At 40.5% G+C, this 72089-nt stretch overlaps 3 protein-coding genes and 1 pseudogene across 4 annotated transcripts; 2 read left to right on the top strand and 2 right to left on the bottom strand.

Moving 5' to 3' along the window:
• Positions 1-22128: 22128 nt before the first annotated feature.
• LOC122014771 (transcription initiation factor TFIID subunit 12b-like) lies at positions 22129-34296 on the bottom strand. Of its 2 annotated transcripts, none has more exons than XM_042571189.1 (9): positions 33511-34296; positions 29590-29790; positions 27552-28112; positions 26930-27004; positions 25355-25433; positions 24697-24761; positions 22805-22840; positions 22504-22737; positions 22129-22433 (listed from the first exon to the last, which is right to left on the bottom strand). In XM_042571189.1, exons 1-8 carry the CDS (start codon positions 34168-34170, stop codon positions 22558-22560), a joined length of 1857 nt encoding a protein of 618 aa, XP_042427123.1. In that variant the 5' UTR covers positions 34171-34296; the 3' UTR covers positions 22129-22433; positions 22504-22557. The 2 variants fall into 2 exon arrangements, with proteins under 2 accessions (XP_042427123.1, XP_042427124.1); XM_042571190.1 differs by having other exon boundaries at positions 27552-28109.
• A 22252-nt stretch (positions 34297-56548) lies between these two features.
• Positions 56549-58184, top strand: LOC122015939 (leucine-rich repeat extensin-like protein 4). Its single transcript, XM_042573048.1, has one exon. The coding sequence runs from the start codon at positions 56733-56735 to the stop codon at positions 57984-57986; it is 1254 nt and encodes a 417-aa protein (XP_042428982.1). The 5' UTR covers positions 56549-56732; the 3' UTR covers positions 57987-58184.
• Positions 58185-67225: 9041 nt separating this feature from the next.
• LOC122013881 (exopolygalacturonase-like) lies at positions 67226-69256 on the bottom strand. Its single transcript, XM_042570093.1, has 4 exons — positions 69119-69256; positions 68733-69038; positions 67538-68056; positions 67226-67462 (listed from the first exon to the last, which is right to left on the bottom strand). The coding sequence occupies exons 1-4, from the start codon at positions 69254-69256 to the stop codon at positions 67226-67228; spliced, it is 1200 nt and encodes a 399-aa protein (XP_042426027.1).
• A 984-nt stretch (positions 69257-70240) lies between these two features.
• Positions 70241-72089, top strand: part of LOC122013880 — a 6031-nt pseudogene continuing 4182 nt past the window's right edge.

The following is a 72089-nucleotide window of genomic DNA, read 5'->3' as shown; positions in this document are numbered from 1 at the left end:
GCTCGGTAGCTCGGTAGCTCGGTAGCTCGGTAGCTTGGTAGCTCGGTAGCTCGGTAGCTCGTAGCTCGGCAGCTCGTTCTCCGGACTAGGTCAGAGAGGGCTCGGTAGCTCGTTCTCAGGACCAGGTAGGGTTTAGGGCTGGAAGCTCTAAACCTGGATCAGTCTGGTGACCGATCAATAATCATACAGAAGTGAAGAAGATCGGAGAAGAAAGAGGGGGATCGGTCTGTGGACCGATCCACCTGAGTCCTGATCTATCCACAGACCGATCAGCACCATCCCAGACCGATCAGGATGTGTCCTGATCGGCCCAGAGAGCCATGGATCGGTCTGTTGACCGATCCACAGCGATATCGGGTGTATTCTGCTATTTTTCTGCAACTTCTGATTTCTCTAAACTAACGATCTTCTGTGAGCTTTTTGAGTTACAGGTTGCAGGTATCATGACGATGCTTGGATTCAAGTTAAGGTCTATTAGAGGAATAAGACAAAATGGTTTTTCTACTGAGCTTGACTGCAAATGGTGCATTTGAAGCATCAACGGATACTGGCGATCTGGGTATGTTCTGGCTGCAATCAGCTTGACTCCTTGGCATTGGTTCGAGCTCAGAAAACACCAGTGAAGACCATGGATGGTATTGGTGTGAGTTCAGAGGACCAGATGAGGAGGAGGAGTGATTGGCGACGCCTGAGTTGATTGCAGTGATTCGGTACAGGTTGCAGCGATTCCATGCAGCTTGCAGTGATTCGATGCAGGCAAACGCAGTGAAGAAAGCAGAGAAATAAAAAGGAGGAAGAAGAGAGGTTGGAGCAATGTTTTTTTTTCATTGCAAACTCTCTATCGTTGATTAAGCAAGAGTGCCGTGTGGAGCTCTTGGCTGAGGATCCGTTTCTTTAAGCTCTGCTTTCATTGTGGCTGTAAGTTAATTGTGCATTCATTATAGCCACCAAACTCTGTAAGTCTTGTGCTTCATTTAAATCCTTTTGAGACTTTGTGGAGAGGTTTCTCCACCGAGAAGGAGAAATACTTAGCCGGAATCTGTCCGGGGGTTGATCTACCGAAAGATCAAGGGATCGTCCACCTTACGGACACGCCGAGGAGTAGGGGCAAGTTATCCCCGAACCTCGTACATCATTGTGTTAGTGGTGTTTTGTTTTCTTCCTTGTATTAGTTTGTTTTTGCTTATTTCCGCTGTGCTAACAAAATTCTGGAAGACAATTTGTGTAAGTTTGCGAAGAGGCTATTTGTTGATACAGTCTGACCTGGATGTTGTTTTGCTGTTGACACTGATTTAAGTTTGTATCAGATAATTAACTCAGATTAATTACTAATCCAGGTTGACTAGGTTGACCTGATTGAAGCAGTTGGAAAGTCCTGGTGAGTGAAGCCAGGTGAAAACCCTAGTGAGTGAAGCTAGGTGCAAGTCCTGGTGAGTGAAGCCAGGTGAAAACCCTAGTGAGTGAAGCTAGTTGCAAGTCCTGGTGAGTGAAGCCGGGCAAGGGAAAATCCAGATGGATCAAGGGTGATCGGACATCTGGTGTTGAAAAGTCCAAGAAGGAAACTTGGCATGCTGAGTCAGAGAGGGTTCGGTAGCTCGTTCTCTAGGACCAGATGAAGTCGGAGAGGGCTAGGGAGCTCATTTCTCCGGACTAGGTCAGAGAGGGCTCGACCCGGACTGAGTCAAGAAGCTGGATCGGTCTGCAGACCGATCCATATGCTCCTGATCTGCCGACCGATCAGGAATTGATTAGTGGCTACGAACGCCATCGATCACCGCACCGATCGAAATCGATCGAGCCCATCGGATTTTACCGATCGGTCGCGGACCGATCGAAATCGATCGAGCTCCATCGTGATTTTACCGATCGGTGCGGACCGATCGAAATCAATCGCAGCCATCGAGATTTTATTGATCGGCCGAGACCGATCGAGGCTTTAAGCATCGACGGCGACATCCGATCGGTCCGGGGACCGATCAGATTAGTGCCTGATCGGTCCGCAGACCGATCGGACCTTCTGAAGGAGCGAGGCTGATCGGTCCGGGGACCGATCAGATTAGTTCTGATCGGTCCGCACCGATCGAGATGATCAGGCGTGGTTGATGCGGCCCCACGTATTGTTTGCTTTGCATGCACTTTTTCCGATTGCCATATTTGTATTCACCTATCTGCTTTTAACCTTCTGTGAGTCTTTCTAGCTTGCAGGTTGCAGGTCACATTCTCATGTTTGGATTCAAATTAAGCTTCATTAAGAGAAGGAGACAAGTACCCTTTTCACTGTAATTTGCTGCAACAGATGCATTTGAGGCATCAACGTTCTCTGACGAAATCTGATTACGATTGGGCTGCTCAGTTTGACCTCTAGCTATTGGTTCGTATCCAGAGACGCCAGTGATTTCCATTGGCATGGGTTCAGAGAATCAGAAGAGGAGGAGGTGTGATTGGCTACGCCTGGCTGGCAGCAGCGATTCTGCAGACGGCGGTGATTCGAGCCAGTGAAGCAGAGAGACATAAGAAGGAAGAAGAGGAGTTCAGAAAGGGTATTCTGAATTCTCTGTCTTTTGTGATCAAGCCTTCGAGAGAGCAAGTTGGTGAAGCTGTGAGCTCCTTGCTGAGAAGGTTGATTGTGCGCTCTCTGCTCTGTTCTCTTCTCCGCGTGGCTGTAAGCTCATCTTAATATTTTTCTCAGCCACCACTGTAAGTCTTGTGCTTAAATCTATAATCATCTGAGACTTTGTTGAGAGGTTGCTCCACCGAGAAGGAGACATCTTTAGCCGGATCTTGTCCGGGGTGTGATCTACCGAAAGATCAAGGAGTCGTCCTCCTTACGGACACGCCGAGGAGTAGGGGCAAGTTATCCCCGAACCTCGTATATCCTTGTGTCTGCTGTGTGTTTGTTTTCTTTCTTTTTAGTTTTTCTACTTCCGCTGTGCTGTGCTAACAAAGTTCTTGAAGAAATTTCTGTTTAGTGTTTTTCAAAGAGGCTATTCACCCCCCTCTAGCCATCTAAGATCCCAACAAGTGGTATCAGAGCCTGGTGCTCTTCATCTGGACTAACATTCCAAGGAGCAACAAGATGGCCATGAAGGAAGGATTCAGCACCAACAGACCACCCTTCTTCGATGGAGCAGATTTCCAGTATTGGAAGAGCCGCATGGAGTATTACCTCAAGACCGATATCTCCATGTGGTTCTCCGTCAAGGAGGGATTCTCACCTCAACAGGCTGAAGAAGGTAAGGAACTTGACTCATCGAGATGGTCAACCGAGCAAACTCGCAAGGGACAAGCCGATGCCAAGGCGGTTGTCACTTTGCAATGTGGGATAGCCAAGGATCAACTTGTCAAGGTTGGTCCTTTCACAAGTGCGAAGGATCTATGGAACAAGCTCATCGAGCTCCAAGAAGGGACTCGAGACTCTCGGATCGCCAAGAGGGATTTGTTCCTAAACCAACTACAGAACCTTGTCATGAAGGAAAATGAAACTGTAAGTGAGATACATGGAAGGTTCAAGGAGATCATCAATGGTCTCCATTCGGTGGATGAACGAGTAGAAAACCGTGACCTCGTAAGGTATGCTCTAAAAGCTTTTCCTAGGAATGCCTTGTGGTCATCTATGGTGGATGCCTACAAGGTATCCAAGGATCTTTCCATTGTTAAGTTAGATGAATTTTTTTGTGAAATGGAATTACATGAACTTGCTAACAAAGGGCAAAAAGAGAAAGGTATTGCTTTGGTTGCAGAAGAAAAGAGCAAGGAGGGAAGAAGGAAGAAAGAAAAGAAGAAGGAGAAAGAAATTGTTTCATCTTCATCCTCCTCCGAGTCCGATGATGAAGGTGAATCATCATCAAGCGAGATGGCCAACTTCGTGAGAAGAATCATGAGAAGGAGCAGAAGATACAAAGGGAAAGGTAAACCTAGTGAACAAAATATTGACAAAACTAATGTTACATGTTATGAGTGCAGCAAAAAGGGACACTATCGGAGCGAGTGTCCGAAATTAAAAAGGAAGGAGGAACGAGCCAAAAAGAAGGAGGAAAGAGTCAAGAAGAAGAAGGCTCTAAAAGCTACATGGGATGAGTCTTCTTCAAGTTCATCTGAGGAAGAGAAGAGGGAGAAGAGTACACGGCAGTTAACCCTCATGGCAAGAGAGGAGTCCGAGTCCGAGAGTGAGGACTCAAGCTCTTCATCCGCGACTTCATCATCTTCGGATGATGAAGAGGTAACATCTCCCCATTTAGAAAAGTGTTATAAAACAATTGCACATTTGTCTACTTCCCTCAAAAAATAAAAAACAGAAACTAAACTGCTAAAAGATGAAATAGAGAAATTAAGGGCCCTTAGGGAAGATGAGGTCGATGACCTTTATCAAGAGGCCCTAGAGGATGAAAACAAAACCTTGAAGGGTGAAATTGAGAAGCTCAAGAAAATGCTTGAGAAATTCTCAACCAGCTCTAAGACCTTAGACATGATTCTAAATGCCCAAAGGGCGGTTTACAACAAGGCTGGATTAGGATACCAACCTAAGGAGTCTAGCTTTATTTCTTTAGTGTCAAGAACCCAATTTCATAGAACACATGTTTCTAGGGTTCATGAGACTAGGAAGAAGGTGACTAAGGCATGGGTGCCTAAGTCTCTCATTGTAGATGCATTAGGTCCCAGAATTTGGGTGCCTAAAACATCCGTCTTTCGTGTCTTGTAGGCATTGGTCGAGGGGGAGCGTCTATCAACTTGGTTTGTTGATAGTGGATGCTCCAAGCACATGACAGGGGACAAGTCACTATTCTCTACCATACAAAATAAAAATAGAGGTAATGTGTCTTTTGGCAATAATGGTAGTCTTAAGGTTATAGGGGTTGGAGACATTCATATATCCGAATGTCTCCACATCAAGAATGTTCTTCTAGTCAAGGGGATGACTTTTAATCTCCTAAGTGTCAGTCAATTGTGTGATACGAGTTACACAATTGAATTTCATTCAAGTCAATGTTTGGTTAAACACATTGACACACTTGACACGGTACTAGTAGGCACAAGGGTTGATAATATTTATCAAGTATCGTTTAAAAGTGCTACTAATGCTTTGATTAAGTGTTTCATGTCAAAAGAAGAAGAGTCTTGGCTATGGCATAGAAGGTTGGCACATGTCAATATGAAGAACATCCGGAAGTTGGCCAACCAAGGATTAGTGCGAGACTTACCCAGCATCAAGTACCACAAGACCAAACTATGTGATGCATGTCAAAAGGGTAAGCAAACAAAAAGTGTTCATAAAGGTAAAAGCATTGTAAGTACATCTACTGCTTTAGATTTATTGCACATGGACCTATTTGATTGCAGTAGTGTAATATCATTGAATGGAAGTAGATATTGCTTGGTAATCGTTGATGATTTTACTAGATACACATGGACTTTCTTTTTGAAACATACGGACCAAACTATAGATATTTTTATTTCCTTTTGTAGAAGAACTGAAAATGAAAAATCGACAACAATTAAAACCATTAGAATTGATCATGGTGGGGAATTTCAAAATCATAGGTTTTTAGAGTTTTGTCAAGAAAAGGGATATAGGCATGAGTTCTCTACTCCGAGGACCCCACAGCAAAATGGGGTTGTGGAGAGAAAGAACCGAGTCCTACAAGAGGCTGTACAAAGCATGCTCAATGAGTACTCACTACCGAGCTACTTATGGGCTGAAGCTGTGAATACAGCTTGCTATGTGCAAAATCGAGTTTTAATACATAGGTTTTTAGGAAAGACTCCCCATGAACTTTGGTTTGGGAAACCACCTACAATTAAACATCTTAGGGTGTTTGGTTGTAAGGTGTTTATTTTGAACACCAAGGACCATCTTGGGAAGTTCACGGCTAAGGCTGATCAAGGGATACTAGTCGGGTATTCTCTTACCAGCAAAGCCTATCGAGTCTACAACAATAGGACCAAATTGATTGAAGAGTCCTCTGATGTAGCCTTTGAAGAAATCCCTAACTTAAATGATCAACCAAGGGATGTAGGAGGAATTCAATTTGAACTTAGAAATCTAAGTTTGAATGATCAAAATGAAGAACGAGTCGAAGTTGACTCTGATGTTGATGAGCAAAGGCAACAAAGAACTCAATTTGATCCTTTGCCTGATATTGAGTCCTCGCCTGTGCCGAGTGAGACCATTCATGAGGCACCACCAACACCAAGACAATCTAGGATAGCCACTAGGCATCCCCAAGACCAAATTGTGGGAGACATCCAACAAGGGGTTAGGACTAGATCATTCTTCATAAATGAGTCTAATGAAGTCGCATTGATTTCAGAGATTGAACCAAAATTAGTTGATGAGGCATTGCACGATCCTGATTGGATCATAGCTATGCAAGACGAATTAGGTCAATTTGAAAGGAGCCAAGTGTGGGACTTGGTTCCTAGACCGAAAAAGACCACCATTATTGGAACTAAATGGGTCTTCAAAAATAAGTTAAATCAAAAGGGAGAAGTTGTAAGAAACAAGGCAAGACTTGTAGCCAAGGGCTATAGTCAAGTCGAAGGTCTCGATTATGATGAGACTTATGCTCCCGTGGCACGATTAGAGTCCATTCGTTTGATGCTAGCTTTTGCTGCACATAGAGGTTTCAAACTCTATCAAATGGATGTTAAATCTGCCTTCTTAAATGGTTTCATTAAAGAAGAGGTCTATGTTGAACAACCACCGGGGTTTGTGAATACCGAAGCTCCAAACCACGTGTACAAGCTCAAGAAAGCACTTTATGGGCTTAAACAAGCACCACGAGTTTGGTACGAAAGGTTGTCAACATATTTACTAGAAAAGGGTTTCGTAAGAGGCCAAATAGACCCAACACTATTTCTGCGTAGAGATGGTGAAAATATTTTTGTAGCCCAAGTATATGTCGATGACATAATTTGTGGCTCAAATAACAAGGGCTATTTGAATGAATTTATTTCTCACATGGAAAGTGAGTTTGAGATGAGTCTAGTAGGAGAATTGACATTCTTCCTTGGACTTGAAATCAAACAAACTCGAGATGGCATTTATGTCCATCAGACGAAATACACTCAAGAGATGCTTAGAAAATTCAATATGAGTGACTCTAAGGAAGTGTCCACTCCAATGGCGACAAACACTCGCCTTGACAATGATGAGAGTGGGAAACCAATTGATCTAACGCAATATAGAAGCATGATTGGTAGTCTTCTATATCTCACAGCTAGTCGACCGGACATACTCTTTGCTGTGGGCATGTGCGCTAGGTATCAAGTCTGTGCCAAGGAATCTCATTTAATTGCAGTTAAGAGAATATTGAGATACCTTAAGGGCACAATTCGAGTAGGTCTATGGTACCCTCGTACAGAGTCTTTTGACTTGATAGGCTATACCGATTCCGATTATGCTGGGTGCAAATTGGATCGGAAAAGCACTAGTGGGGGTTGCCAATTCTTAGGTTCATCATTAGTTAGTTGGTCAAGTCGGAAGCAACATTGTGTTGCTCTCTCCACGACCGAGGCCGAATTATTGCCATGGGAGAGAGTGTATCACAGTTGTTGTGGATGATACACACCCTAGAGGATTATGGACTTTCTTATAAGGGTGTACAAGTGCTATGTGACAACATTAGCACGATCAACCTAACTAAAAATCCAGTCCATCATTCAAGGACCAAGCACATTGAAGTGCGTCATCACTTCATAAGAGATCACGTAGCTAGGGGAGACATTGTGCTCACATATGTGGAGTCAAAGTCAAACCTAGCCGACATTTTCACCAAACCCCTTCCGGAGAATGAATTTAGTCATTTAAGGAGGGAGTTGGTAATGTGTTTGGCTCTTTAGGTCATTAGAACTTCACCATGATCAATAAGGACTATTAAAATGACAAGAGTAATTGGGACAATAATTTGGGCAACTTGGGAACATCTCACACAAACTATAAGGTTTAACAAAATATTTTTATTTGCTAGAAATGGGGTGAGATGCTAGGATCAACCCAATTATTCAAAATGTATCATGCATCCCTTGAATAATTAGGTTGAAGAGACATTAATTGAGTATGGGGAAGGCCATTACATAATTCATGTGTATTTGGCTCCTAGATCTTACTCATATATTCCAACCAAGGAATCTTGGTTGGACTTTTGCCTAGAAATTTTTCTAATCATGGTTGATGGTTGATGGTTGATGTGTTGATTGGTATTGTTGTTTGGTTCATGTCATGACTTTTGATTGATAAAACGATAGGTTATTAAAGGAAATAATAATAAATTGGATATATTTTGACAAACTTGAAACTAAACATAACAAGAATCAAGAATTTCAGCTTTCATGCCTTGATTGCAAATTAGGACAAGTTGTCTATTTTGACAAACTTGAAACTTGTCTGAAATCTCAGTGTTTGTAGTTAAATTTGAAAGTCTCAAATTATAAACAAATTCACACCATAAGAGCCCATCGTTAGGACATAGTTATGCTTGTAGATTCTCAGGGTTCTAGATATTGATTTTGAAAGTTTTACTGGAGAAACTTCTACGAACTATCAAACATATCTAAGGATTTCGGTTACTGAAATCACTGAAAATTTCAGTATCAGACACTGATCGGGCTACAGCCCGATCAGGAGAAGATGGATCGGTCGACAGACCGATCCAAAAACTTCCCAACCTTTCTGTCTGTAATCTGATCGGTCCAGGGACCGATCAGGTTATTTTTGTGCGGCTCATTGATCGGTCCAGGGACCGATCAGGATAATCTGATACGCATAAGGCTCTTCTGATCGGTCCATAGACCGATCAGTGGTTCCATTGGTTAAGTCTGTGACTTAGGGGGCTTACTGATCGATCTCTGATCGGTCTACGGACCGATCAGGAAGTTCTCTGATCGGTCCGGGGACCGATCAGCTTCGCTGAATGCTACTGATCACCTTCTGATCGGTCTACAGACCGGTCAGGAGGTTCCCTGATCGGTCTGGTGACCAATCAGGGGGCTTCGGATACCTTCTGATCGGACAACCGTCCGATCATTTCTTCACTGTACACCCATCTAAACCCTTAAAACCTCCCGATCCCTTCTTTCCCTCATTCACGCGAACCCTAGCCGACTCTCCCCACCAGTCCTCCCTTTTCTCTTCTCTTTGCACGCCAAACCCTACCCGAAGCTCTAACCCTCGGAAGCCCTAGTCTAAAGTTCAAATGGCACCAAGGTAACGTCTTACCTCTCTAGAACTTGGCATTATGTTTCTCACTGAATCTGTTGTTCTGTTGTTTCGGTTTTTAATTGTTGGTGGCTCCTGTGCTTTTCGTTTTTCCCATTGTATCCCCTTAGGAAGAAACCCACTGATGGTGAGGGAACCTCTAAGGAACCAACCAAGACATCCAAATCCAAAACTCCTGCTGCTCCTTCCCGACCCCAACCAGCTAGTTCCAGTAGATTCCCAAACCGCCAGTCTGAGCAAGCTTTTCAACAAAGGACATTCAAATTACTCCCTTGTAGGTCCGTGGATAGAAAATTCATGGACGAATTTTGCCCACAAGTGTCCGAAATCATAGCATACTACAAACTCGATTCACTAGTCTACTTGGAATGGGATATCAACTATGACTTGGTCTCTGAGTTCTATAATAACCTTCATGAGACTAATGATCAAGGTTTTAAAACAAGAGTTGCTAAGCGGACTCTTGATTTCAGTATCTCATCTTTCTTTGAGTATCTCAATTGTCGGAGGTGTTCCGGTGATGTCTTTTCGATATTTCCTGACTTACCAGATCGGTTACCTCCACCGTTTGATATCTCACCTGACGATATATATGAGTACTTCTTCAGACAACCTAGACAAGGGCTAGATGAGCTAGATGTTGACTTCCCTACTTTTGCAGCCTTGAGATTATCTCCTCAAGATTACATTCTTTTTAAAATTGTCACGAACTGCCTTCTACCTATCACATCTAAACCATTATCGGAGATCCGATCATATCATTGTCTTATGCTTTATGGTTTGCGTCGGCGTCTCGATTTTGATATCATATCGAACATCTACTCCTCGATCATATCATATTCTCAGCCTAGCGGCTTCACTATTTATATGCCTTATGGGCATATAATTACTGATTGGCTTGAGACCCTTCAGGTTGATGTCTCTAAGGGTAGAATAATCAAAATGGTCAGGCAGGATTGCCGACTTGGGAAACGGGCATTTTCCAAGTCTGGAATCATAGGGCAAAATGGGGATGTTCAGTGGAAGGATGGGAGAGCTTTAGGTGAGTTACCACGGGGACCTCCACGACAGGTTGCAGCTGCTCCTCGCGACATTGGCGAGGCGGATCCAGACTGCGCTGGCAGATCGCTGAGTTGGAGAGCCGATTTGATCGCCACGAGGAGATGGTGACTGCCGAGTTCGATGGACTACGCGTCCGGGCTACGATGACCTGCGCGGGCATATTGACCAGCGCTTCGATGATATGCACAGTCATCAGGTGGTGACACAGCAGTTGCTACTCGGATGGATGGCACGCTACCCGCCTCCGCAGTCTTACCCAGGCTATCCATCCTCCAGCGTGCCGCCTCAGGATTTCACCCTTCCTGCCGATGATGATGATGCTCCTCATGTTGAGGACGTTGATTGATATAGTCTGTGTGTCACCTTGTCTGTATATATTTTGGATGTTATTTGTTAGTCTAACCTGGATGTTTGCACTTCTGATGCTACTCATATATTTATGCTACTCGGTTTTATATTTGCTTGCTCCTTATTATGCTTCTTTTTCTATGTTTTTTTTAATATGCTGTTCCTATGCCATGATTTGATTGTATCTTTTGTCTTTCTTACTGTCGTATTGTGACCTTAGAGGGAACTCTAGGTCAGTTAAAAGAAGGCAGTATGGATTAAGGGGAAGCCTTTTTTTTAGTTTTTGTCACCTCATTTGCACCTTTTCGGTGTTTGACAAAGGGGGAGAAGATACCTAAGTTTAGAAATGTATGAAAGCTTGATTTTAGGGGAGAGGATAACGGGAAGGATCTTGATTCCCGTCCTTGACTTGGTGGTGTATCCGTCTTAGGGGGAGGATCCTGATTTCCCTAAAATTATGGGTATATGAGCATTTCTGATCTAAACTTAAATCGTGTTGTCAAATAACAAAAAGGGGGAGATTGTTGATACAGTCTGACCTGGATGTTGTTTTGCTGTTGACACTGATTTAAGTTTGTATCAGATAATTAACTCAGAATAATTACTAATCCAGGTTGACTAGGTTGACCTGATTGAAGCAGTTGGAAAGTCCTGGTGAGTGAAGCGGTGAAAACCCTAGTGAGTGAAGCTAGGTGCAAGTCCCGTGAGTGAAGCCGTGAAAACCCTAGTGAGTGAAGCTAGGTGCCAGTCCGTGAGTGAAGCCGGCCAGGAAAATCCAGATGGATCAAGGGTGATCGACATCCGGTGTTGAAAAGTCCAAGAAGGAAACTTGGCATGCCGAGTCGAGAGGGTTCGTAGCTCGTTCTCTAGGACCGGATGAAGTCGGAGAGGGCTAGGGAGCTCATTTCTCCGGACTAGGTCGAGAGGGCTCGACCTCGATCAAGGACCGGTCGCCAGTGATCGCGTGGGTTTCATTCGATCGGTCCGCCGACCGATCGTGAATTGACCGCTGGCTACCGAACGCTATCGATCGGTCTGCACCGATCGAAATCGATCAAGAGCCCATCGTGATTTTACCGACGGCGCGGACCGATCGAATCGATCGAGCCCATCGGATTTTACCGATCGGTCGCGGACCGATCGAAATCAACCGATAGCTCATCGAGATTTTATTGATCGGCCCGAGACCGATCAGGAGGCTTTAAGCACTGGGACGAGCAACATCTGATCGGTCTGGGGACCGATCAGATTAGTGCCTGATCGGTCGGCAGACCGATCAGAAGCTGCGCACCTTCGGAAAGAGCGACGCCTGATCGGTCCGCAGACTGATCAGCGATGATCCAGAAAGTGTGGTTCAGTCTGCAGACCGACCCACAGTATTGTTTGCTTTGCATGCACTTTTTCTGATTGCCGTATTTGTATTCACCTATCTGTTTTTAACCATTTGCTGTGAGTCTTTCTAGCTTGCAGGTTGCAGGTCACGTTCTCATGTTTGGATTCAAATTAAGCTTCATTAAGAGAAGGAGACAAGTACCCTTTTCACTGTAATTTGCTGCAACAGATGCATTTGAGGCATCAACGTTCTCTGACGAAATCTGATTATGATTGGGCTGCTCAGTTTGACCTCTAGCTATTGGTTCGTATCCAGAGACGCCAGTGATTTCCATTGGCATGGGTTCAGAGAATCAGAAGAGGAGGAGGTGTGATTGGCTACGCCTGGCTGGATTCGAGCCAGTGAAGCAGAGAGACATAAGAAGGAAGAAGAGGAGTTCAGAAAGGGTATTCTGAATTCTCTGTCTTTTGTGATCAAGCCTTCGAGAAAGCAAGTTGGTGAAGCTGTGAGCTCTTTGCTGAGAAGGTTGATTGTGCGCTCTCTGCTCTGTTCTCTTCTCCGCGTGGCTGTAAGCTCATCTTAATATTTTTCTCAGCCACTGTAAGTCTTGTGCTTAAATCTATAATCATCTGAGACTTTGTTGAGAGGTTGCTCCACCGAGAAGGAGACATCTTTAGCCGGATCTTGTCCGGGGTGTGATCTACCGAAAGATCAAGGAGTCGTCCTCCTTACGGACACGCCGAGGAGTAGGGGCAAGTTATCCCCGAACCTCGTATATCCTTGTGTCTGCTGTGTGTTTGTTTTCTTTCTTTTTAGTTTTTCTACTTCCGCTGTGCTGTGCTAACAAAGTTCTTGAAGAAATTTCTGTTTAGTGTTTTTCAAAGAGGCTATTCCCCCCCCCCCCCTCTAGCCATCTAAGATCCCAACACTATTCACACCCCCCCCCCCTCTCTAGCCATCCGAAGGTCCTAACATAGCCTATGTGGCTATTGGTTCTGTTGAATCATCTAGATCCAAGAAAAAGAAATGGTTTAAGAATGGGAAGAAGTTACTGCTGTAGGACAGGGCCCAATCAAGTAGAAAGGAAAATACAAATGTGTCTTCTTTTCCTAAGTATTTTGTTGCTAGTTCAGTGTTATTATCGGATTATTATCATTTGTGGATTATACATTCGAGATCAACTAACCATATAGCTCAGGAGTGAGTTATATTTGTAGAGTATCGACGAGTATCAGCTAGCAACAAATGGATTTATGTAGGAAACAATGCAAGAGTTGAAGCCAAAGGAGTCAGCACTTGCAAACTCAACCTCCGTGGTGGTAGTGTTTTGTTTCTACATGATGTCCTATATGCTCATGAAATTCAACGCAATCTTGTTTCTGTTACAGGTCTTCTTGATTTAGGGTATTATATTAATTTTTATAGCCGGAGTGTTGAACTTAAGATTGACTCAATGTTAATCGGATATGATTTTTTATCAAATTATTTTATGGTTCTTGATATATAACCAGATGTCAATTGTGCTATTGAGGGTTATTTTTTAAACATTACTCTAACTAGTGATGTAGATATAACTAATGAGGTTTGGCATGCTAGATTAGGGCACATGGGACAAGAACATATGAATTAGTTAGCTAGAGAGGCTTTTAGGCACTCAGGATAAGATTCACTTGTCTATATGTGAGCATTGTCTTACTAGAAAAGTAATTAGAAAACTATTTGGTAAGACTATAAAAGCTGAATCATCATTACAATTAATTCATTCGGATATTTGTGGTCCAATGAATGTTAAAACTAAACATGGAGCTTCCTATTTCATTACATTTATTAATGATTTCTCTCATTTTGGTCATGTGTATTTAATTTCTCATAAATCAGGAGCATTAGATTACTTTAATCATTATGTGAACAAAGTTGGGAATCAAACGGAATGTAAAGTTAAGACTTTATGCACTAACCTTGGATGGAAATATTTGTCTGATATATTCAAGATAATGTGTAATGATAGAGGGATTATTAGATAGCTAACAATCTCATGAACTCCATAGTAAAATGAGATTGCTGAAAGAAGAAATATAACTCTTCTAGATATGATTAGGTCTATAATAGTATAGGGTAATTTGCTAATCTCATATTAGGAAGATGTATTATTAGTTGTGACCTATATACTTAACAAAGTGTCTTTAAAGTCAATTTCATCCACCCCATATGAATGTTGGACAGACAGAAAATTAGATTTAAGTAATCTGAGACCTTGGGGGTCAGCTGCTTATGTTCATGATAGTTCTCACAATTATAGAAAACTGAGACCTAGGGGTAAAAAGAAATGTATCTTTATTAAATATCATGAGACCTCCAAAGGTTATGTTTTCATAGGTGAGCAACTAGATGGAACCATCTCTGAAATATATTCAAGAGATGTGACTTTTCTCAAAACAGAGTTCTCAACCAGAGGTGATGTTGATAAAGTGTTCCTTTTTTTAGGAGGATGAGATATTATCAACAAGAGAGGTGTCAAAAGAGATGCCTAAGTCTAGTCAACCCAGTGGGAGTGATATGTCAAGTCATAAGTTGACTTCTCAACATCCCAACTTACGAAGAAGTGTTCATAAGATTAAATCTTGGAAATGGTTTGATATTGAGAATAAGGTATTATTAACACTCTCAGTTGATGCAATGAACCCGAACGATTGAGCAAGCATTAAGAAGCTCAGTTAGAGAAAAAATAAAGGTAAGTTGCAATAGATGAGGAAATGGAGTCAATGAGATAGAAACAAGTTGGGATTTAGTCGATCTTCCTCTAGGCTGAAGGGCTATTGGGAATAAGTTGATTCTCAAAATCAAGACGAAAGAGAATGGATCGATTAATCCATACAAAGCTCGACTAGTTGCAAAAGGATATACCCAAACGGAGGATATTATTTTTAAAGAAAAGTTGAGTACATCTTAGGAGTGAAGATCATAAAAGATCAATCAAAAAGGCTTTTGAGTTTATCTCAAGAGACTTATATCACTAAGATGCTACAATACTTCAATATGTTAAATTGCAACAATATATCCCAAGACTCCTAAAGAATAACCAAAATAAAAAAAATACATATGCTAGTGATATTGGTAGTTTGATGTATACTATGTTGTATACTTATCCTGCTATAAGCTATACTATTAGCTTAGTTAGTCGTTTCTAGTTAAACTCAGGATTGAGACATTGGAAAGCGATGAAGAGGATATTAAAATACATCAAAACTGACAACAGATTATTGCATCTATTTCCAAGGATCTATGATGAGCTTGAAGGGTCGTATAGATGCAGATTGGGCAAGAGATCTTAATGACAAAAAATCCACATCTGACTATACCTTCTTGCTAAATGGTGGTGTCATCTCATGGAATAGCAAGAAGCAGGCTTATGTAGCCTTGTCAACAATGGAAGCTGTGTGGCTTGGCTTGTGTAGCCTTGTCGACAATAGAAGCTATATGGCTAGGCTTATGTAGCCTTGTCGATAATGGAAGTTGTGTGGCTTACGCATCAGTTGTACAACAATCTGTCTGGTTAAAAAGGTTCCTGAAGCATTTGAAGATTGCTGAGGATAGTGGGAGTCATATTACAATGTATTATGATGGTCAAGCTAAGGATCCTAAATATTACAGCAAAGGCAACCATATAGAATTAAGTATAATTTTGTAAGGGATATTGTGGATAAAAAAATGATAATTCTTAAGTATATCCCTACATGTACTATGCTTGCAGATCTTTTATTAAGCCATTGACTAAAGAGTCATTTCAAGAATATCAAATGTCTTTGTGACTTCGTAAAATGTAATACGTTGTAAAATGTCATGATCTATTCAGTGTATATGTTGTTATATTTTGGATTAAAGTCTCAATGAGCATATTAACAGGTTGAGATTGGTCCACTCACATAGACAATCATCTTTATTTGTTAAGTATAAATAGAGGTAAGACCTTTATTTATGAAATAACTTATATAGTTGCGAATAGAGACATACCTATAAATTAAGGTCACATTGATAATTGTGTCAAGATAAGATTATTTATGTAATGATTGGAGTAAATATACCTACCATTTACAAAATCTTCTTAAGGCTAGATTAGAATTCATATGTTAAATTCAGGATTAGACATTAAGTATACCTAGATCAAAATATATACGATGTTAAAATTTGAGAAAAACATTTGCTCTTTTTAGTAATGAGAATAACATTGTAGCATGTGATTCATACCATATGTGCTATGGCGAGAAGAATGGTAGTAGGAGAATAGATCCCTGCTTCTCCACTATGTGAGACCCTTGAGATTATATGTTAATCTCAACTTTACCCTAAGTGATCATTTAGTTGTCTACTTGAAGTTATAATCAGTGTCTGCTACTTTAGCATGTTTCCTATTGGCTATGGATAATTCAGTCTATGGAGCATAACTAGGAAAGCAACTGATTAGAATGAATAGATTCTAGCTAAAAAAGAAGACTAAATAGATTTACATCTTTTGATGTTATTCACTGGTTGACCTATTTCTGTTATGTATCGAAATAATTGTGAATATTGAATATGGAACATACTTTTGACATAATAGTCATTATGAGGGATTAGAGATGTTCATATTGATATAAATGAAGATTATTTAATCTAGGTAAATAGCAAGACATGGATATCTCTAAGATAATGGTTGTGTGCCATTGGGAGATTAGATGTTTCCTGGATAACGGATATATACCACCAGGAGAAAGGCTATGTGTCATTATGAGAATATCTCTGATTCATTATATAGAGCAGCTATGTAAGGTGTAACAATCTTCTTAGCAATAATTGCTCAGTGTGCTTGCTATCACACGAATCATTTTCCCTAAAGTATGGATTGAATGTTCTTATTTGTCTTTATGACTAACTAGTATTTTACTTTGGTCTTTGTGACTTGATTACAATATAGTCTATGTGACTTACATGGTCTTTGTGACTAAATGACCTTTATGGATTGACTTAGACGAGTGAGAGATGTTGGAGTTAAAAAGATGAAAGGGCACCCCCTTCCCCTTCATCTTCTAGCCCATTTAACTCCTCTATTAATAGAGGCAGGCGAAGAGTCATCTTCCTCTAATATATATGCATCCAAGCCAAATAAGAAAAGGGGGCTTGCAGGGGCTTGCTGTGTGCGAGGTTTGTGCAAAGTCTAAGAGAAAGGGTTCGTCTCATACGTGAAAGGTCTCTGTGCAAGGTTCATCCATGTGTACAAGATTATAAGAGAACATCCATTAGAGAGGGATTTGGCTCATGGAATCTTGTAGAGCTTTCCAATTCGTTCGTGATCATTCTTCCGATAGCAAGTTATTCATTGATATCTTCTCCGATTTTCTTCTCTAAACATTACTATGAGTTTTTTTTATTTTGTACGAAAAGCGAAGATTAAGATCTATTATGGGAGATCACTATGAGTTTTACAATTTTTGTATTTATATATTTTTGATACTTTAGAACTATCAACGCAGTCACCCTCCACAACTTACAGCCAATGTCCAGAGCCAAATACTAAGTTACCCAAACCACCCCCTAACCGATTGGACCTTAGGTACGATCAGGCATAATGTGCCTCTCCGACAATAGTAAGACCGAGTGAAGAAAGAGCTCGATAGGCCCATTCAGTACAATCGAGTTGATGATGTCCCAGTCCGACGGCCTCCAATCGGCCTATAGAAGGACCCACATATATATCTTATCATATACTTTTAGAAGTTTGTGCCGTCGATAATAGAGAATGTCCAGCAAGCAAATAATACTTCAGAAGCTTCTAGTTTGTCACATCAAAGATTTGCATGCTTGCTTAAGGAAATGTGTCAGGGATATTTTTTAACTTGTTTTTTCCTAGGACGCTTTGAAAAATGTGTGTAGACTTTGGGATGCATGCATAGATGCTACAGTGGCACTATAAAAGGGGTCTCCATCCACAGATAGAGGTATGTGATGCTTTATATTTGAACACACTCTTTGCTATAGTCTTTTTACTATTCTTCTTCGCCTCATACATGGATCACTGACTAGAGCATCAGAGGACCAACGCCAGGGACTCCTTCCTTAACCCGGTACTAACGCTCCTAATTTTATAGGATAGCACAGAATCTTCTTCTAGTCAATTTCAGAATTACATTTTCAGTCGACCGTCTGCTTAGCTTTCAGATAAAATTATTTATTATTATTATTATTATTTTAATGTTTTCTTCTAATTGCTACATCTTAACTGTCCTTATGCATTATTTTTCAGAAAAAGGCCAACACTCCAAAAGTACAAGAATGAATCAAGACTGTGCCATATATGTCTTCATATTTCAGTTGCAAGGCTATGGAAATATGATTGAGTCCTACTATCATATGTGGTTTTACAAGAAATAAAATGGGTTTTTTTTGTGTTTGACTCGATATATATTAGTTCATTTCTGTGTTTATGCATGAGAAGGTTTTATATTAATATTTTTCTGGTAGGAGTGTCGTTGCGTCTGAAATTGTTTTCTACTTCAGCTTGGACGATTATATAACGCCCCATATTTCGTGAGCATGTAATATATTTTGTTTGTTTGAATTTTTAGACTTAATACTATATCTAAATCTCTAAATCATAAACCCTAAATAGTTAAACTCGAAACTTAAAAAAAATTGCACACCGCGCCATCAAGCACTGTGGATATGTGTGGTATATATATAGATATGAATATACAAGAATATTACTCTACACATCCTTAAGTGAGTGACCATGAATGTCATCCGACGTGAGCAATCTGACACGATCAAAATTTAATTTTTTTTAATCCCTTTCTCATCTGCATATAACAATTTTTCTCTCTTTCCTCTAAAATTAAAATAAAATTCTCTCTTCTATTTCCTTTGATTGCATGCAGCAATATTATGGTGCTGATTTTTAAAAATCATGCTACAGTTTAATTACACCAGCCACCGCTGTAGAGGTGGTGCAAGTGGTGTTCGTTTTTGACCTTGTGCTAGTCTTGGTGATGTTTTTTATAAAAAAAAATACCTTGGTGTCTTAGTTTTTTTTTAAAAAAACCAACAATGATGTATAGAGAGAGCACCAAGGTATTTTTTTAAAAAACCACCACTTGGTTAAAAATCAGCACCAGGTGGCTAGTGTAATTAAGCTATGGTACTTATTTTTAAAAATTAACATCACATTAATTATTGCAGGCAATAAAAGGAGAGAAAAAAATATAATTTTATTTTAATTTAAAAGGAAAGAAAGAAAAGTTAAAGTTTTAAAAATATCAAGTGTCCACATTGAAGCTCGCTTATATAAGAGTATACATTATATCATCTCTCTCTTTCTCTTAGGGATGACAATTTCATCCGAACTCGATGGAGGATCCGACATCTGACCCGAATGGAGGAGGGTATGGAGGGACTATCAATACCCGATACCTGACCCGAATATCCGATTAAATAATATATATACATATATTAAAGAAAATTTTCTTTTCCCAGAATCAACTTTGTATTTTTGTTGATATTAGGGGGAGACTGTATAGATATTTAATCTATTTTTTTAATTATATATATTTTTTTAATAGTTTGTTAATTTTAATATATTTTTTTTGAATGATAATAGTTGGAAAGAAAGAAGAAAAATTATAACTATAGAAGATATCTGATCATTTAATGGGTATGGGTATACCCATCAGAGATCCTATACCCGATGGGTATGGGGACGGAGGATATAGAATCCGACCCGAACCTGACCCATTGTCATCCCTACTTTCTCTCTTTATATATATACTCTACTCTTAGATGAAGCCCAAAATAAATTACATTAATGTCTTTTTTTCCTTTTCATACCAAAAATAATTTCAAGATTTATTAGTAATTTCAAAAATACGTCAATTAAGGATTTAGAGTTCGAGACTCGGTTGTGATATATTATTAGAAATTTTTATCATTAATCAAGTAGGAATCTAGAATTCGAGACTCGAGCAACGTATTATTGGAGATTTTTCTCATTAATCAATCAATAATCTAGAGTTCGAGACTCAGCTGCGACGTATTATTGAGAATTTTTCTCATTAATCAATTAGGGAATATGTACTGTCATGGTTTTCTTTAGTCCCACATCTTAGGATTAACAACACCGTGAGTGAAGAAGTTTTTATAAATACCTTAGGCCGACGACATTAACTAAGAATAAGTTACGAGAGAAAGTCCATTAACGAGTGCACACGATAGTAACCCCTAAGTATCATGTGATAAATTAACTCAGTATTTTTTTTCTTTTTTTTGGATAATGAAATTTTGCCCAAATTTGATTTTTAATTTTCAAAATGAGAATGTAAAAATAAATAAATAACAATAGTTGTCTATGGATTATCCATAAATGGATGAATAAAGTAATAACACCCTCTATATATATGTTTTTGATAATTAGACATAATGAGGCACGCAACTAAACTATGAGCACTTCCTGATTTACCTTGGTGGTCGGTGAAAAATTTTCATGAAATCTGATTGATCATCCCAGGCTTACGTTACCCAACCTGATTAATCATTTTTTTATTTTTTTTTTGGATAATTCAGACATTCATCCTATCTTCTCATTTCATTTACCTACGTGATAAATTCGGAGCATAACTTAGCCAAACAGCTATATACGGATGTTCACAGAATGCACCACGAGTAACAGAGCAAATCAAGTGGCTTTAGTTAAGATTCGCTTCTTGATATCACAGGGATGATCTTCACATGCACTTGTCATAGACTTGGTTGTGAGATTCTTTACACTGGATCGGTGATTTTTGAACTGGATTGCCATGGACGCATTGACTTTTACCTGTAATTTGCCAAGATCCAGTTGGATTTTACCTCGTGTAGAGTCGAGGACTATTTGAGATTTACACATTTAAATTGCTCTGTTTAAGAACATGAAACTGGGACAGCAGCTCGATAAATTTACAAAACAAAGAGAGCTTTCTGATACAGCGATAGAAAGAGGAGCAGTCTATGTTCATTACTGTCAGTCATCACGATCTTCAGCTGCTTCTTGAATCTTGATTACGAGACGAGTGCAATCTCCAGACCAGAATGTTGTGCTCATCGTTTGTCTCGGCGAAGCATTTCGGTTATGATACTGACGCAATCGAGTAACGACAGTGGCAGGCTGTCGTCCCGAGGGACCTCCATCGCTGGCTCTGCTGGCCGCGTTGGCGGTGAATTCGTCAAGGAAGCCGGCAGCTTTCTCTTCTGTGGAATTTGTGGAGCAGAGGGTTCGCCAGCGGCGGCTCGAGAATCCTCGTCTTCGAACCCTAGATCGCCGTCGGCCTTCTTCGAAGCATTAGGTTTGCCGTCGTCGTCGCCGCCGCCGCCGCCGGGCGGAGACTGAGAGGGTAACGGTAGGAGGAGGATGGGGCCGTCGGCGTAGGGCAAGCGTCGATCGTCGTCGCCTTCGGACGCCGGGGTATCAACCTCCATCCTCGACTCTACGCTCGAATGCTCCGGCGTGCGGCATGATGGGCTGGGGGGGAGTAGCTGCATCGGCGTGCTCGAGACGTCGGAGGAGATGTCAAAACGCCGGGTGCGGGTGCGTCAACGATGCGATCGTCGGAAGAGAGACCGTTTAGGGTTTTCAGAAGGCCAAGACAACCATATCCTACCTTTTATCGAAACACGTTGCAAAAAGGCGGGTCCCGCCGCCCAGCGGCCCCCTCACCCCTGCCCCACGAGTATGAGAGGGAGTAAATCACGGTGAATACGGGCCCGGCGATGACATGGCGGTCGAAGGTGTTTAGCACGGACAGATATTGATGTTATCGCAATTGCTGCCGCAGACCTTCGACCTCCCGACCCATGTTGCAAGATACCATGTCATAACCGGTTGATCCCGCCCGTGGGGGCACCTTTTATCGAAACACGATATCACGGGTTGGCGCCCCACGGGGTTATCCCCGTATCCCTCAGTCCACTGCACCCTTAACTCCTTCCGCTACCGTGATTAACCCCCCTCATGATAGTCTTGGGCAAGATCCACGGGGACGCTGGGGCAAGCATTATCACCTTTTGTCCAACGATATCACGAGTTGGCGGGGGCCACCATTATAGAAACACGATATCAGCTTCTTCTGTTTTTTTTTTTCCACAAATCATCAACAAGAAGAACAAATACAAATGAACACATCAACAGGAACACGAGTTTTATTTATGAACAAATACTGATCCAAATAATTTGTGGCCAGAATAATGATTCACTTCCTCGCTAATTGAGCCTACAAATGAAAAGAAAACAAACCCTAGAAACTAATTAATTCTCAGATGCTTCCACGCCCTACAAATACTTGCACCATATAACTCTTCGTATTATGCACACAATGTAATAGTTCCTTCCCATGAATCTCTGGGAATTACTCACTAGCAAATAGCGATTCCTTCGTGTCGCCTTTTCAGTAGAAAAGGGAGGCAAATATACAAACCATCCTGGAAAGAAATGAACAATCATCATGTGAGTATGTTGCCTAAAAACAGTTGATCGAAGCAGAATACTCACAATCAAGTTAATCGCGTGGAGGAAGACCATAAGTTTTACTAGTTTGATGCGTGGCTAAAATCTCTGCGGTTTGTGCGTGGTTTGTGAGGCAACCACAGGTAGGGATAACTGCTCCGAGCTAGGTGAAGGATTTATTGGGTGATCGCTCCCAGAATTGTTTACGAGCTGTTTATTTGTGGCTTTAGAACCTCCCGCATCTCCTTCCGGCTGATGTGTTTCTGCTGACTCTTGTATCTGATGAAATTTTGCAGGGTCGTATCGGATTCTAGAAATAAACCAAAAACTACACAGTAATAGTTACCGCGATCAGTCGCCTCTTGTGGATATCCGATGATAACTACAATTCAAGAGAAATAATATCAGACTCATCAAAGGGAGCTGAAGTAAATTAAACGAGCATATATCAGCAAATACATTGCAGGCAAGAAAATTTAAAAACTGAAACAGCAAATACAAGGGGGAGAGCATCAAGCATAAGAGACGTGTGTTTATGTTGATTTTGAAGCAGGTTTATGATGATTCTCTATATCCTATTGAATTTTATTTTTGATCATAATTAGAAGAAAAAAAAACATCAACAACTCACAACAATAGCCATTCTATCTGAATCCAATATCACGCACCAATCTATGTGGCATCCTTTAACTTTGTTCGCTAAAAAAGGTTGAGCTCTAGCAACTAACAGTCTAAAATGAGCTTTCAAGTATTATCAGACCACTCAGCATCTTATGATTTGGGACCATTGAGAATCTCACGTCGTCTACTCCTGTCAAAGTTCTAAAAACATTTGGTTTACAAAATCACCTGTGACCAATATGAGGAAACACTGAAGAAACATTCGGATGTGAATGAGGTTACCCATGCTAAACAAAATAGTAGAATGACCTACCGGCCATATAACTCGCAAAAACTATGCCCTAAGCTTTTGGTTACGTGACCAAGTGGCCAATCTATAAACAGATATTGTTGAAGAAACTAAATCTATACTGAAATAAAATAAAATAAAATATTAGAATATGAACTCAACTACAGACCTTCTTGGTAAAATAAATCAAGCTGATTGTTATCAAAATGATTTGAATTGTTTTAAAGATCCAGCATGTATTTTCTTGCATTGAGCTCTGTCACCAACTGATGTGATCAGTTATTCCACCATGTTTTATGTTTAGAGGAGAATGAGATGGTTCTATTAGGGGTGCAAACGAATCGAGCCCACTCTCAAGCTTTTTGAGAAAACTCGAAAGACATTTGATTCATATTCGAAATTATCGAATTTGAGCCGAACTCAAACATCTTCAATAATTTTTTCGAGTTAAACTCAAATCCATAATATTTGAACCGCTCATGAGCCGAACTCTCTTTATTTTTACACAATTTTGGTTTAAATGTGCTCAAATGAAGGTTCAAATAACTTAAACCGAACTTGAATTTAAGTCATTTCGAACAATAGTTTAATTCTACTCGAATCAAGGATCGAACAACTCGAATTTTATTTCGAACCGAGCTCAAGCCAAAATTATTTGTATTTTTGAATTTTGAATTGAAATCGAATCACATGTATTTTTTAAGCTTGAACTCAAATATCAATATTTTCATATTATTCAACTCAGTTTGTTTGCACCCCAAGGTTCTATGTTCTCTAATTTACATTTTGTAGCGTGATCTAGGAGCATACCAAATTATTTCAAGGTAGGTGTGTGTTAACTTGGATCTACTATCGGCTTAGATTACCCCAAGTTAAATAGAACCTCTATCACTTTGCTGGACCAGTCAAATATGAGACTTGTGCACCTTAAAGTTCATAGGGCAAAAAATATATTCACTAAAATTATAGACACTAAGCCCATGAAAACTTGCACAGAAATATGAGGTACCATCACTACCATATGATTGAGTATTGGGGAAAGTGACGTCCTCATAGAACTAACTTGCCACAAATTTTATGAAAGTTCAAAATTGAGTAACCGTCAGTAAAAAAAAATAGTCTTATGAAATGAAGCAATAGCCAATGATTTTAACTTGGAGGTCTGTCAGATAAAAATATTAGTTTTCTGATTTTGGAATTTCATTTTGCTTGCATTTTATTGAATAAAGTCAGGAACTATTTTCAGTAATAATATTAATTATTCATTAACTAATTGATTTAGTAGAGATCAAATACCAGAAAAATGGAAGAATAAGAGAAACACTTACTGGTGTTTTCAGATATTTCCTATCCTCCCTTGAATAACCTGGAACAGTCAAGTTCCAGTTTTTCTCTGCAAAAGACATATCATCAGTCATATCAAAGAAAGAAAAACCAAGGCATTATTAAAATGCAATGCAAGTGTTGAATGAAGACAGTAGATGCTTCTTCACCCTCACTTTGATTTGAATTATAGATTTTTTAAATATCCAAGATCTAGATTCTTTTAATTGATTATTTTGTAGGTTATACTTCCTCAGAATGTCTTTCTAGGAAAGTACTTATTTGACATTCTCGGATATCAAGGTAACTAAATGGTTTATCTTCTAGTTTTGCCCTCCATTAAATAAAGATAATCTCACATGTTCCCAATGCGTATCTTAATTGGTATATCGTGGCTTTTATTCTCAAGACATAATGATAAAGATAGGAATGAAGGCAATTAAGATATTTATTTCATATTTTTTCTAAATAAGTAAACGTTTGTGTTTCTTAAGAAGTTTTAAAACGTACAGAAAAGAACATCTTAATGCCATACGTATATGTTGTGGATAAACAGTCAACTAGGAACATTCAGTAAGATAATTATAATTGTAAATAGGGTTCAAAACCCATTATGTAATACTAAAAAAAAAATATCTTTGGAGGTTTCACTAAGTTGCAAACCTAGGTGTAGCAGTACATCCTTAGTGTCCAAGGTGGAAGATTTGCGATGCTTTGCTAGACTGCAAGCAAATGTGGTAACCTGCATTTCAGCAGTTATTGCATCAATGTCATATAAAGCAAGAAACATCGCTTGATGATCAAATAAATCATTTTAATACATGATTTACAGGGGAAGAACTATATAACTTCTAGATACTAGGAAAAACCAACAGAGCTGTGACCGTCAGTATCAAAATTTAGTAAGCATGCAAAAATAACCAATCAAGAGAAGTGATGCTTTATGCTAAAGAAAACCAACTAATGAGTAGTTTGCTAGTGAAACTGATTCAGCTACAAATAAACTTCAATATTTACACACAAACAGATTCTTCTGATGATTAAAAATAGACTAAAACCAGAACTTCCTTATATGGCATTGCCAGGCAAACTTCAATATGTATACAAGAGATTATCAGGATGGATACTTCAGCATATGTAACAAAGTTACTCATTAAATTGGGTTTGCTAAATCAACCCACTCAAGCAGGATTTCATCTGACATTTGGATAATACCTCCACATTCCAGTCACCAAAGCATTCTAGTTTTAGATAGTTGGTACATGTATGGCACCTATAATTCAACACAAATCTTTGATGATAAGCAATTGATTAGCTATTACCAGTATGCATCACATGATGCATACAAAATTCTTTATACCATTCATGTACCTATTTTTCAGGATACAAATAACATATAAACCTTACAAGGGGTGATGTTTAAGATGCCTAGCAGGTATCAAACTTCTTTAAGTGCAAAGTATCCAGTAGGATATAGGAGTCCACTTATTCTCTTCCAATTTAGCCTCCTCACAAAAACCGGGGCTCGTTTCAAACTCATCAAAATTTACACAAGTAAACTAATATTCAAAGTTTATTACACTTTTCATGTATATACCAGTGCACCACAATATGCACCGAGACTTTCAACTGGAATGATTTAAGTTCTTGGTTCACATAACATTGAATAAAATAAACCAATCAACCCTTTGTTTAAGATACAAAAGCACTGTCGGGATATTTTGATTTTTGTTTTATATTTGCCAAACTTTAATGCATTTCTTACTAAAAAAAACAACTCATGTTTAATGAGGTAAACTTTGTGTATTCTTGAATCTTCTTTTAGTAAAACTAGCCAGATATGACCATTGTAAATGTAAAAACCATTACCTTACAATTAATTTAACAGATATAAATATTGCCCAGAGAAGATGCTTGTGAATGGTAAAAAGCAAATCCACCCTTAATATACATGTGAGATAAAATGCAGTTTTCATCTAAAAAAAAGTGAGATAAAATGCAGTGGTGTTAATTGGAGTCTCCAACCTCAAAGGTCTTAGACTTCATAAAATAACAAAAGATGCACAAGCATCCACTAACTCATCAAATAAAAGCATCCAAAACCAATCACACCTTTTTGCATCAGACAAGTTCAATTATAAAAGAGAAGGAACACATACTGTACCAAATTCATTGTGTCAGCATACTATTGTCTAGTCAGAAAACTTTAACAAAGCGAGGACTTTGCATGTTACCAACCGAATCAATGAAATCATCTGCTATCTGCAAGAGAAGGTCTTCAACTTCAGGATCCAGTTTACCATGGGGATCTACCTGCAAACGCAACAAATTTAGAACAAAGAAGAAACTGAAGGAGAAAAGGGCATGGAGAGAATTTTATCATAACCAAGGAAATTAAGAAAAAAAGGAAGCAAAAGGAAAGGTGCAACCGTAGCACTAAGGGTGCAATTTCAAGAATAAATACAAAATGTAATTATAATTTTCTAGATTAAATATCAAATTTTAATTTGACTGTCCAATTGTTATAGTCTTATTGCTGGAAGTAAAAAATGTGAAGTGGAAATAAATCGTAGCGGTAAAACTTATCTAGATTCAGTTTGGCACAGTTAAAAGTGTGTCAAATATTGACACGGTGTGGTACAACAGAAATTTAATTCAATTGACTATATATATAAGTTGTTCCTTTTTCTAAGATCTTGAAGTTTTAGAAAAGTGGTTAGCCATTCAACTCTAGCAACTTTAAACCCTGGTAACCACATTTGTAGATGCTCAGACCCATAAATATGTGACTTTAAGTAGGAAGCTAAAGATAAAATCAAAGAAAAATGCCTAGCAAGCTAAAGATTAGGAAATTATGTACCTGCATAACTAAATCATGTATCTTTCGTTTTCCGAGAAGTTGATTGGTTGCTTCTGTTCCTTGACTAGAACTTCCACCTGTCATGCCAGAAGCAGGCGCCTCTTCTTGGGATCCAGTCAAAGATAAAGGTTTCTGGACTGCGGACCCAGACAGTTTTGGAGATTGCAATTGCTGTTGTTGCTGTAACTGTTGAATTTGTTGAAGCTGCTGCATCTGCAGCAAATGCTGTTGCTGTTGCTGACCACCTAATTGTGGCTGTGGCTGCTGCTGCATCAGTTGAGAGATCTGCTGTGGTGTCAGGGCCATGGATTTCTGGTGGAGCTGTGATGAAGCTAGTTGTTGTGGCAAGAAGGATTGCTGCTGCCTTTGCTGTTGCTGAAGATGATATGAAGGAGAAACTGGTGAAGGCAACGAAGGTTGTAGATGCTTCAGCCACTGCTGCTGTTGAGAAAGAGTTGTTTGTACTATTGTTGATTGCCCATTTTGTGTCAAACCAGAAACCTGGGAGTTCAGTGCAGCAGCTGAAGGTGTCCTAGGTAAGCTTTGACCAGGAAGCTTCTGCTAGATAATTCAAATGTTACACAGTTTGTAACCTATATTAAATAGCAAGATAACAGAAAAATTGCACCATTTGCCAGTACCTTGTGAAAAATAAGTTAATAAAACAATAATCATGCTACTAAACTGGTATATGGAAACAGTAAAAAAAGAGGTAAAATGTATTTCATGTTTCACAGACACTAATCCGAGGTGGCAGAGGTGCTGCATTTTTTTAAAAAAAAATTGATGCTAAATTCTTCCAGAAAGTAGCATCAAAAAAGAGAAAATTATTATGACAGGAAAATTGTGATAGAAACATTTCTATCACAATTGTGCTAACAAAATTATCAAAAAAATAAGCAAAAAGAGAAAATCATCCAATATCCAGCTACTCATAGTCGAGTAGCAATTCATATTCTAAAGCAATCAAACAACTGTTTGTTAACCATATCATCCAGGAAAAATATTGTTTTCCCTTGTTAGCCTAATATTAAAAAAATTAACCGAAATTGAGAGAAGGGATTGAAGTCAACATGAATTAGCTGAATTTGGACAAACTTAATTGATCTGCTAGTCTTAGTCAAAAGGAATAGAAGTGGCAGGCAGCAAAAGGTAAAGGACAACAATATAGCAGGAACCCATAATAAGAATAAACAAGAAAAATATGAACAACAATGCAAAAGAGAAAATGTTATTATATTTAACTTTTCTATATATTTAAATCATCAGATTTATACTTGCAACCTTCACTTGTGATAATTGTTATCCAGCACGGCATGAGACAAAAAAAGGTACAGAAAAGATACTGGGAAGGATGAAATTGTTTACCATGGCATCATCTTTTTTTTTTTATTATTTTTTGTTAATCCAGGTATCCAGGCCTCGGTCCAACTAATCCTGGAGGTGGGCGGCCTTACCCCGGTTCGCCCACCGGGCAAATCCAAAAGCGCAAGCGGGTCTTGACATGACGGCCCAACATCACCAATAGTTCGAGCACCGCGGGCGTATGTGCCCTGCGAGAGAATTGAACCCTAGTTGCATACGTTAACCGCCCTGCCTCTTACCGCTGCACTGTGCCCGGGGGGTCACCATGGCATCATCTTTACACATAGATATGCTATACTATTATTTCATAATCAATGTGTCAAACACGGATAATATCTTATAGTCAATTCCTTTTTGAAATTTGATTAAACTGGTTCTCAACAATCGACCAAACTCTTATCATGGACATCAACACTCAAGAATAAGAAATTCAAAAAAATCTCAATGATTTAATCAAAATATTGTGTTTAGTCATGTCACTAAAGCACATTGAACCCAGTCTCTATCCTTCCAGATTTGATACTAAGCATGAAGCATCCAGGTTTGGATGAATTTTTTTAATCAGCAAAGGGGACTACAGATTAAGGCAGGATAGACATCTACCTTACATGTTTATTGAAAAATAGTTGCAGCAGGAAAAGTCCAAGAACACAGAATACTTATAGATGCAAACCTGAGGTGATGTAAGTGTCATTTGCTGTTGTAATTGTTGCTGTCTTATCTGCCCTTGCACAAGACGTTGATTATATGCTCTTAGTTGTGGATTCATGCTAAGGTTACTGATAATACCCATATTCTGCATTCCTTGCAAGGCTTGGGCAGAAGAATTTCCTGGATTGAACTGACCAGCTTGAACTAAGCCTTTCTGCCTTGGCTGCTAATAATAAAAGAAAAAGGGAACGATGAATTAACACCAATAACCAGGAAGTTCAAGATCTGTTCACATACAAAATTGAACTCCCAAAGATTCTTATTTTTGCACAAACAAATTTTTACAGTTCAAATTAAGAGTTCTCAGTTCTCAGGAACAAGAAAGTCAAATTCTCATCTAAAATATGATCACACAAATTAAATTCAATTTTCTTCAGACCTAGTAAACTATGCAATCAACTCAATAAGCGCTTGAATATCTAAAACTAAAAGTTTAAAAATGTTCAATAGGTGAAGAGGAGCATTTTACCTTTTCAATCAGAAAATATTTATCCAAGGTTTTAAATAACAGCTTAAGCGGCTGAATATGTGACTGTCCGGGTGGATTTGAAAGGGAACTGCATAACATATTGGATATGTGGTCCACTTTAGTTGTTAGCATGAATAAGCAGTCAAGGAATCCTTATCAGTAATTTGAGACTGTTTAGACTCGACCAAATTCACTTAAAACCCTAATAAAATGTAAGTGTTAATTTAAACACTTGTTTTGCAAGTGATAAATACTTTGCATGTTAATCATATGCATATTTCTTATATTTATAGCCTAGTATACATTGATAATTAACAATGATTTATATCTAATGTATATTGCATCTTATGTTTAACTTATATCTTTCTATGTAAAAATATGAATTAAATTTGTTGATTAATATGCCCGATTTTGTGTATACATGTCATTTTTACCAATCAAAATTTTCAAACTATTTTTAACACTGACAGCATATGTCTTTCATACTGCATATCTACTATCCACCGGCTCAATCGCATGCTGTTTGCATGAAACCTTGATTTAAGAGTTACTTTGCTATTGAACACGTGTCCTATATATCGCCCATGGGCAACTGAAAAGCTAATGCTTCTTAGACCTTCAAGTGGGTGTAAAACGCACAATACAATGGGTAGGCAAGGATCAAGGGGTGTAAAACATACAATACAATAGGTAGGGAAGGATTGAGGGGTGTAAAACACACAACACAATGGGTAGGGAAGGATTGAGGGGTGTAAAATACACAATAAAATGGGTAGGGAAGGATTGATGATTTCATGGGGAATGACATGAACATTAATAGCAGGGAGGCTTATGGATCAGTATTCTTGCTATAGCTAAGCGGCAAACTTACAGAGCCACAAGATGAGAAAGTACAAAACAGTGAGTAAACTTATGATAAATTCTAAATGGAACAAAAAAAGGAACAAATCTTCAATCAAGATTAGTAAAAATATGAATTAAATTTGTTGATTAATATGCCCGATTTTGTGTATACATGTCATTTTTACCAATCAAAATTTTCAAACTATTTTTAACACTGACAGCATATGTCTTTCATACTGCATATCTACTATCCACCGGCTCAATCGCATGCTGTTTGCATGAAACCTTGATTTAAGAGTTACTTTGCTATTGAACACGTGTCCTATATATCGCCCATGGGCAACTGAAAAGCTAATGCTTCTTAGACCTTCAAGTGGGTGTAAAACGCACAATACAATGGGTAGGCAAGGATCAAGGGGTGTAAAACATACAATACAATAGGTAGGGAAGGATTGAGGGGTGTAAAACACACAACACAATGGGTAGGGAAGGATTGAGGGGTGTAAAATACACAATAAAATGGGTAGGGAAGGATTGATGATTTCATGGGGAATGACATGAACATTAATAGCAGGGAGGCTTATGGATCAGTATTCTTGCTATAGCTAAGCGGCAAACTTACAGAGCCACAAGATGAGAAAGTACAAAACAGTGAGTAAACTTATGATAAATTCTAAATGGAACAAAAAAAGGAACAAATCTTCAATCAAGATTAGTAGAACCTATCGTGCTTATTCATAAATATGTTGTAACTATGAATGTATTAGGAAGTACCTGTGATGACAATTACTTCCTCATATCAAGAGAGATAAGAACCTCAAAAAGGAAATAAAATAGAGAACGACATTTTCCAAATCAAAAGAGATATTCATACCTCGCTTCCACCAAGGGTTGACACCAGTCTTATTCCATAGCTACTATTGCTAACAAACCCAACTACTAATAGAATATCCCACAAAGTTATTATAATTATAAATATTCTAACAGAGTAAACTTCAAGTTTGTGTTTCCTTGGGCATGGAGAGTATAAGAGAGAGAAAGAGAGCTTCATGGAAAGTTGGAGATTGGTCGACAACCATGAAGGCAGCAGGTGGGCTCAAAGTCAAGGCAGAAGTCAAGGAGGTAGCCAAGGCAAGCAAGGGGACTGCAATGATATTTTTTGTTCAAGTTGGACAGATTAATTTTGAGGAAAGGAAGAGAAAGTTTTATTCTTGCTTTCTCTCCTTATCTAATTACTACCCAAAAGAAATATCCATTTCTTCTCTCTGCTCTCCATGACTCCATCCTTATTTCTTCCTCTTCTCCAATCTTTCTCATAAAAGAAACACAGCCCAAACCACATAATTATTCTTACCTAATAATACCCCAACCAAAAAAAACACTAGATCACTGTTGCTACACTAACCACACTCCAGGAATAGTAGGTGTAAAGAATGATGAATGGATTTGTAGTCTCATTCCAAATGAATGAACATCAAAAGTTGCTTGCAACTTTATAATAGACCATGAAAAAGAATTTTTACTAGAGATGAAACAACTTGAAAAGATATTGGGTCTTAAAACTGATATTGAACACTTCCCAAAACCTCGAGTTGTTAGGAAAGGTTCAACATATATTCATATTCTTAAAACTGCTTCATGTGTGGAAAGGCTCTAGGTTCAGTGGGGATCCAACTAATTCCAGCCCTAATATATGATATTATAATAACACCAACACGATTCGAATAAATGACCCCCCCCCCCCCCCACTTTGATGCAATATTAATGTTGATGATTGACCACGTTTTGAAGCAGGATAGAATCTGAGCCATAAGTTTCGGAATAGGAAGATGCTTGGTCAGGTATTGCAAGACTTTAAAGCTGTTATGGCTAATGTTTCCTTTGGAGAAATCAGAGTAAAGCTAAATGCAAGAGCGACTGTGTTGTTGGCAAAAGTTATGTGTAACATAACCTCAATGACAAGAAGTTTGGTGTGACAGAACAATAAGCTGAACTGCTGAAAAGAAGTGTTTCTAAACGAATGATAAATACAACAGCAACAATCAAGTCTTTATCCCACTAAGTGAGATTGGCTATATGGATCCTCCTACACCATTAACAGATGATAAATAAGAGTTCAAATTCTACTGTAACAGCCAACCGACTACATTATGATGCCTCTAGGAATCAGCAAAGATAATTGCTTGTTTCGTCTTTAGTATAATTTTTTTTAATGATATGATACTAGATACAGCATGATGTTGGAAGGTTCCTTCTTCTTTATGAAGCAATTAAAGAACGCGTAGGAGCAATTAATCAAGGATTTAAACACTTCAATGTGAGTTCTAATAGTCACCCAAAATAATTAGTTTCCTTTAGATTTTTCTAAAGATAGATTGCATAACAGCCAAGATCTTAGAAGCTATACACTGGTTCCTCATTAGGAAGGAAGATGATAAAGAAGTTTATATTTTGGTAAACTTGTTATCTCTAACGTGTGAGGAATTAGGAGTTCTTTTCCTTGAGAATCTGAAAAATCATTGTTTCCCGAGAAAACAGGAATATCGGAAGAAAGAAGAGTTGTTGCATAACCTGAGTAAGCATCTGAGACTGCAGATTGAAATGCTGAGTAGTCTGTGTAGGTAGCATCGGAAGCTGGGCCGCTTGTGTAATAATCCCTGATCGACCCATCCCTCCAGCAGCAGCGGCAGCGGCAGCAGCCATCTGCTGCTGCTGCTGCTGGATCTGAGCGCCCCCAAAATTCACCTGCCCACCGTACATCCCCGCATGCTGCCGCATCGCGCCAGCAGCCGCAGAAGCGCCGAGCTGCTGCTGGAGCTGGCTCAGCCGCGTCATCGACCCGGATCGCTGGAGGTTCTGCTGCATCTGGTAGCTCGACGGCGACATCATATTTTGCTGCTGCTGCGCCTGCTGCTTCTGCTGCTGCTGCTGCTGCTGGCCCTGCATCTGCGGCTGAGATTGGAGTTGCTGCGACGACGGCAAGGGCTGTTGCTGCTGGGATTGAACGCTCTGCTGCTTCGAGGCGTAGTCGAGCGCAGCGGCAGGGCTAAGAGCATGGGATTGAGACAATTGAGGGGAGCTGATCTGGGAAAGGTCACCGACGGCCATGGACGGAGAAGGGGGAATTTGCGGGGACGGGAGGTTAGGGTTGGAGTTGGCCGGGGCTATTGCGCCATCTCCGCCGCCAGCTGGGACCTTGTTGGGGGAGGCGGACGCGGGGTTCTCCGCCATGCCGATCGCTTTCGCTCTCTCTCTCCCTCTCCCTTTCTCTCTCTCCAGCAGCGTCGGATCGAACGATCGGGGTATCAGCGGAGCGAGGAGAGGAAGGAGATCAATTATTTATTTTATTTTCGATTGAAAAATATTAATTACGCTTGATTGGCTTCGGTACTTAAGGCCATCACATTCAACAATATTTTTAAAAAATATATTTTCAATAGATTATATATTTTGAATATTTAAAAAAAATATTATGATTATATTTTTTTAATAAGTATCCAACTCTTAATTTCAGAGATTATTGATCTCGTTTAATCCCACAAAAGATTCCCACATGTCCATCTGGTAAATTCAAAAGGCACAGGTCATGGCAGATGATGGATTCAAATTCCATGGGTATAGAAGCTCGTATTATCTTTTACCATCACCAATGATAGAAAATTCAATAACAAGTTAATCTAAAATTAATTTTCAAAATAGAGGAGGTGGAGTTCTAAACCAGTCAAATTAAGCTAAGTGGATTAGGCTTCCATAATATATCATTATTATAATATTCATCATCTCATAAAAAAATATATATATATAAGGTTCATTATCATATACTCATTATAACAACATATCTCTTTCACTGACATTACTTTTAACATTAACACTCATTATTTATGGGTCTCACAATCCACTCAATCATCTTAAAATTATATGATATTAAATAAATATATTTTAAAATATTTACATTATTATTAATATTTTTAATAATAATCTTATTTTTTAAAAAAATCATTTTATTATTTTTCAAAAATAATATTAATTTTTTTAATATATTTATTAAATAAAATGGATGTTGGTGAGAAAATGAAATTAAAAAGTTAGAAAATGAAATTATAACTAAGTAGCTAAAATTACAAAGTTGGGAAAACGAAATTTATTTAAAATCATCATGTAATTATGAAATTGAAATGCAACAATAACTTAAATACCATACTACGATGAAATTAAAAATAACATATAAAATATTAATTTACATACTGTTGTTGTATTGCCTCTAGATATGCTCAACTAAATCGGCGCGAAGTTTATGATGAACTTAAATGTCACGTAACTCAAAATTTGTCTGAAGACAATCCTGAAATCCTCTATTTGAGCCATGGATAGGTTGTGCGGGTTCATCACCTTCATCGTTGTACCAATTTGTCACATGACTTCCTTCATCCTCAACAATTATGTTATGTAAAATAATGCATGCTAACATGATTTGTTTTAATTTTTTCCTATACCAATAACGAGCTGGACCTCTGACAATCATCCATCGAGATTGGAGCACTCCAAATGCCCGTTCGACATCTTTTCTTGCAGACTCCTATCTTTCCTTAAACAACTTCCTCTTGGGATCCTCTGAGCAAGAAAAAGCCTTAACGAAAGAAGCACAATCGGGATATATTTCATCTGTTAGATAATAACCCTTCGTATCTACAGTGTCATTTATCTTGAAATTAAGCTCCGTCGTATTTCCTTGCAAGACGTTATTGAATATGGGAGATTCATATAACAAATTAATATTGTTACGTGAACCGGCGATTCCAAAGAATGCATGACATATCCACAAGTCATGAGACATGACTGTTTCAAGTACGATTGTTGATAACCCATGTCCCCTTGTAAATTGACCTTTCCAAGAAATTTGACAATTTTTTCATTTTCAGTGCATACAATCAAGGTTGCCCAACATGCCAGGGAAGTTGTGTCTCTCATCATGCATTTGAAGAAGATATTAAATATTATCAGCATTTAGCCTTCTCAAGTACCTATCACCAAATATTTCAACCATGTATTTATAGAACTTGAAAATACACCTGATGACAATTGATTCACCCATACATAGGTACTCGTTAAGATGATCGGCGGGGACTTCGTAAGCCAGTTGACGAATCACAGTAGTGCATTTTTATAGTAGTGACAACCCTTTTCTTCACATAGCATCGTTCCTATGTTGAAAAAACATTGAATGATTCTCTAATGCATTCACTATGCCGAGGAATAACTCTCTTCATTGCTTCGTATTCGAAATCGTCTTCGAAATATTTTATCGCGATACACCGGGTTTATAGAGAAATAATCATTGACGAGCCTCTCATGCCCAACTTCATGATTTCTTTAGACGAACCTTCTTCTTCTGCGTGTGTCCCTCCTCTAATATGCTTCCATAAGTTGTTGGTGTTGTTGAAGAACCAATGACATCAGTTCTTCACCCGGATCATAAGTTTGCTCATCGATTTCAACATGGACTTCGTCTTCGCTTGTCTAGCTGGAACTTGAGCTAAAGTTGCATGTAGAATGAGATATTTTTGGAGGAAACATGTTTTAGTATATGTGTTTGAGAAATGATATGATAGTCGAATGAAAATCTCGTAGCACAATATGTATATATATATATATATTATTTTTCTCATGCAACGGCTAGTTTGCAACTGCTAGTTGCAACAGATAGTTTCCAACGGCTAGTTTACCACGACTATTTTATAAAATTATAATAATTGAAAATCACATTAATCAAAATGAGAAATGCAATAATTAAAAATTATAATCACTCGAAAATACAATAATACTAGAAAATGAACGTTGAGTAAACAATTTAGATATTCAATCTCGACCTAATATCCTGGCATAGACATTCATGTATGATAAACTGCTCCTTTGTCATCTGTAAGGTGTCTTTGTTTAATATTTCGTACTCCTTCAACTTCAAGCAACGATTCTTAGCTTCAAATTTGGACAAGGCAGCTTTTGCCTTAATCTCCTCTACTTCGAGTTGCTTTTGTTTCAGATCGACTTCAGACTTCTTCACGCTTGTGTACTCAGTGAACTTTGTGAGAATATTGTTGTAGTTTACTTTTGTTCCCTTTCTTTTTACTGTCTTCTATCCCATTAGATGAGTATCTTCATCATCCAAGTATATACTCATATCTTGGTTGGAGGAGGTGATATTTGCTCCCGACTCTGAGGTTCTTGTCTTCTTTGTGGCCACAAAGTGATCAGCGGAATATGGAGTAAACATTGGACAGTCTTTGACAATTCTCTACACGTGCTCGAGATTGAATGCAAACCATTATTTTCGGATCAATATTTTTCGTACTCAAACCTCACTATATCTTTGTCACTGTGACCACTTCAATATAAACTGTAAACACTTGAATCGATATACCTTCTTTTGAATTGTATTGTACCAATGTCACCATATAATATTTGCACTTCTGGTGTTTGAACTTGGGGGACGATTCTCATTGTAGTAACTTGCAACACGTCCCCATAAAGCACCCGCCTTTTGATCATTGCCAATTATTGGATCAACGCTGATACTGACAAAACTTTTCGCTAAGACCTCGTCTTTAACCTTTGTCTAACTTGAACGCTTTCTTGTACCCTCAAAATTTGAAACCGCTTTTTCAAAATTGACCACCTCAATTGGGGATTCACGGTCAAAAAGTTGAATCTCCGGGACAAAAGTCAGAGTTGCAGGTTCATTCAACATCGAAGGAGTGAAAGACATACCAGTTGTGTGCAGGGTACCATATCCATGAACAACCAACGGCGTGAAATACGGATAACTCATGTTTTGCCAATATTTGACTAGAAGCAGTTGATATGAACCTTGAGGGATATAATTCGGATGATTCATAGAATTTTCAAAATCTTAGAAATTTTGAAGATTTTATGGAGGAAACCACATATTTGGAAATAGATGTGGGTATTGATAATTTGGTGGAATTTGTGGATTTTGGAAAGATGAATATTCTTTCAAGTTGTTTATGGAATTTAAGAAATTTGTAAAAAATGTTTTATTATTTTCATCCATTTCGAACAGAAAATAAAACTGTAGGAACTTAACAAAAAATAGATGGGGACAATATTTATACATTGAATTGGAGAGTGTAGTGAGTTGGAATGAAAATATGTATACACATTAGTGGATATTTATAGATGAAATTTCAAATTAGCCATTAAAAAACTATTCGTTTTATTCAATTATTAATTTTAAATGTTTATTTTTTTAATAAATAAAATAAAACATATGCGCTTGATTGGCCCATCCCACGTTGCTTGAACCTGTTCAATTCTTTGAACGCGTTTAGTGGAGAGGTGTTATAACACCTCTCCATAATGAATGTTAATACCAAGAGGTGTTATAATACACCTATTAATAAGCATTACAAATGCTCTTATTCAAACGTATTTTATATGGATACTAAGTAAAGTGAACTTGTTTTGTTTACTTGTAATTAAACTCTAAATTCTAATTTATTTAATACAATCAGGTCTTGAGCTGACTCAATAATGACACATCATTAGACAACCAATACTCTAAGTAGATTTTACTAAAAAAAAAATCTCAAGAATGGTTAAGTTATTGAGCCAACAATCTTACTTTATTATGTAAGTCCTGACAAACTTCTTGTCAAAATTTCAGTTAGATTTATTTAGAAGTTCAATTTTTTTAATAAAATATTAATCATTTCAATTAAATCAGTTGAATTTTAATTTTGAATTTTAAAAATTGATTAAAAGTTTGTTTTATTTTTTATTTTTTTATCCTTTCAATTTGTATAGTTTTAACAATAAGAATAAAAAAAATTGAATAATCTAATTTTAATAAATTCAATTCAGCATTTGAACCAAATACTCACCTTTAAACTTGACCTCTTAAACTTTCAACAAATTTCAATCAATCTACTAAGCGCATAGTCAAACTTTTTATCAATATGCCAAATCCTTGGTAAATTTTTAACCTTTTGTACTTTCAATCAACCTGCCCAACTTCAACCCTTGAAATACATATTAGAAATACAACAACATACAAAAAAATATAATCGAACGGGACGACTTAAGCATGTTGCTGAACAGAAGTAGGTTAAATTCCACTCCACACATAATGTATATTAATACTTATTTATATAAAGAAATTTTTAATAAAACTAATATATTAATGAAAGTTTAAAATAAATTTAATCTCAAGAAAATGTGTGAGTTGTTTGGACGGGGAAATGAGAAAGGGCTATTTATAACTGAAACGGACAGAGAAGTTAGAAACCTGAAAAAGGCCTTCTACTATATATGCAAGATATCATGAATCTAATTGAGGGTCCGATAATCAGGTAATAAGTAAAAGTGGTGTGATAATCAAAAGTCAAGAAGATATGTTAATCAAGGGGATATAGTAATCAGCAGTCAGGAGGACGTGACAGTCAACAGTTAGAGAAAGAAAAAGTGGGTCGTCTGACGTCATCAACCGCATGATTCCCGGTCGGGGGCTTACATATCAGGATCCTAGATCTGAGACATGGGATGTGACCGGGGGTAATGCCTGACCTGACTTGACTGGTCGGGGTTTCTCAGCTCGAGTTACATATCTAGACCTGGTATTCTCGGTAGGCCGACTCCCGATCGGCTCTTGGGCAATCCAAAAGAGAAGATGAGGCTCTCGCCATAGCTCGTCCCTCTCATCAAGACTCAAGCCAGGTGTTATACCTGACAGATCATTCCAAGTTGTCCCTAGTCAAACTCGGGCGAAACAGAAGGCGCTAAACGACAACAAGGTCAGAGAATCGTAACTGGCTATCAGAGAATAACTGCTATATGTCAAAGAATATTTAATGATCTGCAGCCATCTGCGAATAGAACCTTCTTCCGGTCTATGGGAGGGTGCCACGTGTCCTCCATTACCTGACAGGTCCTGACACCTAGCATTCTCTGACATCGGTCAGTCTCCAGATGTACGCACGGTCATATAAAAAGGGAGGTCATCTCCCTTGAGCAGGTACGCTTTCTCACACATTCACGCTTGTCTTCTACAGTTCTTTTTCATTCGTACACTGTTCTTTTAGGGAAAAAGTACCTGACTTGAGCATCAGAGGCCCTGCGACGGGGACTTTTTCCCTAGTGTCTGGTCTCTAATGTTCCATGTGCTTGTCTAAGTGTGCGCAGAGCTTAAAGTACCGAAGTACTGCCGACTCAGGGACCACCATTTGTCAGCGCCACATGAGGGTCCATTCTCTTGGGCACGTACGATAAGAGTGTCATAATTGATTTCCCATCAACACCAGTAACAACTCATCTGGCTTTCATCTGAATCAAATTTCAGATAGAATCAATTTGGCGCCGTCTGTGGGAACTTTCTTCACCTATTCTGGAGCGTGAAGATGGAGGAGACCGAAAGAATCAACATCACCATAACGGCAGGAGAGTATGAACTATTCAAGGAGGCTAAGAGGCGGGCGGCTTTCGAAAAACAAACCACTACTTCACGGTCGTACAAGATGCCTATGATTTCCAAGGACCCGACTCGCGTCTTGAATAGGGGATCTAAGAGAAAATAGCCCGAGGATTTCCCTCCATCCTTCTATCAGGAGTCTGGTCTGGACTATTACCACAAGGGCCCGAACTATTACAATAAGAAAGAGCAACCACTGACCTCTATCACGGAGAGCTCCTCGCCTAAAGATTCAAAGAAAGAGAAAGTCATAGTCCTCAGGGAGGAGCCCGGGGGGAGCTTGAGGAGCAAGTGTCCTTCTCTCTAAGGGTACTCGAGGAGAAGCTATCGAAGAGGTACAACCCCCCAGCTATTGAAGAGTATGACGGTAGCAAGGACTCAGAGGATCATCTTCGAAAGTTTTGGAATGTTGTGTTGTTGCACCAATACAGCGACGTCATCAAGTGCCGAGTGTTCTTAAACACTCTGTCTGGCTCGACACAAAAATGGTTCGATGGGCTGCCGAATGAGTCCATCACCTGCTTCCATGACTTTAAAACTATTTTCCTGCGCCATTTCGCTAGTAGCAGGAAGTACTAGAAGATAGACCATTGTCACTTTGCCCTTAAGCGGGTCTATAGATTCCTTGAGAGGTTATATCAAACGCTTCAACCAGGTAGCCTAGGACATTCCGTCCGCCACCTCTGAAATATTGATGAGCGCCTTCTCCCATGATCTGGTGGAAGGGAAGTTCTTCCGAGCCCTCATCCAAGAGCTTGTGAAGAACTTCGATGAGATGCTAGGGAAGGTCGCCAGTTACATCAACGTAGAAAAAGCCCAGGCTGCTCGACGGAAAGCGGACAAGGCACCTACTCCTCCCAACAAATCGGAGAAGAGGTCGCCCCAATCGCCGATTCAACCTCTTCCGCGCACTAGGGATTCCCGACTGGGATTCCCGCCCAAGCAAGACTCTCGAATGACCCAAAGGGTAGAAGTTGTCCAAGCCCCAAGACCCGATTAATGGGGACCTCGCTATTACACTTACCACCGGTCTCACACCCATGCCACTGGGGATTGCGTCTAGTTCGCTCGTGACTCTTAGCGTGTAGCTGAACTGGACCTGTCTCCACTTGAGATCGCGCCCAAACTTTAGAGGTTGCTGGCTAGCCAGCCTACTGCAGCAGGTCAGTCAGGTAAATCTCTGCCAGAAAATATAGGTCAAGGAAGCTAGCAGCTAGGCCGGGGCAAGGAGCCAGGGGAATCCCCAGAGGAGGAGAACAAGGGAAATGTGATCATCCGAGAGATCGACATGATCTCCGGAGGGCCCACGGATGGAGATTTGGCTAGGGCTCGGAAATCTCATGAACGTCGCCTGGAGATACATGCTGTAGGATGCAGTCGGGAATAAGCTGTTGGGTCCATAATCAGTTTTGGGCCGCAAGACCTGGAGGGGTTGGAGCTCCCTCATGATGATGCCCTAATAATCAGAGCTGTCAAAGCCAACAGTCGCGTGGCCAGAGTTTTCGTTGATACCGGAAGCTCTATCAACGTGTTGTTCAGGAATGCATTCGAGGGCATGCAGATCGATGCTAGTGAGCTCCAGCCTGTGACCACTTCATTATACAATTTCACCGGCAATCAAGTAAGACAGATGGACCAAATTAAGCTAGTCATCTCTCTGGGTAGCGAACCCCTATTGAGGACACGAAGAAACACTCTCATTGTGGTGGATTCACCATCCTCCTACAACGTCATCCTGGGAAGACCAGCATTGCACGAATTTCAGGCGATAGTCTCCACTTTTCATTAGAAAATTAAATTCCCTGTGGGAGATCAGGTCGGGGAAGTTAGAGGAGAGCAATTGGTCTCTCGCAGATGTTACATCAACATAGTGAAAGTGGAGGCCCGTAAAGCTCAAAGAACTCAGGATGGCAAGATCCACGTCATCCAAGAGGAGTCTCTACCCATAGTAGAGGAACCCATCCCTTGGGAGGAGGTTCAACTCTATCCCGAGCTAGTGACCTGCTAATCGAGATCAAGACAGATCTGGTCAAATGCTTGACACACAATAGAGATGTCTTCGCTTAGTCCCCCAAAGAGCTACCCAGCATCAAGCCTGAGGTAGCTGAACACAAACTACATCTTCTGCCTGATTCCCAGCCGGTCAAGCAGAAGAAGCGAAACTTCTCAGCTGAACAAAATAAGATCATCCAAGCTGAGGTGGATCAGCTCTTGAAAGCAGGATACATTAGAGAAGTACAATTTCCACCTTGACTCTCTAATGTGGTCCTGATATCCAAACTCAACAAGTGGAGAGTCTGCATCGACTCCCGAGACCTCAACCGTGCTAGCCCTAAGGACTGTTACCCGCTACCCAGAATTGATCAGATAGTAGACTCAACCTCGGGCTGCGAAAGAATCTACATGCTCGATACTTACCAGGGATACCACCAAATCCCTCCGGTACTGGAAGATCAGGAGAAAGTCAGCTTCATCACGACAGATGATACTTTCTGTTACACCGTCATGCCTTTTGGATTATGAAATACGTAGGAATTACCAACCAGAGAATGATGGATAAGATCTTCCGAGAGCGGATAGGACATAACGTGGAGGCCTATGTGGACGGCAATCTCATCAAATCCACCTTAGCCATAAATTTGATTTCTGATATAGAAGAGACTTGTGGCACGTTATGAAAATATGAGCTAAAATTAATTCCATTGAAGTGTCTGTTTGGAGCTCAGGGAAAAATTCCTGGGATACCTCGTTACCGAGCGGGGAATTGAGGCTAACCCGGAGAAGGTTCAAGCACTTCGAGATATGAAAGCGCCTCAGAATCTGAAAGAAGCACAGAAGTTGGTGGCCAGAATAACTGCACTGTCTAGGTTTATATCTCGGTCTGCATATCGAGCACTGTCTTTCTTCAAGGTGCTTAGGAGAGCGGGCCTTCGAAGAGTTGAAAAAGCACCTAGTGATCTTGTCCTCACTGTTTGAACCTATTGCGGGGGAGCCGCTCTTGGTCTATTTGTCAGCTACCCCTGGGGTTGTGGGAACGATGTTGGTGAAAGAACATGATGATGTATAATGGCTAATATATTTCTTTAGTCATTTATTGAAATGGATTGAGTCTCGATATACAACCCTAGAGAAGTTAGTTTACGGATTGGTTCTCATGGCCCGTCGCCTGCGACCTTCTTTCTTAGCGCACCCGATCACGGTCTTGACCAATAGTACCATAGGGAAGGCACTTACCAACATAGAGGTGGTTGGTCGTCTCATCAAATGGGCAACTGAGCTGGAAGAATATGATATACAGTATCAGCCCCGAACGACGATTAAAGCACAAGCCTTGGTAGATTTTTTTACGGAGGTCCATCAGCCTGATTTGGAGGAAACATGGAAAGTGTATGTGGACGGGTCATCCACTCAGCAGGGAAGTGGAGTAGGGGTACTCCTCATATCTCCTTAAGAAGATATTATGCAATTGACTGTTTGATTAAACTTCAGAGCCACCAACAACGAAGTGGAGTATGAAGCACTACTAGCAGGATTGCAAGTAGCTTGGCATGTGGGGGCAACCCGGGTAATCATTCACTCAGACTCTCAACTGGTAGCTTAGCAAGTGGTTGGTAACTTTGAGGTTAACAATGAGAAGATGCAGCTATATAGAGAAGCATATGAGAAAACGAAGGAATACTTCAAGGAAGTTACAGTGATCAAGATTCCTCGAGCAGAAAACCAGAGAGCTAATGAAATAGATAAAATGACTAGCTTTATGACCACATGGGTACTGGATAAGTCGATGATCCAAAACTTCCTAATAGCTCAGATAGACCTACAGAACAACATAGAAGAGTCGATCGACCAGAGAGCCTCAATGATCATTTATCTTCAGCAAGGCACCCTACCTGTCGATCCTGAAGAAGCTAGATTGATCAGGAGGAGAGCTCACATATACACTCTGATTGGGGATCAGCTGTACAAGTGGGCATTTTCTAGACCACTGCTCAAATGCTTAGGCACGGATGAGGTGGAGTATGCCTTGCAGGAAGTACATCAAGGGTGTTGTGGTAACCACGTTAGAGGAAGGATGTTGGCTCAAAAAATATTACTGGTCTAGTATTTTTTGTCCACTCTGCAGAGAGATGTCCAGCGATTGGTGAATACCTGCCTATCTTGCCAAAAGTATCAGAACCTGACCCATCGACCGACCGATACACTGAAAACCTCAATAGTCTCATGCTCCTTTAATCAATGGGGCATGGGCATTATAGAATTGTTCCCAATGGCACCAGGTCAGAGACAATTCTTACTTGTAGCAATAGACTACTTTTCTAAATGGGTGGAAGCAGAAGCCCTAGCCAGGATTACTGAGGGAGTCATTATTCAATTTCTATGGAAGAACATCCTATGCCGATTTGGAATACCGCACAAGCTGGTCTTAGATAATGAGAGATGGTTCCAAGGACGCAAGATCCAGGAATGATGTCAAGGGTTTGGAATAACCCAGGTCTTCACGTTCGTGGCTTATCCTCAAAGTAATGGGCAGAGGGAGGTCACCAATAGAGAGATAGTTCGAGAGTTGAAGGTCAAGATGGATCTTGTAGGCGGCGATTGGGTGGAAGAGCTGCCTAGCATCCTTTGGGCATACCGCACGACTCTATGAGAAAGCACTGGGCTCACCCCCTTTCACCTGGTTTACGGTAGTGAGGCAGTTGTGCCCATAAAATTGGGGTGTCATCCGTCAAAAGGCTGCTATATGATGAGGAAAATGTCAAGCGACGACTTTTAGAATTGGACTTTATCAATGAAACCCAAGAACAAGCAGCAGCCCGATTGACTGCATATCAGCAACAGATATGTCAAAATTACGATAGGAGGGTGATTCTCTGATTCTTTGAAGAAGGATACTTACTATGGAAAAGGACAAAGCGTGTAAGAGACGTGACCAAGTTAACACCTCAGTGGGGCGGGTCATATAAAGTTGTTTAAATGGTAGCGTCAGGTGTCTATTACCTGCAAGATGCTCGGGGTAGGAGGTTGGATCACCCATGGAGTGCTAACTACCTCCATCCTTATCGTACCTAAGTAAGTCACTCCTTTGTAAGATTTGAGATCGAAATAGCATGACTCGTCCGGGCATAAAATGCTCGGTCGGGGTAACTCGGTCTAGAATGTGGTTGAATCTTCTTTAAAGACCTGTTCGAGTCCTCGTGCTAGTGCTAAGCAGCTCGAGCTCCATTGGGTAAAGACTAACGAAAGGTATAAAATCCAAAGAGGAAGAAGTACATAATGAAAATTAACTTTTATAAGTAGGTCAGGCAGATGTACCATATACAATATAAAGGATTATTTAAATTTAGAAAAGACATCGTCGGGCATCTCTTTCAGAATCTGACGATGGTCTAGAAAGTCCTCAGGAGGGTTGGGGGATAGATACCCTCTCTCCTTGAGTTGTTGGATCACTCCTACTACACCATAGGCAACAGACCGAACGAAACGACCCCCCACTTGAGATCCAAACTCTGAAGAACGTAAGTATTCTTCCCGACTCTCTTGTAGACGACCGCTCTCCCTGACCTTATAAGTCTCTAAGGCAATAATGGAGCTAGATAAGGCAGACTAGGTCTGAGACAGCTCTGCTTACAAGGAGCCCAGCTCTGTTGCTTGAGACTCTAGATCCCTTCTATGGTCTTTAAGGAGTATATCCTTGGAGTTCAACTCCTGGGTCAGGCGATCCATTTCATGCTTATGCATAAACATGAAGTCCTCTAGGGCTGCAGTTTGCTAAATCAATTCTGATTGTGCCTTCTCCTTGAGGGTCAGCTCCTCTTGGAATTTAGCCTCAATTGACTGTTGCAAAGTCTCCAGTCTCTTCTTATCATCCCGTAGTCGGTTAGCCTCCATTAAGGCTTCACCTAAGAGCTGTTCCTGGGATGCATTTGCTTTTCTTAAAGTCTCTATCTCTGCTTTTAACTAGGAGACCATCGAGGAAGGGTCAGATAGTTGCAACTCCAAGTCAGTAACACGATCCATTAAGATCTTATTCTGCCGATGTATGTGGGAGAACGTTTGACTTAGTAGTAGTGACTCAACAAACACATGTGCAGATAAGCTAGAAGTTAGAAGAGAAGAGGAGCAATAAGAGAGAGTGAGGGCTTACCACAGTAGCTCTTTCCGAGAATCGATCCAATTGAGCAGGCAGGCAAAGAGTATACATTTGATGCAAACACTCCTTCCAATGAGTCACTAATTGTCCCCACAGTAGGATACTGCAAGTCTTGGCAGTTGGGTGATGGCGCAATCCCCATGAGAAGAAGGCTGAGATTGTGATGGCCCAGTAATGATCTCGCTAGAGTCAGGTTGAGTAGAGGTGGACGGTCGGGAGGAGGAAGGCCCAGCCTGGGCAGTTGGGGTAGCCTGGGATGGTGGCGCAGAAGGCCTTTCTATAGCAATCTCTTCCTTAATGTCTGGGTTTCTTCCTCGAGGGTCCCCGCATTGGCCTTCTGAGGGAGCGATAGAGCTGACCGGGACTCGGGAAGCCGAAGTGGGAGATGGAGTCGACCTGGGTGCTTGAGTCGAACTGGGCCCTTCGACTACCGGACGTGACTCTGCAAGTCTGCGTCTAGGCCGCCGAGAAAGCGGTTGTTCATCCGAATCTGACTCCTCTGATGAAGTCAGGGGCCGACGAGTAGGAGGAATTGGAGGAGTGCACCTTATAGGTTCAAGAACAGAATGAACATAGGGGGTTGCCTAAGCGATGAGACGAGAAATAGTTGGGGCAGCCGCCCCTAGAGCGGGCAAAGCAAAATGTGAAAGACCCCGCCTATCCAAAATTATGCGTCCTCGACGGTTTATTTCCAAATCTTTTAGTGGGAGAGGCCTGGTCAGGGATGCTCAAGTCAAAGTATTTGTTGCAAGAAAGCACCATAATCAGAATAAGATGGTGAAGGCAGGTCAGGGCAGGGTAATCCTTACCTAGAGAATGCGGTAGCTTTGAAGACATACGGCTCAACCTGAATAGAAATAGCACATCTTCCGTCAGAAGCATGAGCAAGTTGAAATGCCAACCTTCCAGTTGCGCGGATGCCTCCATAAAGTTGGGGTTTGCCCAATAATCCCCCAGATAGGGCGCCAAATAAAGGGTTGATCACCACTGGGTAGGCCACTCCACGACGATGGGAAAACATAGGAAAAAATATTTATCCTTCCATTCTGATTCCGAGGATGGGGGGAGTAAAGAAGGTAGTATGAGTACGAGCTTGGAGACGGAAAAGACCCTCATTATGGTGATGAGGGATGAAGAAGTAGTGGAATGGACGAGGAGTCCCAGGGGCGTCACACACTTCACAAAGGAGAATAAACTCACACAAGATCTGCATGGAATTGGAAGTAAGTTGACAAAGAAAAATGCGGAAGTAACGACTCACGTCAGAGAAGAAAGAGTGGATAGGAAAACGGAGGTCGGCAACAAACTGCTATTTGAAAAAAGTCACATAACTCGCCGGAAGGGAAGAGATCCTATGAACCTCAGAGGGTATGATGATGTGCATCACTATGGGGACTTCATACTTGAAGCGGAGATCATCCAGATCTACACTGGTGAAGGTCGAGACTTCATGAACGTATGCAAGCGTAGGGGAGTCCATGAGAAGTTACAAACATAAAGCAGAAGAGTCAGAACACAGAAGGTAATATAAATAAGAGGAAGACTTAAGCTAGAGGCAAAAAGTTCAGTGGAGCGGTAGGAGAAGGATATTTATAGTTGTCAAGGGAGACGCAGAGGGCCACAGAGGGCCTCGTTATCAGCGCCAATCATGCGATCCATACATAAGGTAGCTGGCTTCAGCCATAGGCTTAAAAGCAACACTGGCCATAGGATCAGCGTAGAAAATTATTCTCAGAGGTCGTGTCAGAAAAAGCTAGGGTGTGGGACAGGTGGTAAAAAGGGGATAAGGAGTTGTCGTGGCTTCGCGAATAGGCGAAGCTACAGTAGCTCTCCCTCGGACCTGCAAGGGGGCTATTAGGTATCGTGGCTCGCGACTAATCGAGTAACTAGATCGCGAAACTCGACTAGGGACCCTAGAGTATGGTGGCTCGCGACTAATCAAACTCGTGACTAATCAAGCAGCTAAATCGCTAAAGTCGGTCGGGGGATTGAATCGACCAGTCAGGATAGATGCGCAATTAGGTAAAGTGACCTTCACGGACGCATGCCCTGACGCCTGCATAAGTGTTAAGCTAACCCGACCTAACCAAGCAAAAACCCTAGACTAAAGCCTACTTAGATATCAAACTAGTAGGTCCCTGATACTTAACTGAGCCTTAAGTTGACCAAGCACCTGTAAAAGGGATAAACACTTAACAAACTACTCAAACATATAAGATGAAAGGAGCATAGGCCTTGGGCGAGCATAATAAGTAAGCAATGCACTTCATACGAGTAGTCTGCGCGATCATATATTTTTCATAATTTCCCAGGCTACAGAAAGAGGTGAGACCTTACACCCTGGTTAGAAAAAAGAAGAGAGTTTCAAGGTGAATACAGACTAGTCAAAGGAGGGGAATGCTTCGTCAAGGAGCTCTTTCAAGAGACGGGCCTAGTCCAGGAAGGTATCAGGAGGAATTGACTGGAGAAAGCCTTGCTCCTGCAGCTACAACAAGGCCCCTGCGCCACCATAGCAAATCATTTGATCAATACGGTTGCCTATCTTCGTCCTGAACTCTTTGGAGGTTAGGTAGGAGCCTTTGTAAGCTGTCAGACGAGAGCTCTCGCCCTCTTGATAATCCTTCAGCTCTTCCCCAGCTTTGAGGGCTTCAGCCTGTGCCTCAGTTAATTCTAGGCGTGTGGCTGTGGTCTCTACCTTAGTCACTGAAAGTTCATCTCGAGAGACTTGAAAGCAGCTTGAGACGCCTCCCACTATTTCTGAAGGGCAACCTCCTGATCAGCGCCAGCTGATAGATATGCCTTTTTGGTCGGCAGGTCCCTCTCCAAGAGAGTTGTACGCCTCTTGGAACTCCCACAGTTACGAAGAGAGGGTGATCACCTCTGCTTCCCTCTCCTTTAGGTCAGTTAAGATCTAGTCACGCCGCAAGCCCTCATACTTAAATTTGGACTCGCTAGTCTTTAGGACGGTCTGCAGGGACTGTACTTTCTCTGTTTCTGCATGAGTCATGCCTCTGGCGGCTTGGGTCTTCTCCTCAATAGTATGCAAATAAGACTGGATTGGGTTGTCAGTAGTGGTCAGGTAAAAAACACGGCTGGCGGTCATAGAAGACGTCATCTCCTGAATACGAGCCCTCAAGGACTCATTCTCCCAATGTGGACCGGTCACGTACTGTGAGAGGCTTAGCCCCTTGACACAGGTCTGTCAAGAGCAGAAGGAGAATTAGCAGTATTTCAAAGACACAAAAAAGAAACAGATAAAACTCACCAATACTAGCCGTTGAGAGAATAGGTCAACCAACTCCAGTTGGGGGCATTCCAAAACCTGGTCGGTGGTGCTTTTCCATGAGTCAGCCAGAGCCCCATAGAGTTACACCTGACCACAATTGGGAGATATGCTGGTGGAAGGACTGGAGCCCAACACTTGTAAGGAGGGCAGTTGGAAGGAAGAGGTGAAGGCACACCGGCTCTTGAAGCGCTCTTTAGGACGAGAAGAAGGAGCAGGAGCCGAAGTGGGTAGTTGGCTCGAGGATGGTAGAGCGGAAGGCGTAGAAGCCTCGGGCTAGTCTTCCGCTCAGGAGAGGGTCTGTTCTGGGGCGAAGACTTGAACAGGAGAAGAGGCCACATCCTCTGTGGTAAGGGGAGTGCTCGCTTGGGCAGGGGGTTTGGCTTTGGAGGACTCCCAAGACGTAGGTAGCCTCTAAGGTGAAGACTGGACTGATGGGGTAACATGTCGCCTTTTATGACGAAGGCGTAAACGCTGCTCAAGAGTTGGAGAAGGAGCCCTCTCGCCAGCAGCTACCTCGGTGGGGATGGATTCAGTTCCAGGTGCCTCAAGATCCCCAGACTATTGAGAAGAAGCCTCTGCTGAGGCGTTAGCCTGAGGAACTTCCTGGCCTACCATGATCTCTCGACCTAGCTTCCGCAGAATCTCGCTGTGCATCGCAGAGGAGTCGAGCGTCAAAGCGCAAAACATGATGACTTCTACAAGCAAAAAGAAGATGCCTCAGTTAGCGAAGACCTAAAATGAGAGATATTGGATCTTACCAAAAGGAGCGCTCAAAGGTGTCGGGATGGGGCTAAGCCCAAAAGTGTACAACACACTCTCTCGCAGCAGAGAGGAAAGCCGAAGTTGCACTCCCTCCAGTTTCTAAGAAGTCGTGAGGTAGTCTGGTCGATGCTGATGGTCCCTTAGCTCGAAGGGAGTTGGAAAAGTGTGACACCATTCAACAGGCCAAGACACAGGTTCAAGCAATTGGACATAGAAGAATCAAGACTTCCAACCCTTATTGGAAGAAGACATTCCTTCGAAGAACTTATATCCGATTTGAGATTGCACCATGAAAATATCCGGTTCTGAGCGTTTGAGGGAATATAAATAGTGGAAAAGTTATGGAGTCAAAGGGATTTGATATATGCGACAAAGAATCATCATTCCATGTATAGCGCGGAAGACATTGGGGGCAAATTGTGATAGGAAAATACCAAAATACTGGCTCAAAGAAGAAAAGAAGGTAGGGATAGGAAAGTGAAGACCGCTGAGAAGCTAATTTTTGAAGAAAGTCATGAAGCCGGCGGGAGGAGGATAAGGATGGTCATCAGACCCCAGGGGGTGAAGCTTGTATGCCTCCAAAAGTTGCAAGCAGGAGCACCCTACCTCATGAAGAGTATCGGGGTACCGGGGACCGGGGTAACCCGGTCGTTGGATACAGGTACTGTTGACCAGAGGACTTCGGGCGACTTGGTCAACGCAGAAGACAGCTCGCCACCGGGTCATGGGGATGCGGTCAACCTTCCAGACACGACACACCGACAGGTCCGTCTTCTCAGCTTCCCGACATGAACATATTTGGCGACGTCTGTGGGAACGCACCTGATCTGGAACGTGAAGATGGACGATGTCGGAAAATTCTACCATCCTCATGACCTCGGCCAGTTTTTGCCTTATCTTTTCTCTTTCAGTTATATGATCTGCCCTAGTTCCTCGATCGAGGACCTCCGTGTCGATCGGCCGGGTGTATATTATCCGAGCCACACTTTCGATGTCGAAGACCCCGTGTCGATCGGCCGAGCGTATATTATCCGAGCCACGCGCTCGATGTCGAAGGCCCCGTGCCGATCGGCCGGACGTATATTATCCGAGCCACGAGCTCGATGTCGAAGGCCCCATGCCGATCGGCCGGGCGTATATTATCCGAGCCACGGGCTCGATGTCGAAGACTCCATGCTGATCGGTCGGGCATATATTAGCCGAGCCATGGGCTTGATGTCGAAGGCCTTGGGCCGATCGGTCGGGCGTATATTATCCGAGCCACGGGCTCTATGTCGAAGACCCCGTGCCAATCGACCGGGTGTATATTAGCTGAGCCACGGGCTCGATGTCGAAGGTCTTGTGCCGATCGGCCTGGCGTATATTATCTGAGTCACGGGCTCGATGTCGAAGGCCACGTGCCGATCGACCAGGCGTATATTATCCGAGCCACGGGCTTGATGTCGAAGACCCCGTGTCAATCAGCTGGGCGTATATTATCTGAGCCATGAACTCATTGTCAAAGACCCCGTGCCGATCGACCAGGTTTGAGTTATGCTAGAAGACCGTCGAACGGCGACGTTAAACCCCAGAGTCGAACCGACGACTATAAACACCCGGCTTGAAGACCGTCGAGCGGCGACGTTAAACCCCAGAGTCGAACCGACGACTATAAACACCCGACTTGAAGACTGTCGAGAGGTGACATTAAGCCCCAGAGTCGAACCGGCGACTATAAACACCCGGCTTGAAGACTATCGAGCGGTGATGTTAAACCCCAAAGTCGAACTGGCGACTATAAACAACCGGTTTGAAGATCAACGAGCGGTGACGTTAAACCCCCGTCTTCACAGACCAGCTTATCGAATATTCTATCTCCCCCGTTCGGGGTTGAGCAGTCTTCACGAGCATTTATCTTACTCGTTCGGGGTTGTGCAGGTGTCACTGGTCTCGGACCAACTTGAGATATTTTATCTCTCCCGTTCGGGGTCGAGCAATTTTTCACGAGCACTTATCTCTCCCGTTCGGGATCAAGCAGTCTTCACTGGTCGCGGGCCAGCCTATCGTATCTCATATCTCTCCCATTCGGGGTCGGGCCATCTTTAATAATCATGGACAAGAGTGTCCACTGGTTTCAAACCAGTATATCTCACAGGCTCTATGCCCGCTCGGCTAAAAACTTTCGCTTCCGGGTGCCTTCGTTTCCCAGGCTATACTTCCGTTCAGCTCACAGGTGATGCGCTCGCTCGGCATCATCCCACTCAGTACTACTCGATTGCCGGGTTGACATTTTAGGATCGCCCGTTCGACATTCTGTGGGCCGCTCGATCAGTACTCTCATAGTCATCCGGCCGGTATCGCTTGGTCGTTCGTTCAACCGCACGCTTTAGCTAGGTTGCACGCCCGACATCGCGCGCTCAGCATCATCCGCCCGGCGTCTATCCACCTGATCAACATCCTTTCGATCGCTCGGTCTACTATCATCTTACTCGTCGCTCGCTTGACGTTTCGCGGCTCGCTCGACATTAGTCCGGTTGTCGACTTGGTATTATTTCTCGTAGTTCGCTCAACATCGCTACCATCTCTCACGCGACGCTCTCGATTACTCGGTTCATATTTTTTCGGTTGCAGGATCAGCACCTTCTCGATCGCGCCCTCGGCTCGATCTCTCGCCTTTTTGTCGGTGCAACATTATTTCCGCTGCCTGGACCACACTATTTCTCGTCGCTCGCGCGATACTACTTGAGTCACTTGCAAAACATCATCGCAACTACTCGTTCGACGTGATAAGACGAGCCCAGTGATCTGATTTCACGTTCGGTAACGATTCTGTTTTGGGCTTGGTCTAGTCAGTTGGACTCGCACTTCTTTCGACTAAACTTGAAGAGGAGGCTTGTGATGCGGATGTAGCATTTAGGATTTGGTAGGAATTAAGAAGAAAGAGGGGGGCATTTTGGTCATTTGAGGTTTTAAGGGTTTGGTTTTTAATGGTGGCACTGTTCACCAAGAACAGAGAGGGGCTCCATTTTGGGGCTCCGCCGCCACCAAGAAGAGGAACGACCTGTTCTTCATCTTTGGGCGCCGCCTCCGAGGGTGACGGCGGACCAACCACTTCTTCCCACCTACTCTCCCCCTCATGCATGCCGCCGACTTCGCTTGCTTTGGATATACCTCTCCCTCTCCCTACTCGTTCGCCGGCGGTCAACTCGAGCTCGTCTTTGGCGTTAAGGTCGCCCCAGCCAACCTCTGACGCCTCCTTCCTCCGTCGTATGCCAGTCGCCTAGGCTGCGAACAGTAGTAGCTAGATCTCGCCGTCGCCTTAGGCCATCTTCGGTCAGCTCAGATGCATCCACTATTCCGGGGCACAACGACTCGATCAGCTTCACTACCAGTTCACCGATCCACCCGAGGGCGTCCCCCCACGGGGCCAGGGTACGTCACCGTACTCCTCTTATGTTTATTTCATTATTCTGCTATTATTCAACTGCTTATACATCTGTGGGATCCGCCTCAAGCATCGGGGTACCGGGGTAACTCGATCGTTGGATACATGTACTGTTGACCAGAGGACTTCGGATGACTTGGTCAACGCAGAAGATAGCTCGCCACCGGGTCATGGGGATGCGGTCAACTTTCTAGATACGGCCCACCGGCAGGTCCGTCTTCTTGGCTTCCTGACAGGAATAGTGAGCATGCTCTCATGACCCGACGACCTCCCTATTGGGATTCCAGACTCTCGCCCAAGCGCGAGTTATAAGTGAGCATGCTCTTACGCCTCCAGACTCTCGCCCCAGTACGACTTATAAGTGAACATATTCTCACGCCTCCAGACTCTCTCCCCAGCGTGAGTTATAAGTGAGCATGCTCTCTAGACTCTTGCCTCAACACGAGTTATAAGTGAATATGCTCTCACGCCTTCAGACTTGTGCCCTAGTGCGAATTATAAGCGAGCATACTCTCGCACTTAACAACTCATGGGTCAACTTTCTACACTATTGCTCCTGAGCAAGTTATCAGCAAGCAGAGCCTTCACTAACCCTCTTCCCCCCCCCCCCTTCCCCTCTCAGGGTCTGCATAAAGTAAGAAAGTGCTAGGGAGGAAAGGAAAAAAGAAACATGAATAAAGACAGAAAACCAACCAGATTTACATTTACTTGATAAAATACAGAAGACACTCCTCAAAAGCTCATTTTTGCATTTAAGATATCTAAGCGATCAGAGTTCTCTTCCAATATCAGCAGTCGATCGACACTTTGAGCAAAAGTATTCCGCTTGACCTGCCTGCTCCAGATGGATTCGAGCCTGTGTCAGCTCAGCCTTAGTCGACTGAATAATGTGATGTTGCTGAGTAATAGTTTCATCTATGATCCAATTCTCTTCTTGAAGAAGGGATATGGAAGAGGTGTGTTTTTTTTTTCAAATAGATCAGGAATTGGGCTTGACTTTCCAAGTCTGAATATGTTTTCTATTTCAGCACCACCTTATCCCGAACCCGAGATTTAGCGGCTAACTAAAGTTCCTCAATTTCTCGACGAAGAGAAGATTGAAGATCTCTATCTTGCGTCACCTCGGCTAAGGCCGTACCCCTTTGGGCAAGCAGTTGAGTCATCTGATCCAATTGTTGACGGAGACATAACAGCTCATTCGACTCAGAATTTAGATCCACGATTAAGGGACATCAGTAGAAATAAAGTACGACTCTAGGGATGGTGATCAACCTCCTTTTAAAGAAGAGGGAAAAGAAAAGGCAACTTATGCAAAAGTTAAAGTGACCCTTCCTCCTAGATTGATTGAGTAATTAAACAGATTACATAACCGAGGATCTGGGAAAAGGAGCAGCATTTAGAGTCATAATGGCGAAATAAATGAAACCAGGGTCTGGGTCTAGTCAGTCAGACCTGAACCTCCTTCGACTAAACTTGGAGGGGAGGTTTGTGATACAGTGCATAATGGTAGGGGACATGGCAGTTAGAAGTCAGGAGGACGTGACAGTCAGCAGTTAGAGAAAGAAAAAGTGGGACCACCTGACATCATCAACCGCATGATTCCCGATATTGTGCTTATAGATCAGGATCCCATATCTGAGACATGGGGTGTGACCGGGGGTAATGGCCGACTCCCAGTCGGCTCTTGGGCAATCCAAAAGGGAAGATGAGACTCTCACCACAACTCGCTCCTCTCATTAAAACTCAAGCTAGGTGTTATACCTGATAGATCATCCCGAATTGCCCCTAGTCAAACCCAAGCGAGACAGAAGGCGCTAGACGACAACAAGATCAGAGAATCGTAACTACCTGTCAGAGAATAACTGTTGCATGTCAGGGAATATTTAATGGTCTATGATCATCTGCGAACGAAACCTTCTTTTGGTCCATGGTAAGGTGTCACACGTCCTCCATCATCTAACAGGTCCTGACACTTGACATTTTCTTACATCGATCAGTCTCCAGAGGTACGCACGGTCATATAAAAAGGGAGGTTCTCTCCCTTGAGAAGGTACGCTCTTTTGCACATTCGCACTTGTCTTCTACGATTCTTTTTCCTTCGTACACTATTTTTCCAGAGAAAAAGTACCTGACTTGAGCATCGGAGGGCTTGCGCCGGGAACTTTTTTCCTGATATTTGATCTCTAACATTTCATATGCTTGTCTGAGTGTGCGCAAAACTTAAAATACCGAAATATCGACTCAGGGACCGCCGTTCATCAACACCACGTGAGGATCCATTCTCTTGATCACGTACAATAAGAGTATCATAAGCATCTCCCCATCAACACCAATAACAACTGATCCGGCTTTACTAACAATTTAAATTAAAGGATATTTTCTAAATTCCTTCACAAATACTACGACAGTCAATACTCGAAGAACAATAAAATAGTCAAAGCTAGAGAAGAGAACCACACAGTTTGGGACCTTCCATGTCGTCTCACCATCATCATCACTCAACTAGTGAACAAGGCATGCTCAAAAAGCATTTTCTCACTTTGCAGGAGCTCCACAAATCGTGAGACTATGGAACATCATTCATACATGCCCTCGTGGGAACCAGTTACAAGGCACTTCGAGATAACAGAAGCAGCCACTGATTGATTTGCTCATAAGATGATCAGAAGGATCTCTTGTGAAGTCGTGCATGCATTGCTTGTCGAGGAGAAGAAGCAGGATAATGAAGCAAGCATTTCTTCTACTTCTTGCCTTCTTCCTCTTCTCCTCGAGGGCCTCAGCTTTCGATCTTAGCAGTCGAGGTGGATTTGGTTTCTGGTTCAACGGAGAAGGCGGCGCCGCCGCCGTCCCAGCAACCAGCCGAGAATACAGAGCTCTGCAGGCTTGGAAGCGGGCGATCATGGAGGATCCGTCGGCAATCTTGAGCTCTTGGGTCGGCCCCGACGTTTGCTCCTATGGAGGTGTGGTTTGCTCCCAGGACCCTGAGGGCATCTCCCCCTTCCCTGTTGTCGCAGGCATAGACCTCAACCATGGCGGCCTCCGGGGCGCCCTGGTCGAGGACCTCTCCCTCCTCGCCCATCTCTCTTTCCTCCATCTGAACAGCAACAGGTTGTCAGGCACCGTCCCTGATTCCTTCAGGGAGCTCTTGTACCTCGTAGAGCTGGATCTGAGTAACAATCAGTTCTCCGGCGGCTTCCCCATTCCCACCCTCCACATCCCCGGCCTCCTCTACCTTGACCTCAGGTTCAACAGCTTCTCCGGTGAAGTCCCGGACGAGCTGTTTGTCAAGGAACTGGATGCCATTTTCCTTAACAACAACCAGTTCGGAGGACAGATCCCCATGAACCTCTGGGCCTCCCCTGCTTCCGTGATCACACTGGCCAACAACAACTTCTCCGGCTCCATCCCTGCCAGCTTCGGCTACATGGGCTCCGGGCTCAGGGAGGTTCTGCTCCTCAACAACAAGCTCACAGGTTGCGTTCCTGAGGGAATCGGCTTCCTCGCTGACATCGAAGTCTTGGACGTGAGCTTTAACTCGCTCGCTGGCCACGTTCCCAGCTCGATGTCATGCCTGTCCGACCTCGAGGTGCTTAACGTGGCGCATAATATGCTCTCGGGGGAGCTGCCGGAGCTGGTCTGCGACCTGAGGAGCCTCCTGAACCTAACTGTCTCCTACAACTTCTTCACTGGGTTCAGCCGCGACTGCGACGGGCTGTTCTTCAGGAACGTGGGATTTGATTTCTCCGGCAACTGCATACCGGAGAGGAACATGCAGAGGCCTCCGATCGAGTGCATGGGAATTCCCAGGGGAGGGCTCAGCTGCCTAAGGATACCGTCGGCGAAGGAGACAGCTTGCTCTGGGGCCGCGAACGTGGGGCAGAGCGGTCGCTGGATGCCGGGAATGCCCTTCACTTCGCCCATTCCATTTCCTCCTCGGCCATGAGCTTTGCCTGATTGCTCTGCTGCACATAGGCAAACAATTTGCATAAACAACAACAATAAATATTTTTATATGACAATGAAAAATTGGTGGGGGCAAAAACAAAAATTACAGTGTTTTACGCAACCGCGAGAGTGACTTTCAATATTATTCATCTCGGCCATGAGTGTTTGACGGCAGCTTTTCTTTTAAAATCGGGAGAGGGACGGTAAGGAATGTTGAGAGAGCGTAATCATATTTTTAATATAATAGGCCTAGAGTCGATTCTGTAAAATACCTATCAACTCCCTAAGTTATTATTGAACATAATTTATCTCCATAATAAGAAATCATCTTAGAGGAATCGTCGAGATAATGATTTTATCTTTTACTGTCAGTATTATTCATCTTGCCGCCCCCATGGATAGGCACAATAGATACCTATATGAGTCCTTATTTCAATTGGAATAATTTCAAAAGGATAAAAAAAAAAAAAAAGTTGTTGTATGACATTTTTATATTTATTATCTATATTCTATCATGATATCGAGGATAATATCATTTGGGATGAATGATAATCTTTTTGACTCCAATCGTATTCATCTCGCTTATCTATTTTCACAATTCTAAAAATATATCCTACTCCTTCTTTCTATAACAATCTCAAAAATTTTATTTTGTCCATTTAAAAATTTACTGCTATCCATTTATATTATGATAATTGCAGGGATGACCGATTCAATTGCATAAAAAATTTTTATCGATCATTAAGATAAATCGAAAAATACTGATCAATTCAGAAGCCCAGCATTTTTTGATAATGCCCTCATTTAGAAGAAAAATTCTCGTACAAATACGATATAACTTGAGTTCAAATCCTAAATGTTTGGAAAACAACTTAAATATCTTATCATAGCATCTTAACCCAGAGACATTTATATTATGAATCTAAAGAGCATGAGGTTTATAAAATTAATTTTAATTTACATTGATTGGAAGTTTTCTATATTAATCGGTCAATTTTAGACACTACAAAAAAAACAAGTTTACTGACGGAAATATCCGTTGGCCTTCCGTCGCTACATGGTCATACCGACGGAATAATTTTCGTTGGTAGAATATCCGCCGGCCAGCATTCCGGACCGAAAACATAATTCTGTCGGTATTTTATACCTACAGAAATTTAGTTTCTGTCGGTAATTATACCGACGGAAATTAAACTCCGTCGGTATTGTTTCAACATTACACCTCACCACATAATAGGAAACTCCCGACGGAACTTAAACGTTCTGTCGGGAAATTGCAATAATACCGACGGAAAAAGCGTTTCCGTCGGTATTCCCGTCGGTGACCTATCGAAATTAAGTTTCGATAATTACCGACGGAACGATTTCCGTCGGTATTCTGACGGGATATCAAAAAAAATTTGACAGATTCATTCCATTTACACGTTATTCCCATATTCATTTTCCAAATATATAAACAAACCATCACAATCGATGGTTTCATACAATACACACAACAAATACAATCTACATCAAATATAATCCACACACATATATCTATCATATGATAATCACAAACTAATAAAATCCACAAAAAATCATATTCCATACAATCCATAGCTAACCAAATCTACAGAATATATATTCCACACATATCCATATCTAAAATCGAGTTTACATAATACATACCGAACTAAAATGTAGTCCAAATAATACAAGAACGCGAAGTCATAAAGAAAATCCTGTAAAAAAGCAAATACAAAATGAGGTATAAATAAACAGTTTGCATATATATGTATTAAGAATTTTATATGAAATAATACCTGAACAAAAGTGAGCAAATGATGTAGTGAAGAGCCAATATGTAAATAGGACTGAACGTGACTCCTGAAACATATAGTAATAAAACCTTTAGAAATAAACATGTTATAATATCAAAACAGGCTCACGTTCTATATAATAAATAAAAAACTAAAGTGTAGCTGAACAAACCTCAAAAAAGCTAACGATCATCGTCTGATGGATCTTGAGTCTTCTGTGACTCAGAACCCTGTGATGCCTGGGGTGAAAGAAGCCACGATCGCCCGCATTTGGGCCATGAGATCTTCATTACTCTTGTCACGTTCAACTCTCTTCTTCTCCTCATCAGCTCTCCATTGATCCATATCAGCCATCCTCAGATTCATTGATTTCAGTTGAGACCACAGTTCTTGATTTTCAAGTCTTAAAGACTGCATCTCACTAGAAGAAGAGGAACTAGCACGACCTACTAGATTCCTCAAACGATCAAATGTCACTTTGGCCTGAGAGCCAAGGCCGTAGAGGGTGGAGTTTTTTTGTCCTTCCACCGACAACATCATAATAAATCTCATTTAGATCGTCGGTGGATAAAGACTGTGACTCTCCACCCTCTGCTGATGGTTGAGATGCCTGAGCCACCCTTTCTGTCATTTGTTGTTGTATAAAAAATAATATAATATCCAATTTGATCTGTATTACTAATTACTAATCAAGATAGAAATGAGCAAATGTAATAAAGTTAATTATCTTACATGTAGAGCTTGAGATCGAAAATCAACAAATGATCCATCCTTCTTCTTGTGGGTCTTCAGAAAAATCTCCATACATGTAGGCTGTCGGGCAAACTCACGTTCCTACATTCAAAAAATTAGGGAAAAAATTAGTATGCTCAACAATACAAGGTTGGCAATAAATACAAAATTTGTTACAAAGTATAATTTTAAATTATACCCACCAGATCCATGGTATGCTCAACAATACATCTGGATCCAGATGTATGCCGAGCGGTTCCGGTGCTTGGGCCACCTGGCTTTGTATTCCTATTTTCTTTTGCCTTTTTGGCATTAGCTTGCCACCTTTCTGCAGCCCAGGTGGTCGTCCATGCACTCCATATCGCCTCCAAAACATACGCAGGCCTAGTGTCCTTCTTTCTCATATAATACATATGATCTCTGTAGAGTTTGACACAGTAAGTATTCCATGTAGCTTTAAATTGGTCTTCTTGCCCGTCCACCCATGTATATCTTTTCTGTAATTATAAGTTAAACATTTAGTTAATTGATAACTATATTATAGAATGTGAATTAAATATATTAAATTTATTTACCATAAATTCATTATAATAAAATAGCTTCATCTCCTGGTCTACATGCCTACATATAGTACCAGACGTGCTAACTCGTTCCTTGAGTTTTGCAGTGATATATGTGGCAACTCTGTGCCCATCTAGAGTGAACCTGCACAAAATAATATTAAGTTATGAGAAGTATATTATAACTAATGTTATATATAAACTTGAATAATTAATAAGACAATATACTTACGAGTCCCTGACAACGGTACGGACCTTGTGGCCACTGGGTGCCACAGGCTGCTGCTCTGCCATGATAATATCTGTAAAATAACATTGCAACACATCATAATAAGGTCTAAAAACCTGATAATATAAATACAAAACATTATGGAAACATTACTTACCGACGAAAATAATAATGTTAATATTTAAGCATTATTACATTAACAGTTTTTATGTCCTCATTGCTAGATGAGCTTAGTTCAACTTCATCCTCACTGTTGGACATCTCCCAATCATCTATCTCTTCGTAAATGTCATTAGCATCTACAAGTAATTGAGAAGTAGATTGGTGTTGTAAATCAACTGAATGTATCTCCACTTCATCATTCTGAAATGCATCATGGTTTTGAGCAGTGATTATATTCGGCATCTCTATGGCCGAGCGAGGCTTGATTCGACAAACAGACAACCATTCACTAGATCTTCTTCTCTTCATAGGGTATTCAAGATAGAAAACTTGACCCGCAATTGTATTCCGAAAATAAAAGGCTTAAACTTGTTGAATCTTTTATTTGCATTAACTTCAACTAAATTATAATTTGGATGAATTCTAGTACCTATTCTTGGGGTTGGATCATACCATGAATATTTGAACAACACACACCTCTTTATTGGTAATGCAGGATATTCAATCTCTATGATTTCGTCAAGTCTACCATAGTAATCAAATTCAGTGTTATTGTTGTCCACAGATCCTTTGATGCAAGCACCAGAATTATAAGTTAATCTCCGTGAATCTCGTTGTGCCACGTGGAATTTAAGACCATTAACATAGTAACCAGAATACATCTTTATTTTATGAAGGGGTCCTGATGCAATATTCATTATCCTATCATCTTGCACATTTGATATTTTACGGTCTTTCACCTATAAAAATAAGTAACATTTCTTAGTACACTTCTTAATAAACATGAACTCAAAAATTTCATAAATTTTCTAACTTACATATATTTGAAACCACAATGCAAATTCGGTCTCTAACTTTGTAACTACCTCACTTGCACCAATTGATGGGTTTTGTAGATATAATTGTTGTTCGCATAAGCTGAGAAAATAAGTAATTATATTAAAATTGGGATATCAAGCAAAATAATTAAACGAAAAGGATAAATGTTTGATTTAAGAAGTTTACTTACTTTATGTATGGTTTGACCTCTTCACAATTTAAGAGGATATATGTTCTTGCAGCATGATATTCTTCTTCGGTTAACCATCTAGCAAGCGATGCACCCATTAACTTACTAGGAAACTTAAAAATAGAAAGCATCGATGGATCTATCGGCTGACAACCATCATCGGGATTTCTAGGACACTTGCGATGTCTTGTTTGCACACTATCAACAAAATAATATGAGTATAAAGAAAATGCTTCTTCTACTAGATAAGCATTGCATATTGACCCTTCAACTCTTGCTTTGTTACGAACATTATTTTTTAATTTCCTCAAAAACCGTTCAAATGGATACATCCATCTGTACTACATAGGACCTGCTATTTGTGCCTTGTATGGTAAATGTACTGGTAGATGTTCCATTGAATCAAAAAAACTTGGTGGAAATATGTGCTCCAATTTACATAATATGAGTGGAATGACTATTTCTAGCCGAAGCATATCATCCATCGTAATACACCTTGTTGTCAAATCTCTAAAAAATAGACTCAATTCAGTGAGTGCTTGCCAAACATTTTGAGGAAGTAAGTCATGGAAAGCTACTGGAATAAGTTTTTCAATAAATACATGACAGTCATGACTTTTCATTCCAAACATCTTTAATCTATTCATATCCATGCATCGAGCCATATTTGAGGCATAACCATATGGAAATTTGATTTCTTTCAACCAATTACATAAAACTTGCTTGCTATCTTTGTCCAATGTATAATAAGCCTTTGGAAATCTATTAGTTATTTCATCTTGATGCAACTCTGGTCTATTGACTAGGTCTTTTAATTCCTCGCGTGATTTTGCAGTGTCTTTAGTTCTTCCAGGCACATTCATCACAGTGTTAAAGATATCATCGAAGAAATTTTTCTCAATATGCATAACATCTAAATTATGTCGAATAAGCAGATACTTTCAATACGATAACTCCCAAAAAATACTCCTTTTCTTCCAACCACACTTGCACATCCTAACAATATATTTATTTATCTCATCAGAACCAGATTGTGATACTGGTAGAAATCCATAACTATCAATTTGCTCAATGATTTGTTCACCTAAAGCATGGAGTGGAGGGGGTTTTCTGACTACAATATTTTTTAAGAAATTTTTCTTATTTCGCCTAAGAGAGTGATCAAGTGGTAAAAATTTACGGTGATTATCAAACCAAGACACCTTTCCACTGTAAGGTAATGAAAATGCATCAGAATCAGTCATGCAGTGTGGACATGCTAATTTACCAGTCGTGCTCCAACCCGACAACATTGAGTATGCTGAAAAATCACTGATCGTCCATAATAATGCAACATGCAATCTAAAATTAGTTTTGCTTGCAACATCATAAATCACCGACCCTACATTCCATAATTCATTTAACTCGACAATCAGAGGTTGTAAGAAAACATCTATCTTCTCTTTGGGATTGATTGGACCTTGAATAAGTACTGTAAGAAACATAAATTCATCTTTCATACACATCCATGGCAGTAAATTGTACGGTGTTAATATAACCGGCCAAGATGCATATTGTTGTCCTGACTGTCCAAATGGCTGAAATCCATCTGCAGAAAGTCCTAATATCACATTACGTGGTTCCATTGCAAAAGAAGGAAATGCAACATCTAGATGTTTCCATGCAGGTGAATCAGAAGGATGACACATTATACCTCCATCGTGCTCATGCTCATGATGTCATGTCATATGGCAAGCTGTAGCAGCAGATGCATACAAACGTTGAAGTCTAGCAGTTAACGGAAAATAATACATCACTTTCCAAGCTATTTTTTTCTTCTTCTGCCCTGGTATGCGAGTACCATGCTTATAACAAGGGTGTGTACAGATTTTGCATTCACGCAGATCATTGTCTTCATTCCAAAATATCATGCAATTATTTATACAACAATCAATCTTCTCCACAGGCAAACCTAAACCTCTGATCAATTTTTTTGTACTGTAAAAACTATCCGTCATTATGTTATCAGCAGGAAGCAATTCTGACATCAACTGACAAATGTCGTCGTAACATCTTTCTGAAAAATGATGTTCTGTTTTTATATTTAATAACCTTGTAGTAACTGATAATTGAGAATGACCAGAGGAAATGCCTTTCCACACTTCTCTTTCACTAGCCTTTAACATTTCATATAGTTGCTGATATTCAGGTGTTGGTGTTTTATCTATATTGGAATAATCAATTGCAACATTCATCGTATCATGAACCATTGAGTGCATTGCAATATCAATATTAATTAATGCTTTAGGTGCGGTAACAGTTGTCCTAGATGACAAACCATCAAAAGGTCCAATTGGTTCATATAAATAAGGCTCTATGTGACAGTACCAATTGTAGTAATTTGGCACAAAACCATTTCTACATATATGCATTTTTATAGTATCATCATCACGGAAAGCTCTATTTTGATATTTTTTATGATTACATGGACACCGTAACTCAGCACCATTCATACATTCAGGGTGACTTTTAGCAAAGTTCACAAACTGTTCAACTTCAGCAATAAAATCATCTTTGATAAATCCTTTTTCTAATCGATTATACATCCAAGCTTTGTTCATAGACATTTTCACCTAAAACTAATATATTGAGAACTAAAAATTAACATAGATTAAGATACTAACACAAAACAAACAAACGGACTATATTATGTTATAAATTAACATACTAACATAACATATTTCTAAATTTAATCATGTTAAATGACATACAGTATAATTTAGTAAATTTTACCTGAAGATGTGTAAGTCAACTGAAGAAGAGCAGCAAATGCTACTTGTTTACAAAATAAAAATAATTTAGCTAAAAAATTAAGACAAAAATAATTTTCAAGTTGCTCACGGCACCAGCAGCGGGCCGACACAGCCGCAGGCAAGCGCAAGCGGCCGCTGGCAGGCACAGAAGGCCGCAGCCGGCCGCTGGCGGGCGCAGAAGGCCTTAGGCGGCCGCCACCAGCCGCTGGCGGGCGCAGAAGCCGGCTGGCGACCGAAGGCGAACGCCGCCAACCGCTGGCGAGCGCAGAAACCCGCTGTGGGCGAGGAAGCCCACTGCGGGCATGCGCTGCCGCTTGTGGGCGCAGGCCTGCGGCAACTGCCGATCACCGGAAAAAAAAAAGGAAAAAAAAACAAAACCTAACCTACGATCGGGATCGGGAGAACGAAGAAGTTGTCGGCCGGCCGCGCGCGTGAGGGAAACAGCGAGGCTAGGGTTTTTTAGGGAGAGTTGTCGACGGAATTCGAATTCCGTCGGTAGACTTTATTTTTACCGACGGAATGAGTTATCCCATCGGTAAAAACAAAGTCTATCGACGGAATTCGGATTCCGTCGGTATTCCCGTCGGAAATGCTAGTTTTTTTTAGTGAGATTAAATTGGGTAATAAATCATTCAGAAATGATTTAAAAGTTTAATATTTTTAATAAAAAATCTTAAAAATCTATTAATAGTGTTGATTAGTGAGAAAATATTTAAAGTTTTTTAGTCTATCAATTAATTTTATTCCAAGTTCATTCGGAATGGAAAATTTGCATGTACTCCTCAATTACAATTTAAATTTTGTATGTAGTCCCGACTCAATAACTTATGGTAATCGTTGAAGCTTACTTGAAGACAGCTGAAGCATACAAGCTGCATGCATCTTTAAAACAACATGGGCTGACTCCAGAATCAATAACTTATTCAATACTTGAACGATTAGATAGTCGGTCTCACAATGTCGTGCGAGTTCGCAAACAAAGCCGAATTACTGGATGGGTTGTAAGCCCCCTGAGGTAGCAAAGAAGCCTGATTGCAGATGTATATATTTATTTGTTCACACCATATCAGGCATTCCTATGCTGATTTTATAACAATGTCTAAATTCCATTAGAAAAGATGAAAAATTTGTTTCTTCATTGTATACAATCACCTGATTGCATTGAAGATATCCATTTGGATATGGTTGCTGTACGATCAGATGGAAAGATGTCGATTATAATCATCATTTTGTATTCAAATACTGATTTTATTTTTGTTTATTAAACTTTTAGATTCTTGCAAAGTTCAATTATTAGAATTTGTTTTCTTTTGGATATATTGTCTTTATTAGCAAGTGTTATCTTGTGTGTGGTTTTTTTTTTTGGTCTAAGGGCCATTTTTGAAGTTCCAAATTCAGAATTTTATCTTGGTCAATATAACAATTATCAGACACATTATTGATCAATGGGGTTGAGGCATTTTATAAGGTTAAATTGATAAATTCTCCCTGATCAACAATATAAAAGTTTTAAAATTCCAAGTTCATGAAGATCCAACTGAGAACATTTCCTCAAACCAACTTAATTAAGCCACACAATAAAGCAAACCTGACTTTGTTTGGGTTCAATGCTTGCACAATCATCAAGAAGATATATAGGTTTATGATCTTATCAAGTTGAGAAAGGAAGCTTTGACGCAAAGTTGTTGTCGTGTCACCTTGATGTCACGGATTCGCTGAGTCTTGAAAATAACGTCTTACAAGGTAGGGTAAGGCTTTGCTTTTAGTATAACTAATAGATAATTGCATTATTCATCGCACATCACAAAATAATCAACTTGATTTTAAAATTTGATTCAAACATAGCATCGAGGACCAAAGCTTGACCTCAACAAATGCATACAGATTCTTGTTGTGTTATGGCCCATACAAACAATTTCGACACAATGGAATATGATAGATCTTGAGCTCGAGATCAAATGCATGGATTTGGCTTCACATTCTCATTTGATTTTCCCTGAACGTTGGCACAGGTTGATGTTGTCGTCTTGTTACCTCTTGCATCGCCGGTGTAATGTAAGTCGATATCATTTAGTATCACACCTTGACATGGAAACGAGCTACTACAAATGAACTTGATGGCTTCCGCCGAGGAAGAAGTTCCCTTGACATTTGTGAACTTGATATCGTAGATTTGAACACGAGATGGATCCTATAGCAAGCAAGATCAATAAAGGGAACTTATCGTTAATACACGAGCTAGCTTTGAACACCAATGTTTGCTTACCTTTTCGGTGCAAGAAACGTAGGGGCAATACTCTTGGTCTATTATGATGGGGTTGTAGACGTTGTTCATGGTGATGTCCTCGTAGGTAAAGTGGGCAGCCTTCAACAGAGTCGGAGAAGATTGCCATGTCTTGATTCGCAACCCATTGGTCGTGCCATTTAAGGTGCAATTCCTAACCGTCAAGCCAACGACATCGGTTTCGCCCGAGTTCTTACCGAGGCTCCCGACACTAATTCCATGGCCAGGGCCACAATGCACATTAGAGATGGTTAGGTTGGAGTTTCCTGGTCCAATGGAGATGCAATCATCCCCAGTGCCAATGGTGGCATCTGTAATGGTGACATTGGTGGAATCAGCAACATGAATGCCATCAGTGTTTGGGCTGTCTCCAGGGGCATTGATGGTCACAGACTCGATATCGAAATTCTCTGATGAAAAAATATGAATGTGGAACAGTTTGCTATCCAAAGAGGAAATGCTTTTGATCTTTGCATTCTTCACAAAACTGAACACCAATGACTGCGAATTGCAAAATGTATATACAGATTCATCAAAAGATACATTCATAAGATTAATTAGGATCGTAAACGAACCAAACCCAGCTAAACTTTATGTAGTTCAACCTTGTTTGATAAGCTAACCGAACCGAACAATGCCAAACCGAGCCTAAAATCAATTAAACCGTTGAAATGATTAGTTTGGCTTGAGTTTGATAGTGTTATCGAGTTCCTAATTCAAGCTTAATTTGTTTGAAGCTTTTGTATTTTTTAGTATGTTTACTTTTGTTTGTTATTTGTTTTGAAAGCTTCTTTGCTTAATTATAAGTTTGATAGAGTTTTGTTTGTAGATATTGTTCATGGATAATGAGGTCAGGAATATTAATGAGCTAAATATGTATTTAAATTTATCCATTAAGTTTAACAAGTTATTTAAAGCTATCTATTTAATTAACTTTATGTATATTGAACGAATATAAATAAATTCTTGTAAAATTAAATACTAAATTTACTCATGAACATTTGGCTCATTTAGAACCCTAAATAAGATGTTCTAGTACTATTATTATAAATAATTAATAATAATCAAGTTAATCCTGGTGAATTTTAATGAACATTAAAGAACCAAAATTATATTTGTAAATATAATATTGAACGATATTAAGAAACAAACTAAATAACAAGAAAAGCTTATATACCATTGGGAGAATCTTGCAACTCCATTTCTTTGGGCATTTATTGTAAGGCCATGCCGAAGATCCTTGTCCGTTGAATATTCCACCGCCCGATATCACTAGTCCATTTATGTATCGGAAGTCAACCCAATTTTTAGTGTAAGCATTGAGGTTGGTCGATGCAAGCAATTGCCCTCTCAAATCGATCGTCATGACACCTTTGCAAGGCCCTTTGAAGAGTAAAGGACCGACCAAATACGATCCTTTGGGGATTAGTATCGTTGGATTCCCTTCGACGACACAAGATACATCCCATGCCGCTTGAAAAGCCTACGATCATATGAAGAAGACAATTAAACATATATACTTAATTACGATCGAATAGTTTCAAAGGACATGATCAAAATCACCTTTGTGTCATCATTTTTGCCATTTCCTAGTGCTCCATGCTCCTTCACATTATAAACATTGCTCGATTGGGCAACACACGTAGCACACCATATCGAGAACAACAAGCTAATTGCAAGGATGGCATTGTTCGAATCCATTTGTTATGGGCCTTGGTAGCTAATATCTACTCCTATTGTTGATGGTCTATAATGATGTGTTCTATACATACAACAACTACTATTGATGCAAGTATAGAACACACACACAAAAAAAAGCTTTGATAACCTGAATTGCCTGACTTCTAATCATTTTATAGGCAAATCGAGTCAAAACTTTCTTTTATGTTTGTGGTTAGTAGAATTGTAGTTCTATATTTAATGTCTCGATCGCTAATTTCGTTGTTGCCATGGCCTATTTTTATAATAGTATGGTTGCCTTTTTTTTGTTTTTACATTAATAATATATATAGCTAATTGGTCTCTCTATTTGAGCAAAAGGTTTGTCTCATAGGCTTTCGATCGATAATATAAAACCACATTATAGTCATAATTGAATAAAGACCTCATAAATCGGGGTTCTATAGTTGAGCCGAGTTGGATTAGCTTGATTCGCGAAGAAATATATATATACTCCACTTGTTTTGGATTTCTTCTCCTCCTTCTATATCCTCTCACACGTTCAACAAAAGGAGCTATCAAAGAATTCAACCTGACTACATCGGATTGAGATAATGGATTGAGAAAGGAGCTATCAAAGAATTCAACCTGACTACATCGGATTGAGATAATGGATTGAGAAAGGAGCTATCAAAGAATTCACTTGTTTTGGATTTCTTCTCCTCCCTATATATCCTCTCGTTCAATCGAAAGGAGCGATCAAAGAATTCAACCAACTAAATCAGATCGATATAATGGGTACTTGATTCCTCTACTCTCCTATCAATCTTTTACAAATCAATTGGTCACTTATTGTTTGGGCAACAATGATCCTCCTCAAGCATGAACTTTTCAAGCTACCCTTGTAAGGTTTGTTTGCATGGAAGGTGAAAAAGATAACTTCTTAGGGAAGAGCCACCAAAGATGGCATTGGACAACAAGATGATGATGCGGCCAAAATTGGTCATCAGTGAGGTGACTTTGTAAATGGAGGGTGTACCTCATCTTAGTGATTATTTACTTAATCTCCCGTTGAATGGTTTGATCAATCATCTTATATATAGATGGTCTCAAATTTAAAAATTAAGTTGATGAGTATTTTTTTCTGCTTAGATTTGATTTTTTTTTTTCTCTTATGTTGTTATGTCATTCATTGTGTTCATCTCTTAGTTATGTTTTTATATTTTGCAAAATTTGTGAATTGTTATTCAAATTTTCATTTTTTAAAAATGGAAAATAGGAAAAGTGTAGTGATTTTCACTCCTCGACAACTTACAATTTAATTTTTATTTTATGTACCAAAACAGAATAAATAACATTAAGTTTAGAAAATTGAAGCACACTAAAATAGATTAGAAATATTTTTAGCAAAATATAGCTTGATATTCAACATTATAAGTCTTTGGGCAATTAGCAATATAAATAGTTAACTACTTATTAAACTACTTCCAAGTTTATTTTGTTATCACGATCAATAACCACATTCATAAAAAAACATTAATAAAAAATTAAGTTAATAATAAAATAAAATTTATTTAAATATAAATGATAATATTGTTGGGATTAATTTCATAAGAATTTGATTTTGGTTGTTATTATATTATCAGTAAAATATTAATAATCTTTTTTTCTAATATTATTTGCTTAGAGACCTATTCAAATACACTTCAAAACAATCCAGCATACTCTCTTCAAGTAATTACTCAACTCTTTTATATTTTATTTCTTTTTTTTTCAATGATGAAATTATTACCGTGTGACCTTATGGTTACGGGTTCAAGTAGCGAAAATAGCCTATTACAATATAGGATAAGATTATGTATAATAAATATAATATGGTCCGACCCTCTTGCTTCGGAATCCCGTATTAATTGAAATTTCATGCACTGAGCTAAATTTTCCGCCCTTAATTCTGATGTGTTTTCCTTTGTTCATGAATTCAGACAATATTTTGTGAATGACAACTATGCCGTGACACAAAAGGTCAAATACCACTAATGCATCGATAATAGTTCACCATATGTTCGATAAATTTTCTTATTTTCTGAAAATTCAACTGACTTGAGAACTATATTGCACGCATTTCAGGTTGTGGTTCATAAGAATGATCCGAAAGGGATGCACTTCTAGCGAGCCGGGCCTCGGCAAAAAGTAGGTTTCACCGAATGAATGTCCCGAATATCAGTGTTAGAGATCGTTTACATTTCACTAATCTTGTTATCTTTGATGCTTCTTCAGGTGTTCTTTGAGTTGGATGAGGTGCATGCTTGCATTGTGACTTGTGGAGGTTTGTGTCCCGGACTCAACATGGTGATATGAGAAGTAGTGTGTTAGGATTCAATCAAACTCCCACATTGGAAAGATTTGGTAAAGATCATGGGGTTAAAAAGGATGCATGATATCTCCATTGGAATGAGGCCTTTTGGGGAGAGCCCAAGAGCAAAGCCATGAGGGCCTAAGCCCAAAGTGGACAATATCATGTCATTGTGGAGATATATGGACATCTTTTGGGCACAACAATGGTATCAGAATCATGGTCCAGACCAGATACCATGTGAGGTGGTCTTGAACGAAGTTGAGGGTGTACCCGGAGCAGGTCAAGATGACTGGATGTTTGCGGGGAGGCTTGGAGTAGGTCAAGGTGACCAGATACTTGCAAGGAGGAGAGTAGGTCAGGGTGGCCGGATGCTCGTAGGGAGGTCCAAAGCAGGTCAAGGTTTGACCGAATGTTCACGGATAGGCCCAAAGCATGTCAAAATTGATCGGATCAAGCTACTCGCGGGGAAGTCTAGAATAGGTCAGGGTGACCGGATGCTCGCAGGGAGGCTCGAAGCAT

Source organism: Zingiber officinale, chromosome 8B (assembly GCF_018446385.1).
Source record: "Zingiber officinale cultivar Zhangliang chromosome 8B, Zo_v1.1, whole genome shotgun sequence".
Lineage (NCBI taxonomy): Eukaryota > Viridiplantae > Streptophyta > Magnoliopsida > Zingiberales > Zingiberaceae > Zingiber > Zingiber officinale.
The sequence above is the reverse complement of the archived record's forward strand: the minus strand, read 5'-3'. Positions and strand labels throughout refer to the sequence as shown.

Excerpts from the sequence above, each read along its gene's own strand:
- LOC122014771 (XM_042571189.1), bottom strand. The coding sequence starts at position 34,170 with ATGGCGGAGAACCCCGCGTCCGCCTCCCCCAACAAGGTCCCAGCTGGC. Across the intron at positions 27,005-27,551 it reads TACATGATTTAGTTATGCAG|GTAGATCCCCATGGTAAACT; the intron begins GTACATAATTTC and ends TTGCGTTTGCAG. Across the intron at positions 22,738-22,804 it reads ACAAGAGGCGACTGATCGCG|ATACAAGAGTCAGCAGAAAC; the intron begins GTAACTATTACT and ends AAATTTCATCAG.
- LOC122015939 (XM_042573048.1), top strand. The coding sequence starts at position 56,733 with ATGCATTGCTTGTCGAGGAGAAGAAGCAGGATAATGAAGCAAGCATTT.
- LOC122013881 (XM_042570093.1), bottom strand. The coding sequence starts at position 69,256 with ATGGATTCGAACAATGCCATCCTTGCAATTAGCTTGTTGTTCTCGATA. Across the intron at positions 69,039-69,118 it reads GCAAAAATGATGACACAAAG|GCTTTTCAAGCGGCATGGGA; the intron begins GTGATTTTGATC and ends ATATGATCGTAG. Across the intron at positions 67,463-67,537 it reads ACGTTTCTTGCACCGAAAAG|GATCCATCTCGTGTTCAAAT; the intron begins GTAAGCAAACAT and ends TGCTTGCTATAG.